A 72,089-nucleotide genomic window follows, 5' to 3' on the forward strand; every position below is an offset into this window, starting at 1 on the left:
GACATAATGTTATATTATATATATTGATATGTATCTATGACATACAAACTCTCAGCTTAATTTTTTAACTATGTTTTTAAATTTATGTGCCAGTGATTGCATATAGAGATCCCATTCTTGAATACTTATTTGTTAAGCTTAACATTTGAAATACAATGTAAAAAAAATCCATGTTAATAAAATCATTTTTAAAAAACAATGGTTATAATAGTCATAGGAGTGGAGGTAAAATTAATGACTGAACAGGATGGGGAGCATTCTGGTACAAGGAAGGCAGTGCACTGAACATCCATTAATATTATGCCAGAATTAGTATATCAGGGCACCAGACATTCCAAATATTCTAAAAAGCCTAGATATCGGGCCAGGAGTTTGGCCTAGTGGTAGAGTACTTGGGTAGCATGCATAAAGACCCGGTTCAATTCCTAATTACCACATACATAGGAAAAGCCACAAATGGTACTATGGCTCAAGTGGTAGAACTCCAGCCTTGAGAAAGCCCAAGGAGAGCATTCAGGCCCTGAGTTCAAGCCCCAGGACTGGCAAAAAACAAAACAATTTTTAAAAAGCCTAGATATCTAGATATAAACAGAATCAAATTTTAAACGTTGACACTTTATTTTTACAAAAGAAAAAGAATAAGCCAAAGCAAACTCATCAAATCCCCAGGTTCAATCTTTTGACCCCCTAATAACAATTACTGGACTCTGGCTTTGGTTCACCTATAGGGGTTTAGGTTCTCATTCAGCTCCCTAAGCATAGCTATGCTCTAACCAAATTCCATTGAGAGTAGCTGTATGAATGTACCACAATGATTTCCTCCAGAGTGCTTCTAGACATGTGTTCTCTAGTCACATGTTCAAAAATGCCTCCTTGCTCTTTTGTGTCTGTGGACACAAAGAAAGCATCTCTCCCCAACTCCAACACCTGGGTCAAACTCACTACACAATTAATGCTTTGTATCCCTCTATCCCATAATATTCTCATGTTATGTCTATATTTCCCTCATGTCTCCTAAAAGAACATAAGCTTCCCAAGAGCAGGGGCAGTATCTTATTGATTTATGTATTCTCATCTCTAGATTTAGCAAATAATGTACCAACTCCTTCATCACTACTATCATCATCACCATCATCATCAACGCATATAGTTCCTTATTATGTTTCCAAGCACTTCACAAATATACACTTAAACCTTCACAACAATCTAATATAATCATCTTCATTTTGTAGATGAAGAAAGAAGCACAGAGTGTAACAAGAATCTACACCAAATAGGCTAAAGTCAGAGACCATGATTCTACATCATGCTTCTCAACCATATTTCCTTCCACATGGAACCGTATAATTATTTGGAAATAAAATTAAATCTAAAGGTCATTCCTTAGCAATTGACCAGTCTATTTCTTAGGTATCTTTTAGTTGCTAATCAAGTAGAAAGAGCTCAGAGATAGGTTTGCCAAGGACTATAGTTCTCAAAGGCTCCAAACCCTCTGAGCCTTCCTAAATTCATCTGCCTTGATTCAACTTTGGCTGACCCAGTGATAACCCCAGTAGGAAGTTTCTTTGGGTGCAAACAGCAATTTAAGCAAATATGCCCTTTCATTTTTTTTCTAGTGCTCTTTGTAATTGTAGTGAAATCCAAGTTGGACTTTATGTGAGAAATCAAACAACAAGGGGGACTTTTTGTTATGCACAAAAATGCAAGGGATTTTTTTAAATTCCCATTCAAGCAGTTATTACTTGTCTGCCTGGCTAAGGAATGGAATATCTGAAAAGAAACTAAATGCTAGACTGCTCTCTGCTCCTTCTCCCAGATGGAGGGTCACAGGCATGTTTGAAGTTTCGGGTCAAGGACTGTCACTCAGAAACCAGTGTGTCTGCTTTTCCTTTGCACTCAAAGTAAGCTGACTACTGATATTGTTTCTGTTCTTATCTGATTACCAGTATCCAACTAAAGTAGCTAAATATTTAGAAGAGGTGAAGACCCGATAATACATAAGAGGATCTGATATACGCTGTTGACATTTAAATAACTTAGCCAAGGCCAACAGGGAAATCATTTAATGCTATTAATCAGTAATCTAGAAGCACTGGGTCTGTGTACCTATCTTTCTCTGGGCTGACAAAGGTGAATTAATTGATCTCTGAAAAAAATCTGATAAAAGAATATTCTAAATGTACACAGTAAAATACAATGTTTTCCACTAATTACAGCTTACCCTTTGAAGGGCTTAAATTTTACATTTGAGAAATGCTTCCAAATGAACTATGTATGTGTGGTTAAAATTCAACTTTCCTTTAATTTACATTTGAAATATAGAACGCTCACTCCTTGATTTAACTTTTTTTATAGCCTTGGTTTTTAAATAAGATTTCATCCCCTATTCATGTTTTGGTTTTTAAAAAATATATCTGGCCTTCTCTCCCTGACTTATGAGAAGTACTGCCATCTGCAGGCTATTTGCATATAACCCACATGAAGAGTTTGGGATCCTTCATGAAAGAATTATGAAAATAAGTTTTACAACCAACTGGACTAGATTACAATAGAGAACATTAACATCTGTTAATTATGCGCTCTTCACCCTTTTCTCTTCCTTTCTTCTCTTTCATGCAAGAAACCAATATTACTCAAACCACTAGACAATATTGAACAGATTTGGGGAAAAGAAACAATCTTTTGCTGCCCCCTACTGGTCATATTCTTAAGCATTTTTCTGTTTTTATTAACAAATACTTTTATTTTTAATTCACACATAGATGTACATATTTATAAGGCAGAGTGTAGTATTTAAATATATGAATATAATGTGCAATGAGCATATCAAAGTAATGCCATAATAATCACCTTAGGCAACTATTTTTTTCTCTGTTGGAAAATTATTTAATTAATTAAGTATTCCATTGATAATCATCAATGAGGGTTTCCTTGGTGTGCTATAAACACTCGAAAGTTGTTTTTCTTAACTAATTCCCTCACACTTATTTTATTAGCATGTACTATGTGTAAAGTTGAATTTCATTGCAATGCAGTATTTCCATACACACATATAATGTACTTCAATCAAATCTACTCCATTACTCTTTCTTCACCCTTCCCTATTTCTGTACCTAGTTTGTTAAAATAAAAAAAAAATCAATGTGCCTATTTACTTATCCACTTAGTAATTTACTTGGTTATTCATTCAGAGAATGAGCTATAAGTAAATTATGAACTTATGAACAAAAATCTGTTTGAGTGGGGCCAGGAGTTTGGCCTAGTGATAGAGTCCTTGCCTAATATGCACAAAGCCCTGGGTTCAATTCCTTGGTACCACATATATAGAAAAAGCCAGAAGTGGTGTTGTGGCTCAAGTGGTAGAGTGCTTGCTTTGAGAATGCCTGAGGACAGTGCTCAGGCCAAGTTCAAGACTCAGGACTGGCAAAAAAAAAAAATCTATTTGAGTCTTAAGGAAGTCCATGTTCAGTCTTTTAAGGAACCTCCATACTGCCTTCCAGTCTACATTCCCACCAGCAGTGTAGTGTTCCCTCTTGACCACATCCCTACCAGCAACTGTTATTGTTAGTTTTCTTGATAATGGACATTCTAACTGAAGTGGAATATCAGTGTGGTTTTGATTTGCATTTCTTTTATGGCCAAACACATTGAACATCTCTTCATGTGTCTATTGGCCATTCTTACTTCTTCTGAGAATATGTATATATATATATATATACATATATATACAGTGAAATTCTATGCTTCCATCAGAAAGAATAGTATAGCCCCATTTGTAAGGAAATTGAAAGAATTTTTAAAAATCATATTAAGTAATCCAGACCCAGAGAAACATAGGTTATATAATTTCTCTCATCTGTAGTAGTTAGAATGTACACACAAATGTATTAAGTAAACCAAGTGGGTGATAAAGGCCAAAAAATTACACTTGAACACCATAAATTAAACAAGACTCTAAACATTCACACAGTGAGACCAAAGGAGGCTATTCTCAGATGACAAAGGCTCAATAATTATGGACAAGTGATCATATAAAATGATGCTTATTGAAATGAACTCTAAGAAATGGAAACAAGAGGATTTTAAGAATTTTACTTTTGTGGTTTTTTTTTTTCTGTTTTCCCCTTCGTCCCTGTTTTTGATTTCTGTAACTTCTGTTTTATATGTAAGTTTATTTGATTCGGGGCGGGTAAGGGGAAGCACAAAGAGTGGGATAAAGGGGGTACTAATTCAGTAGTGATACTCACTGGACACTATTTTGAAAATGAACCATGTAACTTTGGGGAATGATACCTGGAGGAGAATTTAAAAAAACAGAGAAAATGAAAAGCTGACATTGCTCAAAAAGAAATATTTTCATTATCTGACTTATTTAACTATGACCCTTCTGTACAATAAAAATAAAAACAAATAAAAATTTTAAATCTATTTAAGATTATTGGAGTGCAAAATGTTAACCAATGAAATAAGGAAAGTAAAAATTATTTGAAGTGTTCCTAAAGTCCATCAATATAACAATATAATGACACTAAATCTGTGGTGGCTGGCTTTAATAGTAACTTGAGAAAGAAAAGAAGCATAGATAGAAAAAAGGACATAGGACACGAGGAAAGTAGGGAGCAGAAAGGGACAAGGAAGAGGGAGAGGTAGGAAGGGTAAGGGGGACACGGGAAGGGAAGAAAATGTCCAATAAACATTATATAATCCTGGAATGAAAGCACAGGACCACTTGATGCTTTCTGTTTTTTAAAAAATACTATATGCATGAAACTGTTAGACAAAGAGCTAGACAATGTCAGGGGGAATATATTCTTTTAGGAAAAATATCTCTGGCCAATATTTTAACTTAATTGTGGCAAGTACTATCAGATGTCTAGAATAAAACCTTACAATCAGGTGCAAGATTTGGACTGTGGCCTATGAAGTTATGAAGCTCTCAGGTTTCCCTTCTATGTCAGTATCTTCTACTCCATTTCACAGTTGGGTTAGAATTTTCTCCAAGAACTGTTAATACTGCATGACTACTTCTAAGTCCAGCCACTTAAAAGTTCTTTCCCTGAGAAAGCTCAAAGACAGTGCTCATGCCCTGAGTTCAAGCCCCACAACTGGCAAAAAAAAAAAAAAGACTTTTCCCTTCTGTTTTACTCCTCTCTTTTATTGATTTGTTAAAGTGTACTTATTGATTTACATATATTGATTTGAGTATTCCAAGGATATATCTCATTTGACTTGATCATTTCAATTCCCTTATGAATTTGCTAGTATAGAAAATGAACACATGAACAGACAAGACAAAAAAGATGATTACTTCAATAGATGCAGAAAAAAATGTCTTGCCAAACACAACCTTTCATGATTAAAAAAAACTTCAACAAATTAGGTATGAAAGGCATGATCCATAGTACAACAGATCATATTTAACAAACCCAAGGTTAACATCAAACTTGTCAATGAAAAGTTGAAAGCTTTCTTCTATAATGTTGGGAAGAAAAGGGGATGTCCACTCTTAAAAGAGGACATATGAATGGCCAATAGATATACAAACACAAAAGAATCTCTAATTACCAGAGAAATGTAAGTTAAAAGCACAGTGAGATATCATTTCATATCTATTATAAAAACTATTATCAAAGAAAATAAGTACAGGGTGCCAGAGACTCATGTCTGTAATCCTAGCTAATCAGGAAGCTAAGAGATGAGGATCATAGTTTGAAGCCAGCCAAAGCAGGAACATCTATAAGACTCTTATTTCCTGTTAACCACCGAAAAACTGGAAGCCGTACTGTGGCTCAAAGTGGTGGAGTGCTAGCCTTGGGCAGATAAGGTTTAAGGGCAGCACGCAGGCCCTGAGTTCAAGCCCCATGACAAGGGAAGGAAAAGAAAGGAAAGGCCTATTGGTGGGAAATAAAGAGAACTAGAAAAGCTTGCACACTGTGACTGAAGTTGCAATGCACAAACATGGAAAACAGTATAAAGGTTCCTCAAGGAACATATACTAAATACTAAGGAATCCAACAATACCAATCTGAGGCATACATTCAAAGAATGAAATTAGCATGTTAAAAAGACCTCTGTATCCTCATGTCCATGGCAACACTATTCAGCATAGCCATGGTATGGAAGCAGCCTAAGTTCAGTCCATCAGCAGATAAATAAATAAAGGAAATGCATAACTAATATGCCATGTAATACTATTGAAACTTGGAAAAAGAAGGAATTTTAGCTTTTGTGACAGCATGAGTGAACCTGGAAGACAGTTATGGTAAATTAAATAAGGCATGCACAGAAAGATAAACACTTCATGATCTCACTTATAGGTGAAATTAAAAATAGCAAACTCAAGGAAATAGAGAATAAAATGACGGCTATCAGAGGCTGTGACTGAAGGATGGGTATGACTGACATAGATCAAAGAGTACAAGTTTTCCTTTCTCCTTGCTGTTTCTAGATCAGGAGTTCCTGAGGGCTGATCATGCATGGGTCTAATATCTTTCTTCCTAGAACACTTACTTTTAAGCACATCACATTCTGGGAAGAATGACATAGCAAGAGTTCAGACTTTGTTAACATAGAGCTGAATCCCAGTAAGTTTGAAAGCCTTTTTTCCCAGTGGTAGGACTTGAATTCAAGACGCAGGCATATTATCCCTGAGCTTTTTGTTACCCAAGACTACTGGTCTCTCAATTTTCCAGTGTTTAATTGGACCTAAGAGTCTCATGGACTTTCCTACCCAGCCTGGCTTCCAAGTAGATCCTCAGATTTCAGTCTCCTGAGTAGCTAGGATTATAGGCATGAGCCACTGGCACCTGGCTTGAGAAGAGGTCTTAAAGGTTCTTATCCTCAAGTTCTTCATATGATAAGAATGCCAGTCACATCTACCCTTGTGATTTCTCAAAAAGCATCCTATTCTAATTTTTATAAGCTTGGTTTAATGATGGATCCCTATAAAATCCATAGGCTTCTGGGCAAGGTAAATATTTACCCTGTTTTTGGAAATGTATGCTTTATTTTTATCACTATTTTTATTTTAGACATATTAGAGTTTAAACTAGGACCTTGCATTTGCCAGGAAGGTGCTCTATCACTTGATCCATTTCCCTTTTTCTTTCAATAGTTTTCAAACAAATGCATGCCTGGGCCAATTTGGATCATGGTCATCCTATTTATAATGTCCTTATAATTAAGATTACAACATGCCCCCACCACATCCAACTTTTATTGGGTTAGATGGGATCTCATGAACATTTTTCCTGGGCTAACTTCAATATTCAATCTCTCCATTTCTAATCTCTGCCTCCAAAGTAGGTAGAATACAGGAATGAGTGACCAAACCCTGCCTGGAAGTATATACTTTGACAGGAGTTGTAAGTCTGATGTTAATGGAAGCAAGAGAGGGGAAGTCTGAAGGCTGTAAATAAAAGGAAGTTTTTGAAACAGTAAATACATTGAAAAGATGAGAGGAGAATGATTCAACTTCTCTTAGTCTCCTTAGCTATAAAATGGGTACTATAATAGCATTTACATCAAGTTATGAGAGTTAAATGAAGAATATATGACTTTCATATGACTCCACTTGCTCAGGAAAGAAGAACAAGACTTGGAGTTTGATAAAATTAAACAGCTTCTGCACAGAAAAAGAAGCATTTTCTGGAATCAAAAGATCTGGCTTACGGAATGGGAGAAAAATCTTTGCCAGATATTCTTAGATAAAGAATATATGAGGAGTTCAAACTATTAAACACAAAAAGATCACACAATCTAATTAATCTAATTGATCTGATTAGGCAAGAGAATTGAACGCACAGTTCTCAAATCAAAAACTTCAAATGGCACCAAATACATGAAGAATGTTCAACTTTAGCCTTAAATGATATTGCTAATCAATATAGCACTGGGGATCTGCCTCACTACAGTCAGAAAGGAAACAAACAGGAGCTAAGCACAGGATCAAAGTTCAAAGCCAATCAAGACAGAAAAGTCTGTGAGACTTCTATCTCTAATTGACCACCACAAAAATCTGGAAGTAGAGTTGTGGCTCTAGTGATAGAGCTAGAGTCCCATCTTGAGTACAAAAGCTAAGTTCAAGCCCCAGTACTGGATTGTACGCATGTACGCATGCACATGCACACACACACACACACACACACAGAAAGAAAAGGAACTGGGAATGTGGCTCACCTAGCAAGAGAGGCTCTGAGTTCAAACCCTACTACCATCAAAAGAAAGAAGGAAAGAGAGGGAGAGAAAACATTGTAAGAAAGCTTAAGTTATACATAGGTTACACAGGCAGCTACTAGGCGAATGGAAGACAGTGACACTTTGAATAAAATTGTATGTTACTGTGTGTTGCTGCTATAGAAAGAGAAGTCATATCTACTTCCACTGTCTTTAGCCTTTCCCAGAGGAATTGACAGCATTTCTGTAACCTAGAGGCCACCCTTAAAAATCACTGCTACCCAGTGTGTGGCTTGGAAGAGCTTATTCCATCCACCAACAAAAGCTATACTGAATTATTCCAGCATGGAAGGGGGGGGGCGTTTGGGAGTGGGTTGGGGGAAGGAGGGAGTCGCTCATGTTAAATAATGGGGACATGGATTGCAATCTAAATGCAACCCTGGGGTGGGAAGTGTTAAAGATGGCAGAGCCAGAGTAGGAGTCTGGCAGAGTCTTTCATCTTAAAAGATTCTCCTCAAACTGAAGATGAGCAAACCACAGGCTACATCAGGACGATTAATTCAATGGTACTTTACTTCGGGTTTTTGTTTTTGCCTGTCCTGAGTCTTGAACTCTAGACCTGGGCACTGTCCCTGAGCTCCTTTTGCTCAAGGCTAGCACTTTACCACTGGAACAGTACTGCCACTTGCAGCTTTTTCTGTGATTTGAAAGGAGATGAGTCTCACCAAGTTTCTCGTGCCAGGTAGGCTTCGAACCCCGATCCTAAGAGCCCAGCCTCCTGAGAGGTCTAGGATGACACGCGTGAGCCACCGGTTGCCGGCTTCCGTGGATTTTTCTTCCGTCATCCGGGTGTCTTGCCCCCCCCCCCCCAAACTAAGTTGTCTCAGAAATGCAGAGAAAACAACCCAAGCACAGGAAGGTTTCAGCTGCAGGAACAGAAAACCCCGCCCTTCCCGGTTAGGCCCCGCCCCTCGTCAACGCTCCGCCCCTCCGTCAAGCCCCGCCTCGCGTGCTAGTGAGTGGCGGGAAGGAATCTCAGCAGCCCGCCAGCTCCCGCCATCAGCGTTCGCCTCCCGCGAGAACTTCAGGCCCCGCAGCGGGGCCTGATCTTTGGCAGCCACCGGGGCACCTAAGATCGGGCCGACAGGAGCGTGCGCCGCTCCTCTTCGCGGGGACCTCGATGGAGGTCCGATGAGCTCACTAACGAAAGAGTCAGGATCCAGAGAAGCGGCCCCATCATAGCGGTCCTCCGCGGCCCGGCCGCCCTCACCAGCCCGTTATACCGAGGAACTGAAAGAAAGAAGCCCGGACCACCGGAAAGGTCTGCGAGAGGGCGGGCCGCGGGAAGCGGGATTTGAGGAGGGGGTGACGGGAGAGGAGCCCACACGAGCAGCCAATCGTGCTGTCCGCGGGAGGAAGAGGCGGAGTCAGGGCCGGCTCCGGACTCCACGCCGCGCGCTCTCCCCGCCGCCTCCTCCTCCTCCTCCGCGATCCGGCCCGGCTCTGCGCCCGGCAGCCGCCGCCCCGCAGCCGCCGCCCCGCAGCAGACCATGGCCTCGGGCGCCGCCGCCGCTGCGCCCGTGAAGGTGAGACCCCAGCCCGTCCCCCGGGGACCCCCGCCCGGGCGCCCCGCACTTCCCCTCGGGGGCGCTAACCTGCGTCCGCACCGCCACGCTTCTTGTCCCCAGAGATGCTCCGGGCTGAAGCTGCGGGTGCCCGGGCTGGCCTGACTGTGACTGCCTTTGCGGGACTTGAACTTCCGCCCCCTTGAGCTCCCCAGACTGTCCGCGGCCCACGAGGGAAGAAATGCGCCCTTGCTCTTTTGCAAGCTTCCGGCTTCTTCTTCCCACCCAACTTCGATTTCTCTTTCTCCCTGGCTGAGATTTACCTCAGCAGTGCAAATGCTGTAGGAGTTCTGATACTTTATGTCCGTGGGTCCATCTGTCTGTCTCAGTACCGGGCCTTGAACTCGCGGCCTAGGCGCATTTTCGCTCAAGGCTGGCGTTCTACCATCTGAGCCGCAGCCCCACTTCTGGCTTTTGGTGGATAATTAGGAATGAGAATCTCTCAGGTTTGTTTGCCCGCGTTGGTTTTGAACCGGGATCCTCAGATCTCAGCCTCCTGATTAGCTAAAATTACAGACCTGATCCACCTGTATGTGACTTTCTGAGACTTATTTTTTTTAATACCCTGTTTGGTGGCCTCTCGCTTGATACTGCTTTGTCTGCAAACCTTGGAAGCTCTAGCTCAATTTTCTTGGGCCTTGGGTCCTCAGAGATTTGGATATAAAGGATCATTGTGTGTTGGGAATCTATAGCCAGAGGGAGGGCTTGAGTTCCCAGAGATGCAGGGAGCTTCCCTAGAGCTTTTAAAACAGACTAGAGTTTCAGAACACAGGGAAAATTGATAATAAAACCAGACTGTTTTTCTTGGCTAAGAACACAGCACTTTTAGAAATTTCAGGACCATGGGTCATTAGGTCCCTGTCTTCCCAGGCATCCTTGATTCCTTGCACTTTGTGTCCAGTATTTGTGGGAACAGGTAAATCTGCAGTCAGTGTGCATCAGCTTAGATTAGCAGGAGCCATTAAGTCAGACTTAGATATGAAGCTTCTTTTGCCATTTTGAAAAGGAATTTGTATTTGCAGAAGGGTTTTCCCATGTCCATCCAGGGAAAAGAGGCAGTAGTGGTTTTCACGACCTCTTGCAAAGTTTGTGAGTTTCCCTAGGCTATTAGGAGGGTTGAGGATTCGTGCAGAGGGTTAAGATTATATTATTAAATGTTAGTGCTTATAAGTAGAGAAGCTGAAATTGAGAATTCAGCTTTTCGCCAATAAGCAAATTATTACGTGTATTGTTAGGACACAGCTATCTACCTTTCCCTTATACAGATGCATGTGGGGCGCTGTCAGAAGCAAGAGGGGGGTGGTTTTAAGGCAGTCTCACTTGAATAAGGTTAGTATTCTCCCTGATGCACAGTTCCTCTGTAAAATTCAAATAGTGCAGAATGAGCAGTGCAATTGAGGCCCTGATGTAAATATTGAATGATGGATATTTTGGGCCTTGGCAGGCTTCTGTATATAAAATTAAGAGGTACAAATGGTGCTAGCAGTGCCTGCTGATTGTTCTCTTTGAGGATAGAACCAGTGACAACTTTGTTTTTGAGAACCTGTGGTTTTTTTTAGTATCTTCCAGTAACACATTTCACCAAACTGCTATGGAAATATATATAGGAAATACGAAGTTTCAGTGTCTAGAGCAAAATAGGCTAATAAAAGCCATCTACTATCCCCATGTCATACAGTAATGCAAGGGGAATAATCATTGAAGATCATTTGACCCTTTTTGCAGATGTAAAGCTGAGGTCTTTATTGGTCAAATGAGATGTCCAGTATTCTGAAGCAAAGGCGTGGATAAAGCCAGAATTGAATCTGGAGTGTGGCATTCCACCAATATGAGAGTTATTTCTGAAACCTGTTGTGGTTCCTATGTCCTGTTTTATTTTGTGAGTAAAGAGGTATTCATCCAAAGCAGGCTACCTCCCCAAACCTACTAGACACTTCATTTGTGGACATAATCATATTTTATGCCTTGTGTTCCATTTCTGCACCAGCAGATGGCATACCACCTGACTCATCACCCCATTTCATCTAGCCATTTAGTGTGCTTGGAAATGAAAGGGTGGTGATGTTGTAGCTCAGCTCAGGATGGTAAGGGGATGAAAGATGTGGAGCTCTAAGAAACCCACATTCGTATCCCAACACCATAGCTTCCTGTCTGCAAATTACCCAAGAGCCTTAGCTTTCATGAATAGCGGTAGTGCCCTTTTTAAAGGGGGCTCCAGAGAGCTGCTCTGTTTTCTACCATGTAAGGTGGCATTACCTATGAATCAAAGAACAATCCCTCTCCAGATACAAAATTTATTTTGATCTTGAATTTTCTGGCTTGCAGATGTGACAAATTTCTGTTGCTTAAGTCTGTGGCATTTTGTTACAGCAACTTAAACAGATTAATGACAAGCTGATGATAGGGAACCTGACTTCTGTCAAGACAGCATCAAGATCTGAGGAAGAAGTAAGCTTCATGTCCTAGAAGTAAATAGGAATCTCAATGCTTTGGAAGCTATTTAAGCTTCTAAAGAGAGGTGACATCTGATTTACATTTGTAAGTGATTGCTTGGCTGCAGTGTATAGAATAGGCTATGAGAGAAGAGGTAGATTTGGCCAGAAGCCCTGGTTCTGGGGCCCAAATCTCAGCTGGTAGCTGCAGGTGGTGAACATCTGCAATGGGTAGAGTGGGGAATGGCAAGGAAAGAGAAGGGATGATTTCTAATCTGACGTGTGGAATCAAAAGATGGTAGCATTGATGAATTAAGAAACTGAAAGGCTGGTAAATGAGGAGTTCCTTCCTCTAACACACTGCTGGTTATGGTTGTGAGTGCTGAGGGACCTTGGTATTATAGATCTAGAAGCAGGCACAGATTGAGGGAGGGTGGGAAGTGACTCCCATAAAAGTAATGACATCTGCATACATGACTGGGCAGAAGGACAAGAAGGTCTGCAGCATCCAAGAGGCCACTCTGGAGGGCTCTTTCTGTGGACTAAACTCTCCCCTCAGCTGCCCATTTTTCACTCTCTGAAATAAGTCACATTTTTTGTTACAACGAAGAGATTCAGTCTTACTGTTCATGGGTAGTGGACTGCTAACACTGTGTTGTTAAGGGAAATAGCAGGTCATGGCGGGTTGTTGGTGGACATGAGACTTCGTTTTCTTTCTGGGGAAAGCAAAGGCCAGGGTGACATTGTCCAAGAAGAATTGTTGTCCAAGATGACTTGTGGATTTGCAAACCCTCTGTTCTGTGTCTTAATGATAGCGATGAGGTTATATTTGAGTGAAAAATTCTAAAAAGCTTTCTTTGAGGCTGTCTTAGCTAACAGAGGACTTCAGCCTGAAAGTGGTTATCTGAAATTGGAGGCAATACTCAGGTACCATTTAAAAATCAAATGACCAGTGCCTTGATTCCCTCCTCCCCATCCCCCAGGTTACAAAGGCATTTTGGGCAGGACAGTTCTTCTGCAGGACTGTACCGAGCATTGCAACACTTAGAGCACTTCCTTAGTCCCTCCCCTGAAAAACACCAGCAACACTCCAAGTCACTGTACAGCCAGAAATGATGCATATGTCATACTTACACACACATCTCCTACACTCCTATAGAGCCTCTTCTCACTTAGTTGAGGATGCCCCCTGGGGCTTCATCCTCAAGAGCCTGCCTGCCAAGAAGTAGGAGCAGCAGGCTTGTATACTGAGCAGCAGAGAATAGAGAGGAAATTCGGGGTTGTTTTTGTACCTGAGAAAATTAATTTGGATTTTGTATGTGTGTACATGCACATTTGTGCCAATATTGGGACTTGAATTCAAGATCTCATGTTTTTGATTGGCTTTTTCAAGACTTGGTGCTCCACTATCTGAACCACACCTCCACTTTCTTAATTTGGATTTTATGTGTTTTGCCAGGAGTGGTAGATATAGAGAAGCAGCAACTAATATAATTCCATATTGTATAAAGTCTCATGATAGATCTATGGGTTAAATAGAAATCCTACTGAGAGTAGCAAGGAGGATAAGACAGCAGATAGAGATTTGTCTGCAGTGCACTCTGGATGCTATTCTCTTTGTGTGTGTGTGTGTGTTTGTCTTCTGGTTCTGAGGCTTGAACTCAGGGCCTGGGCACTGTCTCTGAACTTCCTTTACCACTTGAGCCATAGCTCCACTTCTAGATTTTTCTCAGTAGATTTTTAGAGATGAGAGGCTCATGGATGTTCCTGCCCAGGCTTTGAATCGTAATCTTAGATCTTTGTCTGTTGAGTAACTTGGATTACATATGTGAGCCACCTAACAGTGATGATAATTGTAGTACCCTGACCTGTGTCTCTAAGTCATGCATAGTGGTTTGCAATGTGTACCGTTCCTGGGCCTCACCTAGCAATTTGTTAGCATGTGAACGTCCAATCTCCAACCCAGTCCAGCTGAACCAGAAATTCAGGAGGTGGGGCCCAGCAATCTTGTCTTTAACAAGCCTCAGGATATTAAATGTCCACTGACTTTTGACATAGCTGACTGAGAGTGCTTAGATAACAGTGGGTTCCTGTATGAACAAGCTCTTTAGGTGAGTCCTACTCTGGATGTTCCTTCCCTGTGGCTGCTGCAATAGTTACCTCATACTGACCCTGTATCTCAGGTCAGGAGACCAGAAGTCCAAAGTGAGTTTTAGAAAGAAACTAAGATCAAGATGTTGACAGGGGTGATTGGGAATGCCTAGCATTCCCTTGTTCACAGCCCCACAATTGCCATTACCTTTTCTCTCCCTCTGCTTCTGTCATCACATGTACTTCCTTGCCTCCCTTTTATGAGGGTCCTTCTTACATTTAGGACCAACATAATGTATTAGTGGATTCTGAGAATTGGTGTGTAAGTAGGATCTTTTGGGCCTATGGTTTGGATGTAAATATTTCCCACAGACTTGGTCACAAACCTCTGGCACTATTTGGGATTGGGTGTGTGTGTGTAGCACGGGGATTGGAATCTTTAGGAGGTAGTAGAAGAAAGACCATAGGGGTATGTCCTTTAAGGGAATATTGCAACCCCAACTTTTCTCTCCCTTTTGGCTTCCTATGTGCCATGATATGAGTGGTTTTGCTCCACCATGCATTCCCTTCCATAAATGACCTACCTTAACACAGAGAGCAACAACCAAGTGACCTGAGAGTGGCACTGAATCAAAATAAACCCTTTTCTCCTTTAACTGACTTTCTGTGGTGTTTTATCATGGTAACCAAAAGCTGACTGACTTACAGACCATTGTTCCATATACCTCATTCAGCAAGCTCACATCTCAGGTAACGGTTCAAGTTCTCGGTTCTAAATATATAACCACCTGAGAGCTTGAGTAAGCCAGTTGTGCCTTGCACATTAATCAGAGTCTGAGACTTGGGCTTTGGCATTGGAAGCTCACCAGGGGATTTGTTTTACATAAGATGATTGGAAAAAATAATAGGCCAGAAGCAAAGGAGCACTCTAGAAAACAACAAGCTCTGAAGAAAATCTTCCTTAAAAACTGATAGATTGTTTCAGGAGTGAAGTGTATCTTTAAAGAATGTCCACCCCTTAGACTTAATACCTTTTTCGTTTATAGGGAGATGGGGAGGGAGTGGACACAGTTCTGTTTTTTTGTTTGTTTATAACCGTAAACTCTGAAATCTGTGTGGTTTTATTCCTGGATTTTCTATTCTGTCCTTTTGATCTTATAGTATGCTTTTGTGCCAGTACCATGCTATTTCTATTACTATGTCTCTGTACCATAATTTGAATTTCAGTATTGTGATATATCTAACATGGTGCTTTCTGTTCAAGATTATTTTGGCTATTTCAAGATCTTTGTCCTTCCATGTTCCCATACTAAGTTTTAGCTTGCTTTTTTTTCTATTTCTGTGAAGAATGACCTTGGGATTGAATTGAATTTATAGACTGCTTTCAGCTGTATATACATTTTCACAATACTTATTCTGCCAACCCATGATCATGGGAAGTCTTTCTGCCAGTTGTCTTCTGCCGTCTCTCTAACTGGCCTGTAGATGGCAGTGTTCTCTGTGTGTCTTCTGTTGAACTTGGTCTGAGCACTCTCTCCAAGCATGTTTTTGCTCAAGGCTAGCATTCTACCAGTTTGAGCACAGCTCAACCTCTGGCTGTTTGGTGGTTAATTGGAGGCAAGAGCCTCATAGACTTTCCTACCCTAATGTCTGGCTTTAAACTGCAACCTCAGTTTTCAGGGCCCCCTGAGTATCTAGAATTAACAGCCTGAGCTACTAGTGCCAGGCTCATAAAAAAAGGAAGAGTCCTTTTGTATATGTGTCTGTGCCTCTCCCAGTGACTTCATTTGACTTCAGTTACTTCTTTAAAAGAATACTTCACATTCTAATGTACTAGGGCTTAGTACTGTACTTGTGAATCGGAGGAGCACCTTGCAGAACATGATCCTTCCCTTCCCTACAAGGGAAATTCCTAGGGCAGGGTCATATTGGTAGTTTTCAACATGTGTTTGGCCACTGTACCCCTATACAGCTAAGCTACCTAGATTTTGCTTCCAAGCCAAGTTGGCCTGCTCCTCTTATCAAACTTTTTAGTGTCAACCAGAGCTGAAGGGCTGAAATGGTTAGATCAGGAACTTTGCCAGCTCTGGCTCTGGCATGAATTGATCTCTGTTTTTCAGGGTTGTAGTATTTTGAAAATGCCGTTGTGGAGCACTGCCCAGGTTAGAACAGTGATGGTTCCTGAGACCAGAAAGTAAAATCTCCCAGGTCACCAATGGAAGAGGACTTGGTAGGGATTAGTATGTACCTTTTCACCCTTGCTGAAAGTAAGCATTCTGGTTGGGTAAGAAACCTTTGGATAAAATGCTTTGACAGTTTCTGAGAGGAAGTCAGACCTGGTATTAGAGGAAATTGGCTCAGTGATTTTTGTCAGCGAGAAAGTGGGAAAAACTAGGAACTGTTAGTTAAAACCTGGCAGTGACCTTGACTGACCAGGAAGTCCCTATTTCAGAGCTTGTGTCATGAAAAAATTCCTGACAAGGCAAAATAGATTCAGATTCTTTAAGGCTTTGAATGCATTCTTTGGGCAAGTCTGTATTTACCTGTCTTGAGGACTGGTGCTCTGGTCCTGGGGTCTGACAGGGACTTGTCATTGTTTTCTGAGTATGGATGCCTGATAGAGTATGAGTTCATAAAAGAATCCAGAGATATTGGGAGACCTCTGTTCTAAGGCTAGCTTTGCTTCTTGTGATTTGTTCTTAGATTTCATTATTTTCCTTTTTCTCATTAGTAAAGGAGGACTAATGTTATAGGATCTATCTTACACAATGATAGAATAATCAAGTAAATACCTCTGAAGCACTTAGCATATACATGTGATATGTAAAATGTTCAAATACAGTCACATTATCTCCAAAGCAAATACTGAATTGCTATTGAATTTGGAGGCTGGAGGAAGCATGGATATCATTATTGAGACTTCAGAACTTGGGTGTTTGTCCATTAGTATTTTGCTATAGGGCCAGTAGGTGGCGACATTGGCTGCATTTTGACACAGTGGCCTCCATCTTGTCTAGTTCCCTCATGTGGTTGGACAGAGAGCTTTCTATGCTGTACCCCTTGCAAACTATGGGTTTCTATTACTAACTGTTGCCAGTTGGAGGACCTAGTAAGCTTATCTGCAGATCATTTCAATGTCAGAGATGATCACAGCCTTTCTGGCATGTAGTAGCCACTTGCTTTCATGTGAAGTGTTAATAGTTCCTTGCTGAAGATTAAGTTACTGGGTTATCATGCAGCCACCATGGTGTGTACTGAAGCCTGGAAGCACTGAGACTGAATTTCAGCAGGATATTTGGCTTGCATTTCTTAATTACTGCATCCTGCTGAAATAGTGGGTCTAAACTGAGAGGGTAGTTCCAACACAAAATTAGATTTGTTTTGTATTTACAAACCTGAAGGCCCAGGATTGAATACAAAATATGAGGGGCAAAGAAAAATATATATATATACACACATAAGTATATATGAGAGGCTGTGTCCCAGGGAACATCCAGAAACTATCAAGTTAAAGCAGTCATAATAGCAAAGCAAAAGATTTTATGACCAACTGCATTCCTGAAGAGAAGGCTAAGAATAATTTCAGTCAGAAGTTTATCTTTGTGGCCTAAGATGAGTGTATGGGCCAGGCAGTTAATTTCATTATTGGTGGTCCTTCAGAGGTATGTGAAAGGTAAAATGGAAAAACTACACTGGAGAAATGACAACAATTGCATATAATTGCATGATATTTTTGAACAAATATTTTTTATTAAATTAGGTATTTTAAATGTATTAAGTGATTGGTACTATTGATTTGAAAACTGTACTGATTAGCTTTCATCTGTAATACTTAGTTGACACAAAATAATGCAACCTGCTGTCATTTCCATAATGCACCACAAGGTGACTACCACATCCTCTGAATTTGTAAGAAAAAGTGGTGAATTCAAGTTCTTCCGTGTAAAAGTCTTACTAAATTGTCTATATTTTTTCTTGATCTTTTTATTTTTTTTTCAAGAAACTGAAAGAAAAGTTTTCCTACATATTGATGTAAATACACTTGTGTCATCTAACTTGACAATGGCTTAATTTATTTTTATTTTGCTCATTTATTGTTGGTTGTATGACTTGAACTCTGGATCTGGGTGCTGTCTCTGTGCTTCTTTGTGCTCAAAGAGATTGTATAGCGGGAAAGGTGTGGCCATACCTAAAGTGGAGATGTCCTCAGAGGATACAGAAATACCTCAGTCTGAGGGACCTCCCACTGCTTCCAGCCATGTCAGTGGCCAGGGTTACAGGTCCTGCGTGGGGATGTCCAGGGTGCAGGAGGAGAGAGAGCCAATGGAAGGGGCCATTTCTTCCAGACAGAGCTAACAAGAACTACTTCTGATTTTTGAATGGTTAATTGGAGACAAGTGTCTCATGATCCTCTAATCTCAGCCTCCTGAGTAGCTAGAATTACAGGCATGAGCCACTGACACTTGGCTTAATAATTTAATTTAGATGTCAATTCTTTTTTTTTCTTTTCTTTTTCATATATTTTTTATTGTAATTAATAGAAGGGTTACATTATATTCACCAGATAGAAGGTGGATTACTTCACATACATTGATACCCTTTCTCATGTCTTGGTCTCCATTTCCCTTCCCCTACCCCCGCCCCTCATCTTGTTTTTCCCTCTTCCCTATCTGACTTCAAATAACCAAATACGCATACATACAATATATCAGATAACCAGGTGAAATACTGTAACAATATGAGATAACCAAGGGACAGCAAAAGAGATAAGAGATAACATAGTATATCAAGGACAACAATCACTCATTGTATGGCTTTTGTTTTTATATCCTGGAGGTCCTTTCATTTAGCATCATGCTATATGGCCTTATGTATCTAGGTTGTGTTCTATTGTAAATCTCTGCTAGAAGAGGCCAAGGTTTCTACTGATTATGACAAGTAAGGGAAACTATTGAGCCTATGTTCCTTTGAGTCTGGCTTACTTCACTTAATATGATTTTTTCTAAGTCTTTATATTTCCTTACAAATGGGGCGTTGTCGTTCTTTTTGACAGCAGCATAGAATTCCATTGTGTATAAATACCACATCTTGTTGATCCATTCATCAATGGAGGGGCATCTGGGTTGGTTCCATATCTTTGCTATGGTAAATAGTGCTGCAATGAACATCGTTGTGCTAGTGCATTTAGTTAGATGTCAATTCTTAATGCTGGATTTAGGAAGTTTATTTACTAGAACTGGTACTCAAGTGAGAATAGAACTGAACCTTTTTACTTAAAAAAAAGTACTTCTCCCTTCCTCCCTTAAAAAAAAGACACTCAGATCTTATTCCTTTATTAAAGTTTCTAGTCACGTCCTGGCTTTAACTTGTCACTATTTAAATATTTTCTCTGTTGGATATCATCCTGGGGAAATCTCACTAGTTACTTGGTTTTCAGATTTTCTTTTTAATTGTTACTATAGAGGTGGTGTATAGAGGGGTTTCAGAACTCAAACTATAAATTAAAGCCACCTTTGAATTGTTTTTATATGTACTGACTTTGTTGTATGTGAGGTGTCATTTATGCATACTTCACGTATAAATGTGAATTTACAAAAATGTGTGAATAATAGTATATATTATTTCAGAAGTTGGAGGTCACCTTTATGTGTCTGCATTCCCATTCAGTTCCAGAAGAAGGAAAGTCCCATGGAGTGTCTTTATCAAATGGCCTCATGAGACATTGTTACAAATGGCTATAACTAAAATTTTATTTCCCAACAGTTTGCTGAACATTCTCTAAACTGTAATCCATTTGGTCAGGGAAATAAAATGGCTCAGAAGAGCTTTCTCCTCATTTACTTACCTTTAGGTTCTGTTTCCTAAACTAGAAATACCCTCTGAGCTTGTTTTAATTCAGTTAAAAATAATAAATGTGATAGAACCCCAAAAGGTAACCTATATTGTGTGTATTTGGGGGGTTTTTTGTTTGTTTGTTTCATCAGTCGTGGGTCTTGAACTCTGGGCCTGGGCACTGTCCCTGCGCTCTTCAGCTCAAGGCTACCATCCTACCACTTGAGCCATAGCACCACTTCCCGTTTTTCTTATTTTTAAGGCTTTTGAATGTTTAATTTTTTTATATAATTTTCAGATTTCTAAAGCTCGGTCTAAAGAAGAGTGAGTGTGAATAAATGAATTTGCTTAAAATTGTTTTGTGTCTAACAAAAATAATCTGATGTGTTCTCTTTTTTTTTTCCTCCCTTAGATTGGAATAATTGGTGGAACAGGCCTAGATGACCCAGAAATTTTAGAAGGAAGAACTGAGAAATATGTGGATACTCCATTTGGCAAGGTTAATATCCAGGCCTGTTGGCCTTTCCCTTTCTTCCTACAGCCTTAACTTTAAGTTGGGTAAGACAATTGCTTTCATACTAACAGCTAGGGCTGTCTGGTCCAGGCAAAGAAGCTGGGGCCCTGCCATTATTTTCATCATCTGGGAAATAATCTGCACTTCTCAGTTCTTGGACTGTAATTCTTAGACTGTACTGTTTTGATTGACAGCATGGCTTGTGAATGTTTAAAAGTATCCTCTCATTCTGAATATATAGTGTTAGAAGCCAGACACTCATTTCATACACAGCAACTGTACTCTTTGAATGTGTATTCAAATCAGTTTCTGCTTCTAATTTGGAGCCTGCAGGTCATACAACATTAGTTTAGGGGCAAGCTGATGCCTACTAGAGTGAGGTGTCATTTTTTTATGCACTGACTCAGAGGAGGAGACTCTTGAGGATCCAGAACACAGCCAATGGTAGTGGAATTGGCAATGAGGCCCTTCTTTTCTGCCAGGCTGTTTATTCTGGTGTTACCAGGCTAAGCCAGGAGGAGAGTATTTTCCTACCTCTAGTTCCATACTTCCAAACTTTGTCATACCTCTCAATTCTCCTAGGAAGGTCTCCTCATCTGGCCATCCCAACCAAACCAGCTAAGTTCTTTGACCTTTTGTCTTCCAAGACCAGTTTTTTATCTCAGTCACTTCTTAAGCCTTAGTTCTCGGGACCTTTCTTAAGTCATCCCTTATCTTGAGAACTGTCTTACAAGCAGATAGTTCCAGTTCTAAATTCTTCATGGTGCAGCATTAGCCTTTCATTATCACATCTGTTCCTGAGCCTGCCAAATACTCTTGATACATCTACATTTGATTGGTTTCCCTATCATAGTCCCCTGGCAATGCTTGCTACAAATAGACCTTAGTAGACTCTGAGGCAGCCTACTTTGTAAATGTTGATTATTATGTTGATCAGTAAAGTTGGGACTCCAAGCCATATTGCCAAATTCCAAGCTTCATGATCCTGTTTGGCTTAACAATTCAAGTGACTGGTTTATTTTATTTATGTATGTGGTTTAAAAAATCATTGACTCATAACATTTTTCATTGCATGCAGCCATCTGATGCCTTGATTTTGGGGAAGATTAAAAATGTTGATTGTGTCCTTCTTGCCAGGTAAAGTATTTTAAGCTTTTTGGATGTTACTACTAACAGAAACTAAATTTTAACAAACACTAAAATGAATAATTATGGGAAGGGTAAGGGCAGGGGTGGAGGGGATTTGTTTGTTTTTTTGCTTCAGTCCCAGGGCTTATACTCAGGGCCTGGGTGCTGTTCCTGAGCTGCTTTTTTGCTCAAGGCTAGTGCTCTACCATTTGACCACTTGAGACACCACTTTCAGCTTTTTTTTTTTTTTGGTTGTGGGGCTTGAACTCTGGGCCTGGGCGCAGTTCCTGAGCTCTTCAGCTCAAGGCTAGTTCTCTACCACTTGAGCCACGACGCCACTTCTGATTTTCTGGTGGTTAATTAGAAACATGAGTCTCATGGACTTTTGTGCCCGGGCTGGCTTTGAACTAAGATCCTAATATCTCAGCCTCCTGAGTAGCTAGGATTGCAGGCGTGAGCTACCAAATCTCGGCCACTTCCAGTTTTTTGATGGTTAGTTATAGATAAGAGTCTCGCAGACCTTCCTTTCAGCTGCCTTCAAAACTCAACCCTCAGATGTCAGCCTCCAGAGTAGCTAGGATTACAGCCATGAGCCACCAGCACCCAGCTTTTGTCTTTTGTTTTTATTTTACTTCTTGGTCACCTCTCCTATTCTGCATAATAACTCTCTGAGACCTAATGTCTCTGGTGTTATGCCCATGAAGACAAACAGCACACATTACAAGAGTGTGGTTACAGGAGTATGATGCCTAGGTGAGTTGTTTCATGCATTTATCAGGAAAATAAATACGTGGAATATAAAATACTTACAAGACTAGTTATTGCCTAACATCTTCCTCTCACAACAAAAGTGTTTCAGTGGAAAAAAATCTGGAGAACATTGTGGTAGGTTACTCTTCTAATTGTATTAAAACAGTCTGATCACTTCATTCTCCCTCAGACATGGAAGGCAGCACACCATCATGCCTTCAAAAGTCAACTACCAGGCAAACATCTGGGCTTTGAAGGAGGAAGGCTGCACTCATATCATAGTGACCACTGCTTGTGGCTCTTTGAGAGAGGAGATTCAGCCTGGTGATATCGTCATTATTGATCAGTTCATCGACAGGTGAGCAAACAGCTAAAATGTGTTAGGCTCTGATTGTTGGTCATTTCAAGCTCAGAAGAAGGATCTACAGGAACCACAGAAAAAAGCAGGACAGGGTGTAGACTTATTCTCAGCATTTTGTCTTCATAATAATAATGGTATAGATTGGTACAGTTTGATACTAAGATATATGCACATTGCACAATGATTATTATGATTGATTTGAGCTCAAGGAAATATCACCTCACTTAGCAATTTTTGAGATTACGTTCTGAGCAATTCTGAAACACATTTTAAATCACCATTTAACTGTTCACAATACTGTACAATAGATCTTGAAAACATTCCTCCTATGCAAATGTAATTTAATGTCATTTGTCCAGCATCTAATTTCTGGGTAATAGCTATTTCCCTACTTCTTTGTGTCTGACTTGTTAGTTTCCACGTAAAAGTGAGATGGTGCAGCCTTTCTATCTGCCTTACTTTACATGGTTTTTGTCACAAAGGATAGTAGTCCTTTTTTTTGGTGGTTGAATAGTATTCCATTGTCCATTCCTGATGAATACTGCCCTGATGGCATGTTTTGACTCTTGTGAATACTGCCGCTGTGGACATTAAGGTTCAGTCTCTTCCACACAGTGATATCATTTCTCTTGAGATGCTTAGAAGTTGGGCTGCTCCTTACCCTTCACTCTAATGATATATGATCTTGTATTCCCACCAACAATGTGCAAGTTTTCCTTTTTCTGCACATCCTCACTGATCTTTTTGGTAGAGTCACTTTAACAAGTATGAGATGTTTGCTTATTTTAATTTAATGTGCATTTCCCCAATAATTTTTCATCGCTTGGCCAGGTTTTTGCTGGGGAGTGTGTGTATGTGTATGTACATGTGTGTGCGTGCGCACATATGCATGTGTGCATGTGCATGTTTGTGCCCTGGTCCTGATGCTTACTGGATGCTGTCCTTGAGCTCTTTTGCTCAAGGCTAACACTACCATTTGAGACACAGCGTCACTTCCAGCTTTTTCTGAGTAGTTTATTGGAGATAAAAGTCTTATAGACTTTGATCTCAGATATCAGCCTCCTGAGTAATTTAGGGTTATAGGTGTGAGCCACCAGTGCCTGGCTTGAATCTTTTTTTTTTTTTTAATAGTTCAGTTAGCCAGTCTGTGCCTTCTAAATTTTTTTTGTGTGTGCAAGTCCTGGGGCTTGTTTTCAGGGCCTGAGCACTGTCCTTAGACTTTCTCAAGGCTAGCGTTCTGCCATGAGCCACAGCACCAACTTCCGGCTTTTTCTATATATGTGTGGTATGGAGGAATTGAACCCAGGGTCTTCGTGCATGCTAGGCAAGCACTCTACCACTAGGTCAAACTCCCGGCCGCATTCTAATTTTTAAGGCTGCTCATATGCAGTTATTATTGAAAGGTTTATACTAATTTCAGTTATGTTATTTGCTGCATGTTTCAAACACTTCGTGTTCCTTTTTTTCTCATAGTTTTGCTGGTTAATTGTGCTAATAATATTTCTTCCTTATTCTCATGTGTCTATTCTGGTAAGGTTTATTCTTTCTTGAATTCTCATGATTATGTAAATATTTCTTCCTCGTTGAATATTTTCTGCAGTGTTCGCTTAGTGATCATGAAAACATTTAGTTTATGCTTTTCTTAGGAAGCTATTTTAAGTTGGGCACTGGTGGCTCATGCCTGTAATCCTGGTTACTCAGGAAACAGAGATCTGAGCATCGTGGTTTCAAGCCAGCCTGGGTGTAGAGTACCAGCCTTGAGCAAAAAACTCAAGAGCAGTACCCAGACCCTAAGTTCAGTCCCTAGGACCGGCATGCACCACAAAAAAATATATATTTTATTTCTCCTTCAATTCTAAAAGGTAACTTTGCTTGCTATAGTAATCTTGGATGGCAGTTAGTTTGGATGCTGGAAATAACATCATTCCTTGTGTTCTTAGCCTTTAAACGTTGTGCTGAAAAAGAAGTCTTCTACTCCTCTGGTGGTTTTGCCTGTACAAGTGACTTAGTTCTTCTTGTGTTGCAACTCTCAATATTCTCTTTATTCTGTATTATTGGCATTATTTCTGATCTAGATGTTCATATCTTGCCCTATTTGGGGGGAGGGGTTCTACTGTTTCACTGAGTCGATTCTTTGACTTTTGTCTCAGTCTTTACAACCTCTAGCTGCTGAATTTCATCTATATCTCATAGTTTTCCTTCATGATCTGTTCATTTATATCCTCTTCAAAGTCACTGGTCATTTTTAAATTAGATATTTGAAATTTTGACCAGCAAATACCTACTTCATTATCTTTTGGGCTCGGTTACTGAAGACTTAGGAACCATATTTTTAGTGTTTCTGTGCTGAAATTGTTTCATCTTTGGGGATGGATATCTCTTATGCTTTTAAGTGAAGATCTGCTTAGTGAGCAGCCTTCTTTTGAGACTTTAATCTGTGGTACAGTTGAATGGGTAGAAAACAATCCACACTAACAACAATCACACACACACACACACACACACACACCCCAGAAATAGGAGCAAGTCAAAAAATTGCACCACATTGAGGAGATGCAGATACTTCTTTCCCAGGCTTAGTCATGGGTGGGACAAAGTGGTGCTCCTTCTCAGATCAAACCAGTCAAACCGGATGGGGCCTGTAGAGGCCTAGCCCTTCCCTCCCTGCCGTCCCTGCCGTGCCTGCCAGGCCTTGCCTGCCTCCCTTCTAGCTACTGTGAGCTTAGCATGATTGCTACGTGATTGTGTATATATATCAGTGAAGAACATCTCACTGGGTGGAGTGACATAAGTAAGGTAGTTTATCACTATGCCCGTGGGTGTGCCCAAGCAGTGACAGGGTATCCTCTAGATGTCTCCACACTTCCGTATCTGAAGAGGGCAACAAAAGCAGACTGTGCTGGGCAATTGAACCATGAACTTGTACTCTTATTGAACTCTTATTGGCCCTGGCCAAGCCAGCCTTTGTCTTAGTCTGTATCTCTGCTCCCTGTTCATTGCCAAAAATTAGTGTGTTTGACATATAGCCCATAGGTCCTAAACATTGTAGTAATGCTTTTTTTTCTTTATTAAGAGTGAATGTAATAATCAACCTTCTTGTAAAGTCCTTATGTTCTGTCTTGATCTAGTCCATCTGGGATACTTTTCATACAATTGCCTATCTGCCACTTTTGACTGGAAGTGTCTTTCATTTCCCTATGTACTCCAGACCATGCTTCCCCCTCTGTAGATTTGTGTCTGCAAATTTGTGTGCAGGTTACAGATTCCTGGACTCAAAATGGCTCTGGGAAGTGTCTTGTCTGATAAGCTAATGAAAAAGAGAAACCAGTGGGACTCTAGCAGGTTCTACACTGATGAACCTTCCCCAGGCTTTCCTTCTCTTTTGTTTATGACCCTATTGAAAGAGATCTTCCCATATCTACACTGCCCTATCATATTCTGAAGTCCAGTATTTCTGAGTTGGGAATAGACCTCTTGGATCATAGGGCCTAGTAGTTAACAGCAGGGAATATGATTTACCAGGGAATCTAAAGCTAAGACTTTAGGGAGTCAGGGGGAACTGATTCTTAGTTCCCCTGGCTTCAAGCCTATCAGCTCACGGGAGAAGAGTTACAGCCATCAGAATTTACCACGATGGCTGTCATCTAAAATGGCTTCTTCAGGAAGCCCCAGGATCACAGCCCAGAAGCACCTTGAAGGCATGGAGCTCTCCATGGTAATGGTGTCTTCCTCATGATTTCACGACCCACAGTAGACCCCAACATTCTTGCATTCTTTCTGCTGAGTCTCTGAATCCTGATGATATCCCCTACCCAAATGATCCAGTACTACCTAGGAAAGGATGATCTTTTATAAGAGTGAGATACTCAGAATGAGTCAAGGGTGCCCTAGCAACACCCACGAGATCATAAAGCTGGATGGTATCCCTCCATTTCTGTGACTGCCAAGGAACTTTTCAGATTCCTAAAGCATCTTACTCTTGAGAGACAAGTTGAATCTCCCAGCAGATTTTTCTAGTCTTAGAAGATGAGGAATTCAACATGATGGTGGTGGTGGTGGTGGTGATTATGAACCACTTAAATTTTCAAATGATTTTTCATGTGTGTTCATTGCAAAGAAACACCATTCCGGAAGCAGCCAGCATCACTTTCCAACCTAAGAAGAAAGTCAGGAGAGTGGACATAGAAATTCCAAATCTCCTAGTTGATATCAGTTGGACTAAAAAAAAACTATGTCATCTGGGATAGGCTAATTGAACTTGTTATTAATGGGAGAGTTTTCAGAAACTCTCATCTGTGCATACAGTCAGTTGAAAGGGAGTAATCTGGGCCTTTTATTCAGTTAAGATATGAGTTTGGCATTAGGCCAAGGAGATGTTCTAGTTTGTAAGCTAGGGCTTTTACTGTGGGGCCCTGTTAGACCATTTTCTTGGGCTACTGGATATTTTGCTGCTCCTGCCTGTGGCCCTCTTAGGTTATCTGGTTTAGTGGGAACTTTCTGATAGGATTGGGAAAGAATGAGAATTATGACTATTCTCTTTTCTGAATTCTCCATATTGATATATGAAAAGAAGAACTAAACATTTATATTTGTACAAGTGTCCACATTATATTAGGCTTTAAAAAAAAAATCAGAGCCAGAAGCTTGGCCTAGTGTTTGAGTACTTGCCAAGTACACACAAAGCCCCCGATTCAGTTCCTCGGTCCCACATAACACAGAAGAAAGCCAGAAGTGGTGTTGTGACTCAAGTGGTAGAGCACTAGCCATGAGAAAAACGCAGGGACAGTGTTTAGGCCTGAGTTCAAGCCCCAGGACTGACCCAAAAAAAATCAGTTGGATGCTTGTGGCTCATGCCTGTAATCCTAGATACTAAGGAGGCTAAAATTAAGAGGATTGAGACTTGAAGTCATTCTGAACAGAAACTGTTAGAGTCTCATCTCCCAGTTAGCCAGCTTAAGTGACTTAGTTATTTTTTATATAAGGTCTCTATGGCTCCTCAAAGTGTCCTTGAATTTATTATCCTGTTTCTGCTTCCTATTAGTAACTGTGATTACAAATATTTACCGCCATGACTAGCCTACATTTCTAATTTTTCAGTAGTCAACTTTTTTTTTTTTTTGCCAGTCCTGTGTCTTGGGCTCAGGGTCTGAGCACTGTCTTTGAGCTTTCCCAAGGCTAGAGCTCTACCACTTGAGCCACAACACCATTTCCAGCTTTTTTCTATGTATGTGGTACCAAGGAATCGAACCTAGGTCTTCATGCAATTCTAGGCAAGCACTCTGCCACTAGGCCAAATTCCCAGCCCCAGTAGTGAACTTTTGTCATTAAGGTTTTTGTAGTTTTGTTTGTTTTATAATGGGACAAAATATGACCAAAAATGAAGATTAAAGAAAGCAAATTGTGATTCCAACTGCAAGTGATTTCTGAAAAGTGTGGCTAACATGTTAGACTGTTGGACCTGTAGGGTCTGGTCAAGCTTTGCTTGAAGAATGCAGTAGACTTGAGACCTTCAAATCCTTCCTGGCTCATCTCCCAAATTCCTTTGTTACTTTGTCTTTATCTGTTAAATGAAGGGTCTGGATTGACTCCTAAAGTCTGGTATCCTCCTTTTAAGCCTGTTTTTTGTTGTTTTGTTTTTTTTGTTGTTGTTGTTCTCGCGAGAACTATTGGGAGAGGCCATTCTGACTCATCAGGAAAGTCCCACCGTAAACGCACAGTGCTAAAGGATGGGTCTATATCCGTTAATTTTCCCTGCCCAGAGACAGCCTGCCTTGGGTTTCCCCCATGATGTCATTGTACAAAACACTGGCCCCCAAGTGTGGTGTACTCAGATGCGGCATGTCTCTTCAGTCTCTCTTGGGCATTAGTAGGGTGTGATGCTTAGAAATAAAAGATTCATGAGCTAAGCATGGTGGCTGAAATCCCAGCATTTGGAAGTCTTAACTCTTGAGTTGAAGCCCTGGTATCAGTACCAAAAAAAAGTCAAGTGTTTATGTCTTTCCAGTCAGCCTTCATCCTAGACTAGTATGATCCGAAGAATAAAAACATCATATGGTGCATGTTTCTAGGTAGGTTTACCAGGACATGTATGTACTGGTTCCCCAGTGAGGAGCCTAGAACACTGATCTCCTTGGACCTCAGATGAACTGTAACTGTGACCAGTATGCTTACAAAACTGCTTAGTAACAACAATAGATCTTAACTGTTAACGAGGAAGCACTGCCTACATACTGTAATCTTCTTTTATAGGTATGTAAACTAAGTCTTACCACCATGTGTGTCTGGCTTCAACTTGAGCCACACCCTAAGTCTTTGTGCTTTTATTTTTGTTTGTTTTCAGATAGTGTTCCTTGCTAACTATTTTCAGAACCATGATCCTTCTGTGTCTCTCTCCCAAGTAGTTGGGATTATAAGTGCATATTATTACACATGGTAGGATGTGGGGGAAGGGAGGGCCGGTCACTGGGCTTGAACTCTGGATCTGGGCTCTGTCCTTGAGCTCTTCAGCTCAAAGCTAGCATCTACCACTTGAGCCACAGCACAACTTCTTGGTTTTGGGGGGAGATAAGAGTCTCATGGACTTTCATGCCCAGGTGGGCTGGCTTTCAACTAAGATCCTTTGATCTCAGCCTCTTCAGTAGCTAGGATTACAGATGTGAGCTACTGGCACCTGGCAGATTTTTATTCTTTTTGTTTTTGTTTTTGTTTTTGTTTTTTGCCAGTCCTGGGCTTGAGCTCAGGGCCTGAGCACTGTCCTTGGACTTTCTCAAGGCTAGAACTCTACCACTTGAGCCTCGCACCACTTCTGGCTTTTTCTATATATGTGGTACCAAGGAATCGAACCCAGGTCTTCGTGCATGCTAGGCAAGCACTATAACCACTAGGCCAAACTCCCGGCCCAGATTTTTATTCTTGTACTATTGCTCAGCATACTGTTTGGCAAGATCTCTTAAAATATAATAGAACATAAGAAGGGAAAACTTTAGAGTTATGCTGGTAGAATTTTTTCCCAAACCGTATTCCCTGTAAGCACAAACGTTTTAATTTCCAGTGAATTAATTAACTTAGCCTGCATGCTGGGGCTTGTTGTGGACATAGGCCTCATTTGGAAATCACCTCAGAAGTATGTGGTTATGTTTGTATCTGCCATAGCAGGTGATTTCCTATAACTTGTTGCAACTCCATGTCTCCCTTAAGAAGAAATACTAATAATGAGTAGCTGCCCTTAAGCTCACTCAAGGGTCACAATTTAACAAAAGCCTACCTGTAAGGTTCTATGGACTTTTCTTCTGAAATGTATAGTGTCTGAAAAATGTGTATTGACTATTTCTCCTTGACTATTTTGATCTCACTTATTTGTCTCCTTTACTCTTCAAAATCAACAATTGTTTGATTTTAATCTATGTGCAATAATTTCTTATTTAGTATATATCCTTGCTTGGCAGTAATTTGGGGGTATCCTTGACTTAAAACCCATCAGGAGTCATATCAACTCCTCCTGGGTTGGAGGAGAAATGTACAAAACTGACCAGTGGAACCCTGAAATGAGCATTGTACAATGGGATTCAAGCCAATGGGGAGATAAAATTAATCTCTTTGCTAGAAGGGTTTTCTTGTTGAAGCCAGAGTAAATGTACTTTCAGGAAGAATTTTTATTACTATAGAAGCCATATCTGGGTCATTCTTTTTTGTTGTTGTTTTTTTCTTCCCTAGGCCTGGGCTTGAGCTCAGGGCCTAGCATTGTCCTTGGACACTTTTTGTTCAAGGCTAGAGCTCTACCACTTGAGCCTCAGCGCCACTTCTGACTTTTCTATGTATGTGGTACCAAGGAATCGAACCCGGGTCTCCATGCATGCTAGGCAAGCACTTTAACCACTAGGCCAAACTCCTGGCCCTGTACACATTTATTATCTTCTAATTCTACAAGCTGAGAGTCTAACATGGATCCCATGGTCTAAAAAATAAAAAAGCAAAGGGGTATCAAAAACAATATACCCATTATCTGACGAATATAACTGACAATAAAATACAATGTGGAGGGGGCATGCAGTGTAGACAAGGCCTCATTATCGTCTGGATTTTCTGGTAAAGTCTATTCCCTCCCCCTTTCTGCCCTGCCTTTCTTGCTCATGGCCCCCATCCATCTTCAATGCCAGTAATGATGGGTGGAATTCTTCCACCACTCTCTTGGCCTATTGGCTTTTACTTCCCTCTTGTACATGAAAGAATTCTAATGTTGACATTGCTATGTCATAGTTACACTGTATAGTCTTGACATACAGCCGCTGGAAGTTTTACATCCTTCTTTAAATTCTTTTTTTTGGGGGAGGGGGGGTTGGTTATGGGGCTTGAATTCAGCCTGGGTGCTGTCCTTGAGCTCTTTAGCTCAAGGCTATCGCCCTACTCTTGAGCCAAGCCCCACTTCCCATTTTCTAGAGGAAAATTGGAGATAAGAGTCTCAAGTCATTTTGTGCCCCGACTGGCTTTGAACCTTAATCCTTAGATCTCAGCCTCTTGAGGAGCTGGGTTTACAGGCTTACGCCATTGTGCCCAGCCCTTCTTTTTATTTTTAAACCAGCCTACTTGGGCTACTACAGAAATAGAATACCATAGACTGGATAGCTGCTAAACACCTTCTAGAGGCTGAGAGATACAAGAGAAAATGGCAGAAGTCTGGTATCTGATGAAGGCATAGTTTCTGGGTACCATCCTCATATAGCAGGAAGGTAATAGCTGGCTTGCTGACATTCCAGTCTTGAAGACTGCCCTTATGACTTAGTCACATCCTCCTAATAACCATCGTATCATGGGATAGGATTTCTCTATAGAAATCAGCAGGGTCCACAAGCTTTCAAGATTATAGCAGTGAGCCAGGCATGGTGGCTCATGCCTGTAATTCTAGCTACTCAGTAGGCTGAAATCTGTGGATTGCAGTACAAAGCCAGCCAGGGCACTAAAAAAGTCTGTGAGACTCTTATTTCCAATTAACCACTAGAAAAGTGGAAGTGTGTTGCTGTGGCTCAAGGGGTAGGATGGTAGCCTTGAGGAGAATTGCTCAGGGACAACGCCCAGGCCCAGCAGTAAAGCGATAGCCTTGAGCTGAAGAGCTGAGGGATAGCTCCCAGGCCCAGAGTTCAAGCCCTATGACCAACCAAAAAAAAAAAAGAGAGATTGTAACAGTGAACATGATGGTGCTCATGACTTAAAAGAACATGGAGTGTTAAAGGAGCCCGGGATACACATTCAGTGATAAAATTCAAGTCCAGGAACAAAGCTATGTCACTCACAAATCAGCATATGACTTAACTACAGTCATGAATGCAGAAGAGCTATTTTGACTAGAAATTGGATATGATTTTGTAGGCTTAGTAAGGTAATGATTCTTACTCAAGGTATATGCATAGCAGATTCATTCCAGTCTCTTAGCTGAGTTGCAAAACCTGTGATTTCTTTGATAAAGACCTTGAGCAAAGACACGTGTTCTTAGAATTATACACTGTTCATTGTCAAATTTATTTGAGGAATGTCATGTACTCTAGCTGTGGTTGTAAATCCTGTTGTTCTTGCTCAGAACTTTGTGTTCAGTATTAACAATCTTTATGCAAATAGGTGTTGGGGTTTTTTTGGTAGAGATTTGTGTTTCAGTCATTTAGCATTTCGCTGCACTGGAATGACCCTCAAGGTTAGTAGTGCAGGACACCACAAATAGGTAGGTAGGCCGTAAAGAAACATTTCTTACCTATAGCTGTCCTTCTAATGTTGTGACAGGACAGTGAAATACAGGTTTTAATGTCCTTATTTCCATGGGATCCCTAAGAGTTTCATGCTCTGAGACTTCATCCTTAGCCAACTACAAAGTTGTCTCTGATCTAGTAGATTTAATCCTGGTACCTTTATAAATAATTAGATAACATTATTAATGTTGGAAAATTGGGAAAGCTTCATTATCTGATATAAGTAGCATGGTTAGCAGTCAGGAACCTTCGTTTAAAGAGAAATACATAAACTGTCTTGAAAGAGGAAATTAAAACTAGTTACCAAGTAGCACATGAATAGAACACAGCACAATATCACCCACATCGGTTTGGATCCTGGTTCTAACAAAGTCATTGTTTAAAGAGTTTTGGGGGAGATTGATGAAAGTTGCACAAGGACTGCATCAAAGCCTGGGATTTACAACCATAAAAAAGTGAACAAATGAATCAAGTTTAACACATTTTGGGGAATTCCGGAATGTGGGTATATCTAGGTATATCTGATTCGGTTTGCAGTCATGTGCATTTGTGAGAGTGAGACATTTCTGTACTAACTGAAGTGTTTACCTGCCCACCTCAAACCCATGGTCTAGTCTTCCCATCCATTTCTGTTGAGGAACATACTGCCAGCAGTGAAGCACTACATACCACATACCATCCTGAGCCTGCTGTACAAGCACTGCCATCGTCTTACCTGCATCTCTAGATTCTGGAGAGAACACCAAACGGTTGACCTTCAAAAGATGGACAGGTAGATGGCTAGAAAAGAAAAATAAACTTTTGCTTTATTTCATTTTTGATAGGACCTTGATAAGACCTCAGACCTTCTATGATGGGAGTCATTCCTGTGCAAGAGGAGTGTGTCATATTCCAATGGCTGAGCCATTTTGCCCCAAAACAAGAGAGGTTTGTAATCTTTCTGTAAGAGGTATAAAAATAGTGTGTAAAAGCTTGGGGTTTCCACTGTGGTTATATCAGTTGGTTGCTCAAATGGGCCCTTTTTCTCCCTCGGGTATGCTAAAAGTAAAAGATTTTTGCATTTTAATTTTTTGTACACTTCAATTTTACTGTCAGGATATCTTTTATGTATTTATAGGGTAACATATTAGTCAGGAACATGTAGTATGAAATTAGATTACTTGGGGTTGTTTGTCTTTTTTAGCTTAGTAACTGTACTAGAAGAAAAATTACCATCTCTGGCTTCAGTAGTCTCATTTGCAATGAATGTAATAATAGTATCTACTTCTAAGATTATGAAAGGTTAAAACTTTACAAGTGTCTTAACTTGTGCCTGTCAATTACAGAACACCCAGTGGCTGTTGCATCATGTTACTATAAATAATGTAGCAGTGATCAGATTCATTCTTTTTCCAGTTTGAGTGCACCCATTATTGTCTTGCCTCTTCTCCAATATTGTAGTAAACATGCAGCAACACCAAGGCGAGTGATGGTATAAAGAACCTAAATGTCTGTTGAAACTCCACCATCATTGGCTGATATACATATACGCATGTGCTATTCTTACAAATCTAGGTTTGAAAATCAAACACAACCCAGAAGACCAAAGTATTGTCAGGACTGCTTAGTAAGATCTGTCTTACAAATTCACTTAGCAAATATAACACTCGAACTTGTTTAGGTAGTTTTAATGCCTGAGTATAGAAAGTACATGATTTCTTATAGCTTTTTATGTTCGGTCCTAGGTAGTTATAAGAAACCAGTTTCTACAGAAAACAGCAAGGATATCTGATCTTTACTCTGATCTGAGACACAAATCCAGATTTGAAAATGGAACTTGTGGAAGTGGAGGGGAGGGAATATTTTAGCTATTACTATCGCATATTGAATGAAAGGTACATTTTTTTACTTTAAAAGAAAAAATGGTAGATGGCCACGAGTGTGGCCTAGTAGTAGAGTGCTTGTCTAGCATGCATGAAGCTCTGGGTTCAATTCCTCACTTACCATATACATAGAAAAGGCCAGAAGTGGTGCTATGGCTCAAATGGTAGAATACCAGCCTTGAGAAAGCTCAAGGACAGTGCCTAGGCCCTGAGTTCAAGCCCCAGGAATGGCAAAAATAAAAATTAAAATTAAAAATAAAGCAGGTTTCGTTTACGTGTATCTAAATAATGTGTGTCTGGATATCAGAATGCTACTACTAATCTTATTCTCAAACATAGCATTATCAAAAAGACATTTGCTGTCTAGCATGAGATAAAGTAGGAATAAAATTTCCTGCCCATCTGAGTATAGAGATAGCTTGGAAAAAATAGTCTAGGAGAGGATATGCCAAGCAGAAACCAGTATTTTAGAGAACTAGGAATTGGCTAAGAGTGAGGAAGTGCTACTAATCTATATAAAGCACATGTCAATGTGGCACTGTGGTGGTAGTTTCCAATATAATATAACCCCTCTTGAAATCTGACTGGTTCAGCTGGTATTAGCCATTTTGTTCTCTTCTATAGAAGAGATTTTAAGCTATATTTAGAAATTGTAAAAAAAAAAAAAAAAAAATAGGGAGGCTGGCAGTGTGGCCTAGTGGTAGAGTGCTTGCCTAGCATACACGAAGCCCTGGGTACCTTAGTACCACATACACAAAAAAGCGAAAAGTAGTGCAGTGACTCAAGTGGTAGAGTGCTAGCCTTGCAAGTACACAAGAACAGTGCTCGGACTCTGAGTTCAAGCCCAGGACTGGCAAAAAAAAAAAAGCAAGCTGATTTCTGCCACTTGGTAATGAATGTTTTCAATACCAGTATCATGAGGACAGAGTGTCACAGTGAAACATGTATTGCCTATTGTGAAATAGTACCACTTGTAGTCATCTCAGGAGATAATCTGCAGGTTCTTACGTATATTTTGCTTGATAACTTCATATTGCTAGTCTCTATATGAGAATTCTAGTGGCTTCAGTAAGACAAGGAAATACTATCTTACTTCAAAACTAAAGTTTGACCCGATAGTCTTTTTCTGCTACCTTAAATGTTAGACATTTAATGAAGGCAAAGTAAATGCAATTATGGTCTGTTCATTATCCACTGCTTGGTCTGGTCATTATCCACTGCTGAATATTTTGACTTTGAGTTATTCCATTTTAGATATGTAATATCCCAAGGCCTTTTGCCTGTTATCAGGCAAACGTTTAGAAGCTTCCCATGACAATCATTAGAAGACCATTTTAGAATTTAAGTAGTGTTTACAATGTTCCGAGCACAATTCTCTGCTACTGTGTTCCTTGCTTCATTTAATCCTCAGAATATCTGAATTTTATAATATTATTGCAGACAAAAAAATAAGCATAAAGATGTCAAGTGACTTTCGGTGGTGCTTTAGTAGGTTAATAGTTACCAATTTGAGAGACAAATGTTGTTTTTTAAATTTTGAAAGCTGGGGGGACGGTGATATATATCTGTAATCCCAGCTATGTGGGAAGGAGAGGTAGGAAGATCAAGATCTTAGTCCCATCCAGGCAAAAGCAGAGACCCTGTCTGAAAAACAAAACTAAAGCAAAAAAGATTAAAGGTATGGCTTAAGTGATAGATCAGTTGCCTAGCAAGTATGAGGCCCAGAGTCTAAACCCAGTATGTCAAAACAAACACCACCACCTCACACACAAAAAGAATAGTAAAGCTTAGGCTAAAACCGTAGCAAAAATTGAGGTTGGGAATTTGGCCTAGTGGTAGAGTGCTTGCCTAGCCTGCACAAAGACCTGGGTTCGATTCCTCAGTACTGCATACATAGAAAAAACCGGAAGTGGTGGTGTGTCCTTGAGGAAAAACCGAAAGACAGTGCTCGGTCCCTGAGCTCAAGCCCAAGACTGGCAAAAAAAAAAAAGTAGGAAAAGTAATGGATTACTTGAAGATAGAGGTAATTATTCATTTGAAAAATCGGACAAAGCAATAAGTTTTTAATATTTCTAAAATGCTTGTTCAGAGACTTAATACTAAAAGAAAGCCAAGGTAAATTTATTCTTAGAAGAGAGTCAGTGTAGCCTTCTCCTTTCACCATAGATTCATGAGATTGCAATAGGCAAAAGTGAAATTACTTTTTGCCCACAAACAAAGATATTCCAAAAGGCTGCAGATTCTATATGAAAGAATAATGAATGGTAACTTTTCAAGATCTCAGGAAGTAGAATTCAGCACACCTGTTGGGGGATAGTGAGGGGAGGGGGCGGAAGAGAGACCAGAGACACCTTTGGTGAGCTTTAGAGGTCAAGACCTAGGAATCAAATCTAGATTCACAGCCTGTGTTAGTCTCGTAAATTTGTTCCAAAGAGATGGTATTAAGGCACATAAGGAAATAACAGAAGCATAGAGAAAGCTCTGTGTTACCCTGATAGCTATGAATTATGTATGCAGGAGGCCATTTTAACTTAACTAGCTAAACATCAGTGGGAAATAAAATCTTAGCTTGACTGTATGTTTTTTCTTTGTGCTTTTTCCTTATTTAGGTCCTTATAGAGACTGCTAAGAAGCTAGGACTTCGATGCCACCCAAAGGGGACAATGATCACAATCGAGGGGCCTCGTTTTAGCTCTCGAGCAGAAAGCTTCATGTTCCGCACCTGGGGGGCAGATGTCATCAATATGACCACTGTTCCAGAGGTGGTGCTTGCTAAGGAGGCTGGGATTTGCTATGCAAGCATCGCCATGGCAACAGATTATGATTGCTGGAAGGAACATGAAGAAGCAGTAGGTGGAATTTTCTTCTCAGCATGTGTGATGTGGGTTTCTAAGTGTTATAAACCATTAAGGGGGGGTGTCTTTATTCCTATTGTATTGATTCCAGAAAATATATCTCTACAAAGCAGATGTTTTGTATAGGTCCCACAGAAAGTTATGGAGCAAAGATCCTTATGGCAGAAGCAGGGGGACTCATTTACCCAAGAATTCGCAGTTAAAATTACATTGTAGACATGGGACTATTACAAATCACATTGAGAGTTGGCCTTACTTTGAGGATAAATGTATATTTTGACTATTTCCTCGAGCTGTGCTATATTTATCACATTTACTTTCAAGGGGGGAGAAAAGATTCTATCCATCTGTTAAACATACCACTGCTGGGTGCTATGTAAATGGATAAGTCCTTCTAGGAAGAAAGTAGAAATTAGTAAAATAAGAAAACTAAAGGTTGGGAAGAAACAAGATAAGTAGCAGTACTATTTAGCTGACTAGACTAAGATTGTAAATCTGAGGACCCTTCCTGACTTGCGTGTGTTTAGAAAATACATGATTACAAAGCTACAGCGGGAGAAGGATGAGCTACAGCAGAGCCATAGACTGTGGTAGGGCTATCACATGGGCCATCAAGGTGGGGTGGGGTGGTAAGTATTAGGCAAGGAAAACAAGATCTGGCTAGAGTTCAAGGATACTGAAACATTGAAGTCAAGATTTCAAAACAAACATTTCTACTGAAAAAAAAACTTGAGCATCAATGAAACCCAACTCCATAATTATCAACTACGGCTAGTGTTTTAGATAAGCCACTGTATAATTTCTCCACTACCCACTCTCAGTTTGAAATAAAAAGGTTTCTTTCAATTGAAAAAAAAACACAATGCCATTATTGTACCAAAACAATATTAATTTCTTAATTTTTTTATTGTAATGTATAGAGGGGTTACAGTTATATTCACCAGATAGTAGGTGCATTACTTTTCACACATTGATACCCCTTCTTCTGTTTTTGTTCCCTCCTTCCATCCCCTCCCAATCATCTTACTTTCCCCCTGCCCTTTCCTATTTCAAATAATCAAATAAACATATATACAATGTACCAGGTAACAAAGTCAGATACAGTAACAATATGAGATTAACGAAAGGGCAAGAAAAGAGAAGAGAAATAACACAGTACATTAAGAACAACAATACAAAAGATAAAGCTCTTTGTTTCCATATCCTGGAGATCCTTTCATTTAGTCTCATCCTATATGACCTTATATATCTAGGTAACAATATTAATTCCTTAATATAATCAAATGTTCAGACAGTTTCCATTTTCCTTCTGATCTTAAAACAGTTTAGTCAGGGCCAGGAATTTGGTATTGTGGTAGAGTGCTTGCCTAGCATGCACAAAGACCTGCATTCAATTCTTCGGTACCACATACAAAAAAGCTGCAAGTGGTGCTGAGGCTTAAGTGGTAGAGCTCTAGCCTTGAGAAAGTCCAAGGACAGTGCTCAGGCCCTGAGATCAAGCCCAGGACTGGCAAAAAAACAAAAAACAGTTTAGTCAAATTCAGATCCCCTATGATTCACGTGTTGTATATTAATGGTGTGCTTCTTAATATCTAATATTCCCTCTTTTATCATTTCATTTATTTGAAAAACAATAGACTTTGTCTTATTTTAGAATAAAGGGACAAAACTACAGTGAATGAATTTTGAAGGAAGAAGTGTAGGTGTTGCCTAAACATATTCTTGGTGCTCTCTCAAGAGAGCTAGTGGTTTCACAGAAAACAAAATGAGGTGTTCTTGCTCTGTCTGTCCATGTGTGCAATGTTTGGGGACAACACAGGTAAGCCTAGATTCATTCTTTCTAGAGAATTCTTTATTCTGACTCTTCACTATGATATGCTATTGCTAAGTAGTAGGATACCTTTTATGTAAGATATTTGAAAATCCTGACTTAAATTATACCATGATGTCTGGTTTGATATGCTATTGCTAAGTAGTAGGATACCTTTTATGTAAGATATTTGAAAATCCTGACTTAAATTATACCATGATGTCGGGTTTGACAGCTTTGTAACTCATGGGACAGTTCAACCTGATAACTTTTGAGAAGCTGCTTCTAATGAATTAATTAAAAAAACAAAAAAAATTTTAAAAAGCTCTAGCTTAGGGTCCGGGAGTTTGGCCTAGTGGTAGAGTGCTTGCCTAGCATACACAAAGACCTGGGTTCAACTCCTTGGTACCACATACATAGCAAAAAGCTGGAAGTGGTGCTGAGGCTCAAGTGGTAGAGCTCTAGCCTTGAGAAAGTCCAAGGACAGTGCTCAGGCCCAGGACTAGCAAAAAAAAAAAAAAAAAACTCTAGCTTAGCCACTTCCAGCGAGTTGATTGTTTCTTGCTTGGAGTTTTCTGTTCAGGCTCGAAACATATCCCTTCCTTGCAAAAGGTTGAAAAGCACCCAAAGCTACTTAAAGAGAAATTAGACTCTGTACAGAGTTTAGTTATGAAGACAAATTGTTAAGTACCATAGAAGAGGCACACACACACAGATAACATCACTTCAACCAGTTGTGTGGCACTGGGCTTTAAACAAGTGAGCTCGCATGGCAAAGAAACTTCTAGACTTACCTAAACCCACCTAAATTCTAGCTTCTCCATGACTACCAACACTAGGCAAGTTGTTTAACTTGTTACTTTTCTATGGAATGAAGCCAGAGTTGAGTTTGTGAGGTAGGGTGTCTTCAGGTACCATTCTGACCTTACAGAAGGACTAGGAGAATAAATCAATTTGTCAGTTCATATATGTAGAACATCTGCTCATAAGAGGGTAGTTGTCAGATGGTAACCACAGTGGAGTTGAGAAGAGGGACTACTGCCAGAAAAGTTTACAAAAAAATAGAACTTAGGAGGTTTGAGTTGACCCTGAATAGAGGGTTAGATTTTTTTTTTTTTCCTGTGAGTCACAGGGTCAGTAGAAAAGGCATTTTGGGTGGAGCCCAAGAACAGAAACAAAGACAAGAGAAGTTGGAATCATTATAGATGTATCAGTCACAGGAAAAGCACATGGAAGTAAGTAAAAATAAGGTAAAGCTCTTGGCCACTTCATGTCCTTGCATTTTATGACTCAGCTAACGCCATACCGTTTCTTGTATTTGGCAAGCTCCCAGTTGGCTATGTTCTGTGTTTCTGCAATAGTAGAAACTTCCTTAGCCAAGCTGCTCTTACTTTTTTTCTAATTACATCTCTTATTTGTGAGAGCCATCCGGACTTTCACTTAAGGAGTTAAGATATAATCATTAAGTGTTTTATTCTGACCATTTTTTTCATCCTTAAGTAATTTCAGTCATATGCAAAAGTAGACAATAATTTCTACATCTGTGAGTCCCAATACCCAACTTCAATAATTAGCCCAGCAGTTTATGGCTAGTCACATTTCATTTATATTCTCATCTATGAATTTAATCCAGAAACATTTCAGAATGTATCGTACATAATCACATTATTGTTATATACTAGTAGTAATTAATTTTTTTTCTGCCCATCCTAGGGCTTGAACTCAGGGCCTGGCACTGTCATTGAGCTTTCTCAAGGCTAGCACCCTACCACTTGAGCCACAGCTTCACCTCTAGCTTTTTCTGTGTATGTGGTACTAAGGACTGCAACCCAGGACTTCATATGTGCTAGGCAAGCACCACTAGGCCACACTCTTCGCCCCTGTTCGTTTGGGTTTTTTTTCTGGTAACATTTCTGTAAAGAAATTACAATCCTGGGCATGATGTCTCATGCCTGTGGCTTCCACTACTTGGGACACAGGTGTGAGTATGGTGAGCACGAGGCCGCTTGCACTACAAGGAAGGAAGCTATTGTTCTGTTGAGTTTCTCATAGTTTGAATTGCTGATTGCTGAAATCTAATAGTAGTTTAACAGGCTTCTCTTTTTTCCATGTTTTCTCTAAATTAGTAAAGATTTGATCAAATTCGAGAATGTAAATAGTGCTTTGTTTTTAGATCTAGAAGTACATATTGAGTAGGTTCATTTGGGTGTGGGTGTAGGTGTGGTTGTCAGTCCTGGGGCTATAACAGCAGATAACTTCTAGATCCAAAAAGTGACTATCTTCACAGTTTTAGAGTTTGAGGAGTCTAAGGCACTGGCTGATTCGATGTGCAGGAGAACTTACTTTCTTATAAGCATTCATTAATCATCTCACTGTTAGAGGGTGAAACCGCACTCTGGAACCTCTGTCTTCACCTGATCACCTCTCAAATGTTCTCATACTCTTGCCTGAGGATTAGGTTTCAACAGATATATTTGGGAAGAACACACATGCACACCATAGCAAGGGTAGAATACAGGGAAACATTCTGCAGAAAGCAGTGGACTTTGAAATTCTAGTGAAATCCTATGTTGTTTTTCCAGGTTTCAGTAGACCGTGTTTTAAAGACCCTGAAAGAAAATGCCAATAAAGCTAAAAGTTTGCTGCTTACTACCATACCTCAGATAGGGTCCATGGAATGGTCAGAAACGCTGCATAACCTGAAGGTAAGTGTCCTCCCCGACCTGCAAGCAGACTCTTCTGTAGAGCCACAGCTGCTTTTTTCTCTTACTTGAATCTCACATTTGGTCCATTTCTTTGTGTATTTTATGCAAACTTGGGTTTGTCTTCAGTTTTCTTGCCTTTTGTACTGTACAAACCCCTTATGAATCGAAGCAGTCGTATTTTCTAGCTGGTAATATAAGACCCTTGGGGACCGAGGTCAGGAGAGTTTTCTTACCTAGTGTCGAGTATGCTTCACATTATCTTAGAGTGTATTTCTAAGATCAAAGTTCATGATGTCATAATTAACCACATTAGGTAAGGGTTACCTCAAATTTTTTGAATTTATGTATTTAACCCTGCTATCTGAAGAGACTCTTGAGGTGTCCTAAAGCATACCTATACCCTTGGGTTTTATGACAGAAGCTGGGGGAAAATATGAAAGGTTGATAGAAGCTCTCCCTATCTATGCTATCTAGGCGCTCAGGAACTGGAGCCAGGGTTTTATGTGATTAAGGGCAGTCTGTAGTATTTGCTGATTTACACAGTTCAAGTGCTCTATCTAGCAGCTGAGTTGAAACTACCAACACAAAGCCAACGACATGTATAGTAGGCTTTTAACCAATACATGATACTCTCTTCTCCCCTTTAAATGTGCTATGAGTGTTCCAATAGAAGTCATTTTTTGTTGTTGTTATGGTTTTACCTATGAAGAACAGGTATCTGGGGGTGATAGAGTCACTTGCCTAGCAAGCACAAGTTCCTGAATCAGACCCTAGTACCGCTTTAGGTTTTTGTTTTTTGTTGTTGTTGTTGTTGTTGTTTTTGTTTTTTTTTTTTAAGGAAACAAAAAATACTTCTGCTACAAATTAGTGCATATTGGTTTAAACAGGTAGCTTAGGCCAGATGTCAGTAGTTGCTCATGCCTGTAATTCTAGCTTTTCAGGAGACTGAGACTTAGAGAATAATGGTTCAAAGCCAGCCTGGGTAGAAACTATGGAAGGTCTGATCTTGAGTGCTAGAATATCATTCATGAGCAAGAAAGCCAGACAGAATGCAGGGCCTAAAAATTACATAATAACATAATTGACATCGGGGGAAAAAATTTAATTAAAAAAATGAAAAACCTCAGTTCAGACCCTGGTACTAGCAAACTGAAAAGGAGGTGAGGATTATATTCTTTATAGGCAGGTGTCAAGACCCAAGAGTGAGCTAGTATGGCACTAGAGCTGGTCAACTCCCCCCCCCCCCGTTCTCTACGAGGAAATGTCTTAAAATATAAATGAAAATGAATATAAATGGTAGCTCATGGCAGCTCGTAGTATATAGGGGAGGCAACAGGAAGCCAGTTATGCCAGGAATAATTGAGCTCTTAATTCACAATTCACCTTGAGCTGTAGCCTCCCAAGCCTTCCTGCAGTCAGGAATGGTAGAAAACAACGTCAGAAAAGGCCATCCATGCAAGGACTTCCTACCCTGAGAACCTCTGATAAAGAGAAGGCTGGGAAGGAAAACAAAACCTATAACTCCACTCTAGAAATCAGGTGGCATCTCGCCCTACCCACACCTGAAGACCCGAAGCCTCTTTTTGCCAGATCTACCCCCAGCACATTGGTGGCTGAGGCATCAGGTGGCCCCTGTCTCAGCCCAGGTCTGTTTCAGCATGAGGCAGAGACCAGAGTCTATGTTCAGCCAAGCCCAACCTTGTGAAAACTGCCATAGTTCAAGAGGTATGAAAATTATGAATGCTCAGGGTTCTCCCCTTGGAAACTTAAATGTACTACCAAAGAATGCATGGAGGTGAGAGGAGAGATTTCAAAGTTTGTCAGATATAACATTGCCTGAGCAAGGGGCAGGAACAATAGGAAGGCTGGAACAGTAGGGGAAAGGAGAGGCTGTGACAAATGCCTGGGTGTGCCGGCCCTTCCTCAAGGCCCATGTAACCTGGGTCTAGAATATTGCCTCTCCTTAGTAGTATGAGAGGTAGATAGATGCTGTGTTCATCTCCCATTCACAGATGGGGAGACTGGGGCACAGAGGGATAGGGAAGAAGCAGAGCCACTTGCCCATCTAGTATCCTGGGGTCTGCAAAAGGCAGTATCTCCTGAGACCTGCCCAGGCAAGCCAGAAAGGTTTCAGGTGGTTGTTTTGTTTTGTTTCACCCTTTCTTTCCTTTCATGAAAAACCTTATCCAAAACCCACTCTGGCTAAACGAGGTTGTCCAGGCTGATTGGGGTCCATGTGCTCCCAGTGTAATGAAGAGGTAATATATTCTGGAGCTGGGATGGATAGTGATAGTTAAGCTGAAGCCCCCAGTCCTTAGATTAAGGCAAGAAATTCTATAGTCTGTAGCGCCAGTATGTTTGCAGTTTGAATGTGTTGTGATGTTTTCAATTTTGGGTGAGTTTATCCATATATAATTCCATTGTAAGTAAGGAGAATCTAGAGATAAAGATCAGATGATAGAGTAGACATAAAGATGTAAACATGATCTCTGGATCAATGGATCTGTATTCATGTATTCCTTAACACCATCTGCTGAAGCTGTCCAAGAACAGTTACATTCCAAAAAGCATGCCTTGCACTCTTATTTTCTAAATGTACTTGTTCATTAAAATGAGCCAGGGCTTCCTCAAGAAATAGCTAATTCCAGGACTTGGCAGGAAAGGAGATGAATCTAAGATACCTTATTTCCCAAAGGCAAGTGGGACATATCTGAAGAGACACTCCCCACCTAAAAATAAACCCCTCACTTGAACCCACAAGATCAAAATGTGGATTAGTGCTGTTGTTGTTGTTGTTGGTTTAAATATGTCCTTTAACAGGCATTCCCTCCAGTGCTCATAGCACTTGTCATCTACCTGCTTTCTTCCTTTCAGAACATGGCCCAGTTTTCTGTTTTATTGCCAAGACATTAAAAGAAAACATGACTGCCCCCAGAAAAGAAGGCTTTCTACTGCTAGTCATTTTGAGAATTTTCTTAACTTGAAGTCCCAGGAAAAGACATGCCCTTTCCAGCAACAAAAGAAGAATGCAGTAAGAAAGATGAGACATTGAATGTATTACAGACTCTACCTTAAAAGACTGACACTGCTTCAGGACACAGAAGAGAAGCAAATGACCACTGAACAGGGAAAACCTTACATTTTAGGGGAAAAACCAAAGAAAATCCCTTTTCGCCTCCTCCCTGTTAAATTTGCAACACAAGAGTTGGAGACAATATCCAGTGTTCTTTGTTGCTGGGGAATCTGAGAAAGAAAATAGGGTGTGGGCTGCTTGTTTCCATATGATTGTGAGTTGGTTCAGTCTTAGAATAGGTCAGTTTATCAAAATGCATCAGGTGCTTTACAGTACATAAGCACTTTGTTGGGTATTTCTGCAAACTTATTTTTGAAAATTATCAGACACATGCAAAAAACTTTGTATAAAGAAGGACGTTAAATAGTGTTGCTTCTAATAGCAGATACTTAAAACAATCTCAATATCCATCTGTTTTAGGTAAGTTGAGGTTTAGTTATAATTACATTATGAAACAACTTAAGATCATATTTTCACATAATAATGTCCTAAGGAAATTAACAAAAATTTTATAGTACTAGTTTTATCTTCAAATGCTGTATCAATGTACAAAACCTTGAAGGGAAAATATATAATTTTTCATTATATTTGGAGACCATGTACTGGATATTTTTTCTTTTATTTCTAATTGTATTTTTCTATGGTGAGTAAAATAAAGTAATGAAGTTGTAAAATTAAAATGGAAACTTGGCGCTAGTGGCTGAGACCTGGAATAATAGCTACTCAGAAGGCTGAGATCTAAGGATTGTGCTTGAAAGCATTCGAGGTGGGAAAATCCATGAGATTCATATGTCTAGTTAACCAACAAAAAGCCAAGAGTGGAATATGGCTCAAGTGTTAGAGGACCAGCCTTAATTGAAAAAGCCAACGACAGTGCCCATGTCCTAAGTTTAAGCTCCAGTACCGACACGGGGAAAAAAATAGATGGATCCAGAAAAACTAAATTCTTGAAAACAGTTTTTGTTATTGAAGCCAGAGTCAAATGACAATCCAAACAAAAGTGTTGAAGGGATTTACGTGATTCACTTGATCACTGTTGACCATACAGTCAGATCAGTACTTGGGTTTGCATCTGTTTCCTGAGAAAAGCTAGTTGAAAGTCAAGCATGTCAAATGTTTTTAAAACTAATACTTGTTTCTACTCCATTTATGAGTTGACAGGTTATTTTACATGAGTTAGTGATTTGTGTTTTCTAATAAAAGGCTTTTTTCCTTAATATTTTTATCATTTTTCTAAAAATGCCTATTTTCTTAAATTTACAGCATAGGAATATCTTTTTCCCCTCCTCAGAGTTAGCTTCTTAGCATGATCTGTCACAGAATTCATGATCTTCTGTTAAAGAGACTGTACAATCAAAGGTGTTTGTGTTTACGAGATTGTCCTCAAGATAATTAAGCTGCTGATTATAAATAAAACAATTATTCTCAAGCACTTGGGTTGCATGTGATTATGACTCTTGGACTGCTTCTTGGAGCAGTTTCAACTCTGGGTATTGGGGGGGTCCTTGGAGAACCCCACAGGGCTAGGCCAGTTTCATTCTAACCCATATAGTATGGTCACTAATTTCCCCTTGTTTTCAATTGATGTCTCAGAATGTCAAAGCAGAAGGAGAGCATTTGTTTTACTTTTATTCATCCAGTATTTTGTTCAGGCAACCTCATTTTCAGGCTTTTCAAATGGGCAGAGCATACTTTAGGTCTTGGGTAGAGTCTGGTCATTCATATTTCTAAATAGAGAAGAGGTGGTAAGGATCAAACCCAGGGCATCCATGCATGCACCTACCTCATAATAGGTGCTGTGTTACCAGCTCCCATTGACATTCTATCTGCTTTGAATCTTGCACCAGGACCTAGCATGATTTAAACAAACCGAAGGAAGATGGCATCAAAACACTAGGGATCCAGCCTAGCTCTCTCCAACAAAAGAGAGAGATGGGGGGTCCCAGGAGCTAACTCCCCTAAGAATTCAACAACTACAATACTAGGAAGGAACAGAGAACTATGCAAACTAGAAAAGAAAAACAGAAAAAGCTCATAAACACTCAAAAAGAATCCCGAGGACGCCCCCATCCTTCACCATGGAGCCTCCGAGCCACTGGCTTGCAGGCGCAGAATCCAGATGCAGGAAACTCACACGACCTAGGTTTTGGAGAGCACAGACAGTGGCTGAGACTGGAGAGGAGACACACAGACCAGGAAGGAGCAGCCCACAGCCAGACCTGAGATCAGTGAGTAGCCCACCGGGATCTCCCACTGCCCTTGAGAGAGCAGTGCTGGTGGCAAACTACAGAACTGAACCCAGACCCCTCCCTCGACAGATGCTAAGACCCTATGTTCCCACAGCACTGACAGTTGAAGAAGGGGAGGGGAGCATTGTCTGCGCGTGTGCACTGGGCAATACCTGGCAGAGCATTCTATTGCTGGGAGCTGGTGGCAAGCCAGCAGCAGTGGGACTACTAAGCTGAGACACAGACAAGCCCACAGCCAACAACAGCCTTGTGCTCCTATTGGGAATCAGGTGTGCTCTCTGCCTGTTGCGGAAAGAGCAGGGATAGCAACCCTGAGCCACCGCTGGGGATTGGAGGGCATACCAGCAAGAGCCAAGTGCTCTGCCCTACTGCAGAAATCTCAAAAGCACACATCTTCAGCTGGGCCCTCCCTCTAGGAACAGGGGCAGGCAAACCGGCAACAGATGTATAACTGTACACAGCCGTTGGGAACCTGTGGGCGCTCCAGGAAAGGTCACAAGCTCCAACCTAGAATCAGGGGTGCACTCCACCCTACTGCAGACATAAAGGCCCTGCTGCTGGGCCTTGAGTGGGCAAGCCGGCAACAGTGGCAAAGACACAAACATGAGCACAGCCAACAGTTGTGAGCCACCACTGGGAACCAGTTGGTGTGTCAGCAATAGCCTATACTCCTATTGGGAATTGAGAACATGCTCCACCTTACTGCAGAAAACCCAAAACAGCTCATCTACAGCTGAGCTATCCAGCTGAGACTAGGCATGTACACGGACAGCAATTTCCAGCCACCACCAGTAACGGGTAGGCAAGACAGCAACAGGTGTGCACTCATACTGGGAATCAGATGTATACCCCACCCTATCACAATAAAACCAAAGGCACACATCACACAACTTGGCCCTGTTGCTGGGAACCTCGTGGACAAGCCAGCCACCATTGCACTATCTAGCTGAATCCCAGGTACACACAGACAGCTATGCGCCACCACCGGGAACCATGGGCATGCCAGCAAAGGCGTCGTGCTCCTGCTGGAAACTAGCCATACAATCTTCCCAACTCCAGAAATACGGAAAGTGCGCAACCACAGCTGGGCCCAACTGCTAGAAACTAGCTAGCAAGCCAATAACGGCTATACTATCAGGCTGAGAACCATGCATACTCACCATACCTAGAGAGAACCACCAGCCCAAGACCAAGTAAAGACCATCATTTATTGGCCACCAACAGACCCAACTAAACAATAATTGGCAAGCCTTGAAGCCCCAATCTGGAAATCACAAAGACAAATGACAAAATTTATAAATCAAGGTCCCATGCAAACTCCAAAAGGAATTAAGAGTGAGGAAATGGGAGATATGACATCATTTAAAGAGGTGGTATCAGACCTGACCAATAAAGTAAAAAGAATTCCAGGGCCAGGAGCATGGACTAGTGCTAGTATGTTTGCCTAGCATGCACAAAGCCCTGGTTCGATTCCTCAGTACCACACACACAGGAAAAGCCACAAAGAGCTATGTGGTTCAAGTGGCAGAGGCCTAGCCTTGAGCAAAAAGTGTGCAAAGACAGTGCCCAGGCCCCAAGTTCAAGCCCCAGGACTGGAAAAAAAAAGTCCAAAAACAATTCGAGGGACACAAGCAGGGAATTGTTGCTACTCTAGGGAGCAACACAGGAATGGGGAGGGACACACAGGACCAGCCTGTAGTCCCCCGGAGCCAAGTGAGATGGTAAGTATCGATGACCCAGCCCTCCCCCAATAACCGAGGAAGAAAAAAACCACACTGAGTCAGGAGCAATGTAAACCATGAAAGCACATCAGATCTCTCACTGATCTCTCTTTACTGCGTCAGGCAATTTACTGGGTGGGACAAGTGCAGGAAAGCCTGCGAGACCTGCGCTGCTGCGAGACCTGCGCTGCTGCGAGACCTGCGCAGCTGCGGGGGGCTCAGTTGAGTCACGTACACACAGATGCCTTAAGAGAGGTATGCTAGGAGCGAATCCCTGGCCAAAGCCCTTCAATGGCCGCTGAGCCAAAATCAGGCCTCAAAGATGGAGGTCAGGCCCCAACAGGAACTGCCAAGGAACTTCTTGATTTTAAAAGAGAAATGGAGACAAAAATAAAACAAGGTTGGGGGGGGGAGGGAAATGGCTACCAAGACATGTGAAAGGGTATCAATGTATGTGAATTAATGCACCTTCTATCTGGCAAATATCATATAACCCTTTTACTAATTACAATAAAAAAATAACAAAAAAAACCCAAGGTTTATATTTCTTTAGATGGAGAGATGAACACTCTCAGATCAGAGATAGAAAACATGAAGGGTTCAATTTCCATAATACAAACCAGAGTAGAAGCTATAGCTAATAGAATAACTGAGGTACAAAACAATATCAGGATTGGGAGATAAGACATAGGAGTTGGAGCAAAGAGGCATTAATCTGGAAAAAAATCACTCAGAATTCACCAAAAACCAAAATATGTAATCTTAATATAATTGGAATTGACAAAGGGGAGGAGTTTTGAATGAAGGGAAAACAACACTTACCAGGATTGTAGCAGAAAATTTTCCTAGAGAAAATTTCACCCACATAACAGAAGCCTATAGAACACCTAATAAAACCCTAGAGAGAACTCGTCCAGACACATAATAAACATGGGGCCAGAGTTAGGCCTAGCAGAGTGCTTGCCTAGCATGCACGAAGACCCGGGTTCTATTCCTCAGTACCACATACATTGAAAAAGCCAGAAGTGGAGCTGTGGCTCAATTGGTAGAGCTCTAGCCTTGAAAAAACCCAAGGGTAGTGCTCAAGCCCTGAGTCCAAGCCCAGGACTGGCAAAAAAAGAAAAAACACAGAACAAAAGATTAGACCCGAATACCAAAGAGGTGATTCTAAATGCTGGAGGGGAAAAAAAAAACTATAATGCAATGCAAAGAAAATTAGAATCACTGCAGACCTCTCCACACAAACCCTCAATGCAAGAAGAGCATGGAAAAATATCCAAGCCCTAAAGAGCAGCAATTGCTCTGATATATCCAGTGAAGTTAGCATTTGCATTTGATGGAGAAACAAAAATATTTCAGAAAAACAAATGTCATTCCTCTACTCAGCTATTTTACTTAATGAAAGCTTAAGTCCTGACACCAAACCCATGCGTCCCTGTGTGACGTTCAATTGCAGCCCTTCATCTCTCATCTCTTTTCTAACAGTTCTCTCTCACTGCTGAGTACTAGTGTATTTAGTGGTCTCCCCAGATGACCTTGTGGCTCACTACCTCCCTTCCTTCAAACCTGGACTCAAGAACACCTTAGGGGTTCGACCTTGACTGCTGTTTGAATGGAGGGCAGTGTCCTTCATTCACTCCATGTTCCTCACACTTCTGAAGAGCTCTTTCTTGGAACGCTTCCCCCACCCCTCCTTAATAAAGCTACTCCTAACAAAGCCTAGTGTTTGATCTGTTCATAGTTGTTCATTGCCTGTTTACAACATGCTCCCACTAAAATGTAAACTCCTTGAGTGAGACTTTTGTCACTTAGAGTGATCCCAGATGACCAGGATGGTTGAGAGTACTCAGGTTCGCAGCTCATACTGCTTTGAACATACAGCTTCTCCATACATGCTATGCTGTTGTCATGCTCTGCCCTGTTCCAGCTTGCTCTGATCTCTTCTCCATCACTGAGTGAAGTTAAATGTGAGATAATACGTGTGTCAGTATTTTTCATCTTGTTTTGTTGAAGACAAAAAGAAAGGGTCCAAAATTCCCATGTTAAGATATTTAAATCAGAGAGAAAACAGATTTAGAAAATGTTTGCCCTATCAAGAAAAAAAACCAGGGCCGGGAGTTTGGCCTAGTGGTAGTGTTTGCCTAGCATGCACGAAGACCGGTTCGATTCCTTGGTACCACATACATAGCAAAAAGTCGGAAGTGGTGCTGAGGCTCAAGTGGTAGAGCTCTAGCCTTGAGAAAGTCCAAGGACAGCGCTCAAGCCCTGAGCCCAAGCCCAGGACTGGCAAAAAAAAGAAAAAGAAAAAAAAAACCAGAACCCCCTTAAAAGTCCCCATTTGATTTCAAAAGGTAAAAACAACCCCTGCTGGAGTCCCCAAAGGCAGTGACACATCCTCAAGCTCTTAGCATATGCCCTCTGGGACCACTTTCCAGGATTGGCAGCCAGAGGAAATAGAACTAAGAAGGTCTATGTCTCCTTTCTAACAGGGGACCTTAGACAAAGAAGGGAGAGACTAGGTAGACTCTGTGAGGTTGCTTTGTGTAGGAATCCAAGAACATAGTTTTCAACTTTTATTGCATCTAAGCATATCTGTGCTTCTCTCCCTTTGTGACTCAGTGAGATGCACTGCATTTCAGATGCTGCCCAGTTTGCTGATGATGTGGTAAATGATACTCTTCCCTTAGCAGCAGAGGCAGGACTCAACACTTGATCTCACACACACACTGAACTTTCAGTCACGACAAGGGTGGTTATTAATAAACTAGCTCTTCTGATAAAGAGCCAGTACCTCCAAGACGGCATGAGGAAATGCCAACAGGTTAACTTTGACAAAGGAGCCAAATGAGAACCCAGACCTCTTTAAGGAAACATTCTAATATACATCCTGACAACATGATCTCAGGAAGGATTAACCATTCTAGGAACCTATTTCACCAACTAGGATCACCCGGAGGAGGGGAAGGAGGGAGAGAGATTTAAGTCTCAAGGCCAAGCCCATTTCTGGCATCCCTGAGAGGAACTTTGGTAAACAAATACATCTGCTACAAATGTCAGCAGCTGCGACACCAAAGCAAAAGACGTCATGGGATACCAGCTTCTGAAAGCACCCTGACCTATCTGTAAGTAATGGGGACACTGAAGAAGGAGTTTCCACAAGTCCAAAGGGAGCTGGCACCAAGCCCTGAAGGGCTGATAACAGTGTGCATGCAGCTACCTCCACATTGGATGGGAGGAGTCCCAGGATTGACATTTCCATATTGATAAAGGATCATCTTTGTTTTGCCCTCTCTGGACCACCAAGCTCCAAATCGTGCATAATGATGGGAATTGATGGTAAAACTCAATTTTATTCAAAGTAATAGCCTATGTTTGGGGCTCCCAAGAACCTTGTAGGTAGCCTGCCTTTATATAGAAGGATACCCAGTCAGTGGACTAAGCACTTGGACTCAACCTGTTACTTGCGTTCAGCCTGGAGGCCTCCTTAGTCTTCTGAGAATGAGGCAACCAAGTCCTGAAGAAAACTTGAGCCAAGTTATGTCATGAAACTGCAATCTTGGACTGGTAGTGTGGCCTAGTGGTAGAGTGCTTACCCTAGCATGCCCAAAGCCCTGGGTTTGATTCTTGATACCACATATACAGAGAAAGCCAGAGATGGTGCTGTGGCTCAAGTGGTAGAGCACTAACCTTGAGAAAGCCAGTACCTCACACCTGAGTTCAAGCCTCGGAACTTGGGGGGAAAAAAAAAGAAATAGGAGTCTTGACTTAAAGCATTGTTCATTGCTTTCTTGGTGGCAAGGATTGCCCCTGTGGCTTATCTGCATCTCAGTTCCTATGAAATCATTTGAGGAAGGCTGTTCCTAACTTCTGACTTCCCAGTAGTTCCAAAGACATACTTTCATTCAACATAGGACAGGTACAGCCAGCCAGGCAATATAATGCCATCATCTGATCCTACATCACCTTACCCTTTAAAGCTGGAAATGTTGCCCTTGTCAATTTAAACAGGAACAGATAGGTTGTACTCCAATTTTCCTGCAAAAGCTTTGACAATACTTACTGTTTAATTTAGCTATATTGGCCATGGCTCTGTGGAACTGGAATTGGTAGGATACTAATGCCATTTCCTACACATGTCCCATCTAACAGAAATGAATGATACAACGTGTGTGTGTGTGTGTGTGTGTGTGTGTGTGTGTGTGTGTGCATGTGTGCATGCACACTGATCATGGGACTTGGACTGAGGGTCTGGGAACTGTCCTGAGCTTTGTTGTTGAAGGCTAGCACTCTAACACTTGAACTATGGCTGCACTGGTAGTTAATTGATATACGAGTCTTACAGAAGCTGGGCACTGGAGGCTCCTACCTGTAATCTTAGCCACGCAGGAGGCTGAGATCTGAGGACTGCAGTTCAAAAAGCTAGCCTGCTTAGGAAAGACCATGAGAGATTATTATTGCCACTAAATTATGCATACACAAATAGAAGTTGAGTTGTTGCTCAAGTGATACAGTGCTAGCCTAGAGTACTTAAGGATAGCACCCAGGCCCAGAGTTCAAACCCTGGACTGAAGAGGGAGGCAGAGAGTCTCATGAACTTTCTGCTTATCCAAAGCTTAAGGTAGTATCTGCCTCTTCCTCTTGGAAGACTGCTGTTTTTGTGCTGACCATCATAGTCTGAGATAATATAAAAAGGTGTCTAATGGTCTTCTTTAGGATTGTGCTTTCCCCACTCCAGTTCTTCCAGGTTTGGGGCCCTGTCATTTATACCTTACAAGATGAAGAGGCTCTACTTACAGTTAATATTCCATGAAACATTTCAACCACTTCCTCCAGAACAATAGACACTGCTTAAGACTTGACAATGCTCTGCAGCCCTATTTACCATAGCAAAGATATGGGACCAACCCAGATGCCCCTCAGTTGATGAGGGGATCAACAAGATGTGGTATTTATACACATGGAATTCTATGCTGCTGTCAATATGAGGCTAAATGAAAGGACCTCCAGGATATAGAAACAAAAGTCATATAATGAGTGACTGTTGTCCTTAATGTACTGTTATCTCTCATCTCTTTTGCTGTCCCTTAGTTATCTTATATTGTTACAGTATTTCATCTGGTTATTTGATATATTATATGTATGCGTATTTGGTTATTTGAGATAGGATAGGGAAGGGGGGAAACAAGATGAGGGGCGGGGGTGAGGGGAGGGAAATGGGGACTAAGACATGAGAAAGGGTATCCATGTATGTGAAGTAATGCACCTTCTATCTGGTGAATATAATGTAACCCTTCTATTAATTACAATAAAAATATATGGAAAAAAACTTGGCAATGCTCTAATACGTGACTAGTCTGCTTTGCTATTCTAATATTGTATCTTGGGTTTGAAACATTCAGCTTTTGTAACATCAACACTTGAAGTCATTTCTGCACGTTGTCATTTCCTTAATCTTCATCGGAGACTCAATTCTTGTGAAAATTATAGATCTTGGGCATGGGAATAAAGTTTAGATTGTCGTTATCTGTGTTGTCATTGTAATCAGAAGTAATGTCCTTCGTGTCACAAGGAGTCATCTCATTGTATTGCATTGCATCATCACTACATTGCCATAATTTTGCCACTTTTTTTTCTTTTTCTTTTCTGCTGGTCCTGGGGCTTGAACTAGGCCTGAGCACTCTCCTTGGGTTTTGTCAAGACTAGAGCTCAACCACTTGAGCCACAGCACCACTTCCAGCTTTTTCTGTGTATGTGTTACCAAGGAATCGACCCTGAGTCTTTGTGCATGCTAGGCAAGCACTCTACCACTTGGCCAAACTCCCAGCCCCTGTTTGCATTATGCATGTTTCCAACTTCTCAGGAAGTCTCAGAGAACAAGAACTATGATGATAGGTCTCATCTGACCATTCTGAAACAACGGACACAGACCACCTGATACTACCTCTGACCACTGGAGCAACTCTGAGACTGTGCTGTTTAGTGATGTGTATCTCTCTGTCCTTCTCCTAGTTCTTTCTCTTTTTAAACCTATTTTATGTCTGTACCCAAAAATGGCTGGAGGTATGTATAAGCTACATAATAAATCTCCTTTTTCTGTCCTTTACCATGTCTCTTCATTCATCATCTAGGGATGACTGTCTGGACCTGACATGTGGAACTCCAGGAGTTTAGAACTGGCATTTAGAAAAATGCCAGTTTCTCAATGAGCATCAAGATTTAGAAAATAAAGTTAGGTATAGCAGAGGTTCTAACACAAATCTTAAAGTGAATACATGTTCCAAACATTGAATGTGTCTGGAAATGGTCCAAAGACAGATAGCCAGTTAAGAAACATTTACTCGGGGCCGGGAGTTTGGCCTAGTGGTTAAAGTGCTTGCCTAGCATGTGAAGACCCGGGTTCAATTCCTCGGTACCACATACATAGAAAAAAGCCAGAAGTGGTGCTGAGGCTCAAGTGGTAGAGCTCTAGCCTTGAGAAAGTCCAAGGACAGTGCTCAGGCCCTGAGCTCAAGCCCAGGACTGGCAAAAAAAAAAAAAAAAAAAAAAAAAAAAAAAACACATTTACTCTATCCTAACCCATTGGTAAACACGGTGAGAACATGTAATATTTGTGTGCAGAACTGTATCTTTCAATTCAGCAAGAACGCAGGGCTTCATCTCACCCAATACCCTGCTGACATCCAAAAATGGAAAAAAAATTAATATTTCTCATCCTTTCACCTGAGGATAAACTACAGATACGTTTTGTTTCAAGGAAGCTCCCTTGGGCTTAATTTCTACTTTGGATGTAATACCTGGCCTTCAAATAACTTTGTCCACACTTTTAAATCAGTGGATTTATGTTGGTTTAAGCATGACGAGAAGATCCAATGCTATTATGCTGCCACCGCTAACTGGTCACTTGCACAAGATAGCTGAAGTAATCAACTTTTTATTAAACAGAAAGAATGTTAGTTGCCAAGGGTTTAGAGAGGGAGGAAAATAAAAGTCGGTGCTTAATGGGCATAGACTTGTTTTCTAACATGAAAAGTTAGACAGGTGTATAATATGAATATACTTAACAGTACTAAATTGCTGAAAATAGTTAAGAGAATAAATTTAATAGCTGGAGCTTAAAACTGATGTTATAATGTGTTCAAAGCTTAGGTTCAAATCCCCAACATTGCCAGGAAAAAGGTCATATGAGTTACAGGAGATAAACATTGTCTACATTTTGCCACAACTTTAATAAATTCTCAAAACTATATAATGTTTATAATAATTAAATATTAATGTTTATGAGTCAGAAAAACTTAATACTATTAAGATAGCAATACTATCTTAATTTACAGATTTGGTGCAGAATAACTTAGAATCCACAAAATTTAAAAAAAACTAAATATAAAACTAAACTTTAAAAATGGAAAATCATTGCCAGGAGCGTTGCCTAGTAGTACAGTGCTAGGCTAGCATGCACAAAGACCTGGGTTCAATTCTTCTATACCACCCACATACATAGAAAAAGCCAGAAGTGGAGCTGTGGCTCAAGTGGTAGAGCTCTATCCTTGAGGAAGCCCAAGGTCAGTGCCCAGGCCCTGAGTTCAAGCCCCATGACTAGCAAAAAAAAGGAAAAATCACAAATCCTCACTTAAAAGTTCACAGAATCCACCAGGACGAATAAAATGGCTCAAATCATGTGCCCAGCACCTGGCCCAGTCTTTCTAACTCAAATAGTTACTGCCATCCCCTCCACAGAGCTGATGTTTTCCCAAATTTCACCTGGTATCTTCAATTGATGAGGCCTACCTAGTCATGTATCAGCAAAACAGAAAGGGAAAGTAAGCATCTAGCATTGTTAGATGTTGTAGGGCATCCACTCCTACCTCAAATTAAAAAAAGAAAAAAGCAGTGGTGGCTCAAGCCTGTAATCCTCAGAGGAAGCTGAGATCTTGAGATCTGAGGATCACAGTTCAAAGCCAGCCCAGGCACGAAAATCTGTGAGACTCTTGTCTACAATTAACCACCAGAAAACCGGAAGTAGCACTGTGGTTCAAGTGGGAGAGTGCTAACCTTGAGCTGAAGAGCTCAGGAAGAGTGCTCAGGCCCAGAGTTCAAGCCCCACCACCAAAAAAAAAAAAAAAAAAAGTGGCCAACACACATGAAAATGTCTTGTCATTGACCATACATTTTCAAGTATGCTATATGGTCAATGAAGTCAAGTCTGGAAAGTATTTAAACTAAGGCTGCAAATTGTTAATTATACCTTATGGGCTTTCCGACCTAAGTATTCTTCATACAATAATGTACTTTTTTTGTTCAAGTTGGACATGGGGCTTGAATTCAGGGCCTGGGCGTTGTTCCTGAGCTCTTTTGCTCAAGGTTAGCTCTCTGCCATTTTGATTCACAGCGCCAAGTCTCAGCCTTCTGAGTAGCTAAGAAGACTCACCAGCACTCGACAATAAACCCTGAACTTATTTACTATTTGCTGTAACAGCTATTAATATATGCAGACATGTAGCATTCCTGAATCAGTTTGACTTGATCAAGCAGGAGTAGAGCAATGTCTTTTTTTATCACCTCAAAGGGCTCTTAATAAATTTGAATTTTCTAGTTAAGAAGAAAAGCAGATAATTGAGGCAAAACCAAAAATATCAATGCAATACACTTAATTAAAATGAATCTAGCCACCTATATTAAGAAAAACTTCCAACTGAAACAAATTCAGAGGTGAGAAAACACGCATATGTGAAAGAATATTGAAAAGATAAATTGCAAGTATACTAAGCTATTATGTATAAAATTTATTCAACTAGATGCACAACTATGTTCAAATAAAATCGTTACCTTCTCCCCAAGTGATTGATTGATTACAAGTGAGGAAAGAGGATTTCAGGACTTGATTGTTTCTATGGCACTGAATAAAGAAACATGCCTTACTAGCTTACTTCTGTCTCAGGCTATTTCAGAAGGTGAGTTTATGGACAGTACAGTTAGAGCACAGCTGCCAGGAAATGGGAAAGACATGTTCAGACTTGTTTCAAAATGATCATCAAGGAGGTCATCTGAAATATATGACTCAAGATTGCAAGAAAAATACTTCAGCCCTAGGTCTGAGCCAGTGTGTAAAAATACCTTTGGTGACAACCCAAATTGGAAGAAAGTGCTCCTGGGGAGAGAACAGATGGGAGTCACTGAGCACAGTCAGGTGGAAGCACTTTGCAGCTACTCACATTGCTCTCACATGGCCTAAGTAATTGTGATACCTTCCACACCACCAGAACTGCTGTCCAGCCGGATGCTGGTGGCTCATGCCTGTAATCCTAGCTACTCAGAAGGCTGAGAGTAAGGATCGAGGGGTGAAGCCAGCCTAGGCAGGAAAGTCTATAAGACTCATCTCCAGTTAACCACTAGAAAAGCAAAAGTGGCTGATGTGGCTCAAAGCACATATACATACCTTCTCACCTTTGAAATTTATGTTCTGGTCAGAATTTAAGTTTTTATTTACATAGTGGCTAGACTCATTTTAATGTAAGTGTATTGTATTGATATTTTTGGTTTGGCCCTGAATTATCTGCTTTTATACTTAACTAGAAAATGCAATTTTATTAAGAGCCCTTCGAGGTAATAACAATGATCTCACTCCATACCTCCTTGATCAAGTCAAACTGATCCAGGAAAGCTACATGTCTACATATATTAATAGCCGTTACAGAAAATAGTAAATAAATTCAGAGTTTATTGCTGGGTGCCTGTGGCTCACACTTGTCATCTTAGCCACTCAGAAGGCTGAGACCTGGTGCTGTGACTTAGAATGGTAGAGAGGTAACCTTGAGTAGAAGACCTGAAATCAGGCTCCATGACCACCACCAACAACATGCTGCCTTCTCCCTGAGCCCAGGCACCTTCACACACAGGCATTGCAGGTTCAAGTCACTTTCCAATACTAATGCACCAAGGCATTAGGCATTGTTAAACAATTCCAAGAAACTGCCCCAGGTCATTAAAAATGTAAAAATAGTATATGAAATCCAGAATGAGGCAGAGGAAAATAATAAATAATTCAGGGTAGAGTTACTGGACTTACATGATTGTTTTAGTCATTAGTCATTTTGTTGATGATTAGAAACACTTTGTTTTCATATTCAGTGGCTACTTAGAAATAATGGTGCTATGAACATTCATGTACATAATTTTATTGGTTTACATTTAAAGAGATTGCCTAGTTGATGTCTGCATATATGAATGGTAACAACATAAAATAGAACTGAACCAAACTCGGAGATTTACTGGTTGGAGACCATCTTTCCAGTATTCAAGGCCATCTGGAGTCTGTGGGTGTGACATCACTCAGAACCAGATTATTAACAGATGTCCTTGTGCTAAAATGAAATCATACTGGATTAGGTCAACCCTTCTAGGAAGTGAAAATTTTGGATACAGACCTAAGAGAGAAAGCTGGTGAAAATGGCAGATTTGGAATGATACATCTACAAGCCAAAAATTCTACATTATTCCTAGAAATTTTAAGTCCCAAAATCTAGGGAACACTTAGCACTTCTCTCCCCCAACACTGAATCACTAAACTTAAAACTATGAGAGAAAAACAAATGCTTTTAAGCCACCAGATTGTAGTACTTTGTTATGGTAGCCCCAGGAAACAAATACAAATGTTATGGTAGTCATTCGAATGAGAATTATTATTAACGTAGACAAGGGTGATAGAAGTCAAAGAAATTTGAAGAGGTTAGATTCTACAAATATTTTGAAAATAGAGCAATTGGATTTATTACAGGATTAGATGCATAGGTGCTGATTAAGTAGGGGAAGGAATTAATGACAATCTAAGATTTTTAATTGGAACACTAAAAAAATAAAATTGGTGCTGGGCGCTGGTAGCTCATGTCTCATCCTTGCTACTCAGGAGGTTGAGATCTGAGGATTACATTCAAAGCCAAGCAAGTCCCTGAGAGTTTTTTCCTTCAATTAGCCACCAGAAGACAGGTCATGAAGCTATAGCTCAAAGTGGTAGAGCACTAGCCTTGAGCTAAAAGAGATCAAGGATAGCACTTGGGCACTGAGTTCAAGCCCCAGGGCTGACAAAAGATTTTAAAAAATGAAGTTGATATCAAATGAATAAGGAAAATGTTGGGTGGCGTAAGTTTCAGCAGAATCCAGTTAATCAAGTTTTAAATGCCTAGTTAATATTCAAAGAAAGGTGTTCAGTACACAATTGAATGTGAGAGTCTTGAATCTGGAGAGAATCAAGGTCAAAGATAGATAGTTTACATAAGAAGACATTTTCTGCTATACCATGGTGAAAAGCTAAAAGATATCATCAAGGAATTTAGTATAAAAATAAAGAAACAGATTCCAACATTAAAACATTTAGGAAAGGATGTCAAACCGTGAAAAAATACTAGAAAGAAGGACAGGTGAGGTAGAAGATTGTGTAGTCTGCCTTAGAACCTACTTGAAGAAAGGAAACTTAAGGAGGATAGTCTTTCAAACACTGCCTACAATAACAATGAAGAATTGACCTTTGTGGGCTGGGAGTTTGGCCTAGTGGTAGAGTGTGTGTCTAAGCATACTAAGACCTGAGTTCAATTCCTCAGTACTACACACATAGAAAAAAGCCAGAAGTGGTGCTGTGGCTCAAGTGGTAGAGCTCTAGCTTTGAGACCCAAGGACAATGCTCAGGCCTGAGTTCAAGGCCCAGGACTGGCAAAACAAAAAAAAAAGAGAAAGAATTGACATTTGCTTCTATTGATAAGAAGTCATTGTGAACGTGATGAACCATTGAGTATTGAAAGCAAAACTCTGAGGAGAAGGAGTTGAGATGAAAGAAAAATTGATGCAGTGATTACAGACACTATTTTCAAATAATGATTTATGTTATGGAATATTTCAAGTACAGAAAACTAATAAAAAATGAGATACCATGGGCCATTCACCCAGACACAGAGAGAGAGAGACAGAAAGAGAGAGAGAGAGAGAGAGAGAGAAAGAGAGAGAGAGAGAGAGAGAGAGAGAGAGAGAGAGAGAGAGAGAGAGAGAGAGAGACAGAGACAGAGACAGAGACAGAGACAGAGACAGAGAGAGAGAGAGAGACAGAGCAAGCATCCCCAGTCTTGGGGCACTCATGGTCTGGGTGCTGTCTCTGAGCTTTTTTGCTCAAGGCTAGCAGTTGAGGCACAGCTCCACTTCTGGCTTTGTAGTGGTTAGCTGGAGATAAGAGTATCAAGGACTTTCCTGCCCAGACTTGCTTCAGCCTCCTGAGTAGCCAGACTCACAGGCAGGCGCTACTAGTGTCCAACTGGATTAGATCATTTTTCATCTATGGGCAATACTGTTCATTCATTATCTCACCCTCTCTGTTCTTTTATTTATTCATTTTTGCCAGTCCTTGGCTTGAACTCAGGGCCTGAGCACTGTCCTTGGACTTTCTCAAGGCTAGAGCTCTACCACTTGAGCCTCAGCACCACTTCTGGCTTTTTCTATATGTGGTACTGAGGAATCGAACCCGGGTCTTCATGCATGCTAGGCAGGCACTTTAACTACTAGACCAAACTCCTAGCTCCCCCCCCCCCCGTCTCTGTTCTTTTATACTGGATTTTTTTGTGTGTATGGGGGGGATTGTCATGGGAACTTTGGGCCTGGGTGCTGTCCCTGAGTTCTTCAGCTCAAGGCTAGCACTCTATCACTTGAGTACAGCACCATTTCGTTTTCTGGCAGTTAATTGTAAATAAGAGTATCGCCGACTTTTGTGCCTCGGCTGGCTTTGAACTGTGATTCTCAAATCTCAGCCTCCTGAGTAGCAAGGATTACAGGCTTGTGCCCACCAGCAAGGGATTTATACTGGATAATTTTGAAGCAACTCTGAGCCATCATTTAATTCCATTCATAAAAATGTAAATGTACAGTCCTAGCCAGGCACTGGTGACTTATGCCTGTACTCCTATCTACACAGGAGGCTGAGATCTGAGGATCCTGATTCAAAGTTAGTCAGTGAGACTCTAATCTCCAATTAGCCACCAGAAAACCAGAAGTGGCGCTGTAGCTTAAGTTATGAAATGTTAGCCTTGAGCAAAAGAGCTCAGAGACAGAGCCCAGGTCTCAAGTACCCCAAATCAACCTCATCCCCGCAAAAAAAATAAATAAATAAAAATTTTAGGGGCCGGAAGTTTGGCCTAGTGGTTAAAGTGCTTGCCTAGCATGCATGAAGATCCGGGTTCAATTCCTCGGTACCACATACATAGGAAAAAAAAAAAAGCCAGAAGTGGTGCTGAGGCTCAAGTGGTAGAGCTCTAGCCTTGAGAAAGTCCAAGGACAGTGCTCAGGCCCTGAGCTCAAGCCCAGGACTGGCAAAAATAAATAAATAAAATAAAAATTAAAAAAAAATAAATAAAAATAAAAATTTAAAAAAAAATCCAGTTCAGTCCTTTCTAGTCTGTACCTAAGACAACTCAATTGGATTGATTTACAAGAAGTTTTCCTAACCCTACTTCACTTGAAAACTACCATTTGCTGCTTTTCTTCCTTTACGGAGGAGGGTGGGAATATAACAAAACAAAACCTTTCAGAGCCTTATTACAGAGCTATACTTTTTTTTGGAGGGGGGGTGTTGAGGGATTCAGGGAGGTCTTGATCCTCAGATCTTAGCCTCCTGAGCAGCTAGGATTACAGGTATGAGCCACTGCTCCTGCCCCTTAACTGGGATTTCAGTTTGTCAAATTTATGAACAACCTGAGAGTCAAAATAAGGAAAAAGTGGTGAAAGAAGATAAAAAGGTAGTAGAATCAGAGGGTGATGGTCAAAGGGTCAAATGAGTGAAATTAAGATTAAGAATTTAATCAGGAGTTGGGCATAAGCATGGGACTGAAGTGGAATGGACAAGTTAATCCAATGAGAGAGCTCAAGGCAGAGAGAAACTAGACAATGTTCATCCATTTTCATATTAAGGAATTAGACAGGAATAGATTTACAGAGACTGAGCTAAAGAGCTAAAATTAAGAATGAAAGTGACTGTAGAGCAAGAGTGAATTTTAGAAAGGGGGGAAATAGTCTAAACAAAGCAATAGAAGCAAGACAAAACTTGCTTGTGTGCAGAGAAAGAGCTTAAAAGCATGTGAGAGTGCTTTAAAGGACAGGGGAGGAAGAAGTGATGTTCCTTTAGCACAATGACACAAATTTTGCTTAATGATTATGTAGTTTTTTATCAAATTAAAAAAAAATAAATTACTAATACATTTATGAATGAACAAGCCTAGCTTGTAGGAGAGGACACTGAAACCAAATTCAAAGGACATTTTCGTAAAGAAAAAAAAAATGCAGGATCCTTGTTTTGGTTTTGGTTTTGGTTTTGGTTTTGATTTTTTTGCCAGTCCTGGGCTTGAGCTCAGGCCCTGAGCACTGTCCTTGGGTTTTCTCAAGGCTAACACTCTACTACTTGAGCCACAGCACCACTTCCAGTTTTTTTCTATATATGTGGTACCGGGTCTTTGTGCACACCAGGCAAACACTATACCACTAGGCCAAACTACTGGCCTTTGTTTTTATTTTGTTTTTCCAGTGCTGGGGCTTGAACTCAGGGCCTGAGCACTGCCCTTGGGCTTTTTCCTCAAGGCTAGCACTTGCCATTTGAGCCACAGCATCACTTTCAGCTTTTCTACTGGGTCTTCATGCACGCTAGGCAAGCACTATACCACTAGGCCAAACTCCTGGCCCCTTTAAATTTTTTACTTTGCACCTGAAGTGTGAACATGAGAAACCAATGTCTACTCACCTTTTTTAGTTTTGTTTGTGTTTTTTTGTCTTGAATGTTGGAGAGATTTAGAGAGCTGCTGTAACCACTTGCCTCCATTCAGGACAGTGAAGTTGGAACACTTGCAGGATCATCTTCTCCAATCTTAATGACTTATTTATATTTTGAGGTACATTTCCACAGGGGACCGATGTAGTAGCTTTTTTTTTTATAAGTTATGAATCTCATAATTGCAAAGTTCCTATCCGTGGTACAATCATCTGCAAACACAAGTGGCCACTTGGTCCCTGTTCCACCCCCCTGGAGAGGGAAATTCAGAGAAGTAATCCAGTACTAGGATGCTTGGTGAGTAATATATGGTATGTGCTCTGATTCAGAAATCTCTGTTTCCTGTCAGATTATATGTCTGTGTATCAGGAACCTGATGAAGAGAGGGGTCAAAAGTTCTGGCTTTGTGACCATCAGCACAAGCCCACTTCTTTTGTTGAACTTGGTGTAGAAAATGGCACTGTGGGGCCAGGAGTTTGGCCTAGTGGTAGAGTGTTTGCCTAGCATGCATGAAGACCCAGGTTCGATTCCTCAGTACCACATGCATAGGAAAAGTTGGAAATGATGCTGTGGCTCAAGTGATAGGTCTCCAGCCTTGAGAAAGCCCAAGGACAGTGCCCAGGCCCTGAGTTCTATCCCCAGGACCAGCAAAAAGAAAATGGCACTGTGTCAATGTCCAGATTTCTATTCTCAGATCTAAATCTACATGTACTCGCATATAGTTGTGACTTTTTTTTTTGTCAGTCCTGGGACTTGAACTCTGGGTCTGGGCGTTGTCCTTGAGCTCTTCAGCTCAAGGCCACTACCCTACCCTTGGAGTCATAGCACCATTTCTGATCTTCTAGAGGTCAATTGGAAATAAAGAGTCTCGTGGTCTTTTGTGCCAGGGCTGACTTTGAACTGTGATCCTCAGAGCTCAGCCTCATGAATATCTAGGATTACAGGTGTGAGCCACCATGTGACTTCTTTAGCATTTTACGTGTCTCTTGTTTATTTACAATGTTTTGAAAACTGATGATTTTTGGAACCCAGGAACTGATACTTAAGATGATTACACGTTCATTTTGTACTGCTCACAAATATTTGGCGTTTTTAAGAGCTCTGCATTGCCCAGATAATACAGTAGAATAGCTCTGACAAAATCACACCAAGAGTAATTCTTTTTCATGTGTTTCTCACCACCATAGTTATGTTCTGTTTTGAAGTTTCTCCTCCTCCTCCTCCTCCTCCTCCTCCTCCTCCTCCTCCTCCTCTTCCTCCTCCTCCTTCTCCTCCTCCTCCTCCTCCTTCTCCTTCTCCTCCTTCTCCTTCTCCTCTTCCTCCTCCTTCTCTTCTTCCTCCTCCAGCTTTTTCTCCTCTGTTCCTCCAATTCCTTCTCCATTGCCATCTCTTCAGACTTATTTGGTTATCCTCTTTAATTTTTTATCTCTACAAAAAATCAGTTGTTAGGCCAAACTTTTCTAGTACCTCCGTTTATATATTTTTAAAAAAATGACAAAGGAGATGAGCTCAATTAGAATACATTGTACAGTGAGCTATCCCTGAACACTTAGTAGAATGGTAAATGCCACAGCACAGCAAAATCGTAATGAGGATGACATACAATAAGAATTCTTGGTTCTAGAATGCAAAATAGTAATAGTATAGTCACTTTGGAAAACAATTTGGCAATATTTTTGTAAAAACTCTTACCATATTATGTGGCAATGTTATTCCATAGTGTTTACTCAAACAGACTGAAAATATATGTTTGCACAAGGTTCATAACATTTTATTCATAATTGCTACAATTTGGGAACAACCCAGATGTCCTTCAGTAAGTAAACTTTCATTTTTTTCCCCCAAATGAAATACTTGTTCAATGATCAAAAGAAATAAGTTTTCAAGCATACAAGGGAGGGAGGGAGGGAGGGAGGGAGAGAAAAAAGAAAGGAAAAAAAGTTTGAAAATAGATCTAATTTGCCTATAGGCAAAGATTTTTTCCAGCATGTCCAAGAGTAACATAGTTGCACCAATGCCCTCATTTCCTGCTTTCTTACTAAAATTGTGAAAGATACGTATTTCTATTTTTCTTGTAACTGATTTACTTTATATAGAGCTGCATGTGGATATTATTAATGCTGCTCTTCTGTGTGAAAAACAAACCTGCTTTGGAGCAAGTTAGCCCCTTATAATTCTAGGTCAATTTCTGGCCATGGTGTTTTGTGGTTGTAAGTATCTGCCACTGCTGGATACTCATTTATGGTGCTACCCAGACTACCAAGCCTTGCTGTAATCTACTCACTTGAGAGTAGATACATACACTTTTTGTGTATGTATGTTGTACCAAGGAATTGAACCCGGGTCTTCATACATGCTTAAGCAAGCATTCTACCATTAGGCCAAACTCCCAGCCCCAAACTTGAGGTAATATTCTTCACAAAGAAAAACACACTGTATTATCCTCTTCCTACCTTTTGCCCTCTCAGCTTTGTGAAACTGATCTATTCAGTATCTTGTCTATAGACTTGATTTAGAAGGCTAAATCTATCTAACCTTACTATTGCCATTTAAATATGGTGACTAATAAGAAAACTGTTTACATGTTAAAAACATCCTTAAATTTACGTCATTTAAATTGTATTCAAGTAAATAAAATATATGCACTAAAAAAAAAACCCCTTAAATGGATTAGAGCTTTCTAGGTACAGGAAGGATCCTAAGATTTGCTTTATTTCTAAATGATTTTTCTCACCTAAATCATTAACAACAGAAATCATTTTATTAAAGAGGTATTTAAAAGGGGCTATAGTGGTCCCAGCCTATAATCCTAGCTACTCAGGAGGATGAGATCTGAGAATGGAGATTCAAAGCCAGCCAGGCAAGGAAGTCTATGGGACTCTTATTTTCAATTAACCACCAAAAAAGCCAGAGGTAAAATTGTGGCTCAAGTTGTAGCATGCTAGCATTGAGCAAAAATAAGACTCTGACTATGGGACTGTGCTAACTAAGGCCCTGAATTAGAGCCCCAAGACTGACATATTACATCATTCTCCTATTCATTAAAAAAAAAAAAAAATTGGGGGAGCTGGGAGTTGGCTTAGTGGTAGAGTGCTTGCCTAGCATGCATGAAGACCTGGGTTCAATTCTTTGCTACCACATACATAGAAAAGTCAGAAGTGGTGCTGTGATTTAAGTAGTAGAGCTTTGAGGAAAGCCGAAGGACAGTGCTCAGGCGTTGAGTTCAGGCCCCAGGACTGAATGGCACCAAAAAACAAAAACAACAAAACATATATTTTGCCCAGTGTTGGTGGCTCAGCTACTCAGGAGCCTGATATCTGAGAATTAAGGTTCAAAAAACCCAGGCAGGAAAGCCCATGAGCCACATCTTCAATTAATCACAGAAATCACTGGAAGTGGCACTGTGGTTCAGATGGTAGAGTGCTAGTCTTGAGCAAAAAGGAGGTCAGTGACAACCGGCCAAAAAAAAAAATCTATCTATCTATCTACCTATCATCTATCTATCTATCTATCTATCTATCTATCTATCTATCTATCTATCTATCTATCTATCATCTATCTATCTATCTCTCTGTCTTGATACTGAAGCTTCCTTCATGGTGGTCACGCGGGGAGAGGAAGGCCCCCCCTTTCTGCTGCCTTACATCCAATCTTCTCTGTCCCCAACGATTAACGTTCCCGCCTCCAGTACCTCCCCCCCTCCCCCGCAGTCCCTCTTAGGGTGGCACCGCTTTGTGTGTTGGGAAGGACGGATGTGGTGAGTAACTGCCGCACCCGGCTTGTGTCTCCCTCCCTTCAGTTCCAAAGCCAAATCCGGGACAGAATGTGCCTGCCTCCTCCTGTTCACAGCCTCCAGGAGGGAGGGAGGCTCTTCCAGAAAACTTCCTCCCGAAGCGCCCCGGGGGGATAGCTCCAGCCGGCCAAGGTCTTGGGCCTTATAACAAACAGTTGCCTTTGGACTCCCGAGAGGTGTCCAGGCCACAGCGCCGTCGGCTGACTTGGAGATGCTGAGGAGGCAGCCACCAGCCCCTTAGCAGAGGCCGGGAGGGACGCACGAATCGGATTCTCCAGCGGCAAGAAGGGGCCAGGGAGACCACGGAGGACAACGTGTGTGTGTGTGTGTGTTAGAACTAGAGGTATTCATGGACCGCAGCCATGGGAGAGACATACCCAGAAATATGGACCGGCTGCTATGAGCACTGAGCAATTGGCATCCGTGAAAGACAGAACTTAGCACATTTGAGACCACTGTCATACAAGAAACCAAATAAAAAAGCTGAGGTCCTCACACAAGCCCGGAGAGATGCCGGGAGGAGACACAAAAATTCTAAATTGACGGTGGGAGATCTGGCCAAGAGTTAAAAATTTACAGCAACTAACTCTGAGATTGGCAACATGTCATATTCAAACCGCGGAGTTTTTTTTTTACTTTAAAAAAAAAAAGGAGATTCAAGAACAATATCTGCAGCTGGATGTGGTGGTTCGTGCCTGTAATCCTAGTTACTCAGGAGGCTGAGATCTGTGGATCAAGGTTCAAAGTCAGCCTGGACACAGAAGGACCCGAGATTCTTATCTCCAATTAACCTCTGGAAAATGGGAAGTGGAGCTTGTCTCCAGCCTTGAGCTGAAGAGCTCAGGGACAGCATCCCTGCAGAGATCAAGCCCCAAGACCCACAAAAAAAAAAAAAAAAAGTCTGCAAACCAAGAAATTGGAGTTATGGAGTTTTTTTTTACACGTGTTTATGTGTGCTGATTGGCTCATATATGTCTCCTGTTCTATATCTCTGGGACAGAGCCATAACAAGCCCTCAATAAACATTGGTTGTAAACATTTTTTAAAATTAGGGTTCTGGCTCTTAAGCTGCTACTGATTTGATATGAGAAATGCCAAAGCCATGTGACTACTTTGAGCCTTGTGATGTTACTAAGGCCCGATTAGCGTGCCCTGGGTGAGCTGAGCAAATACGAAGTGTCTACACACTTATGTGCCATGACAGCCTGGTTTTCACCCCCCCCCCCCACCCCGTCCCCCAATCGCCCACTCAATCAAAAGACAAGAATACAGTTTAGCTTTTTACAAAGACTCTTTATAGTGTTATATAGTGGGTAAAGGAATCAATTAATGCAAAGAGAAGCAGTTCCTATTTTGTAAAGCATTATTGGAGAAAAAAAAAGAAATAAAAAGGCAGGGCAGCGTGGGGCGAAGTGACACAGGTTTTAGCAATTTTCCATCTTCTGTGATGGACCAGACACATCAGGCCAGCCTGCAGAAAGCCAAAAGAAACCAGAAGTCAAAAACCAGCTGCCGGTTCCTCCCAAATTCTCTTTCATTTCCCGCCAGATGTTCTGAAGGTTTGGGACAGGATTTTCCCCTCGTCTTTGGACATCCACCTACCCGCCTACAGGGTCTGCTCTTTAAGGTGTGCATCCCTTCTAAATGTTAGTCCTGCACCACTCCTGCAGTAGACTCCCACAAGACAGCTCCAGGTGGCCCCGTGAGGTTGCCTCGCGCGCACATACTGCCCTGCACTAGCAGGGGGCATCTATGCGCTCCCCTTTCTTGACTCCCCAGGCATTTTCTTGCATCTAGAGTAGTGCAGGAAGAACCAAACTCACTTGAGCCAAGGACTTTATTCTTCCTATCCTAAGGCCACCAGCTTACTTCCCACACCATCCCGCCCTCCCCCAATCCATTAGTTTCTGCTACATTTGCAAAACAAAACAGACCCTTCTACTGGAGTCTCTCTGGTGGTTTTCTGTGCTCTTTTAATCTACCCTAATAGTCTAACCCTCCAGGCTCAGTTCAGTCTTTGCCCTTGAAACTGCATCCAGGGCAACTCTCCTTCCCATATTCTAACGCTATGAATCTCTCCTGCTCACCTTTACCAACTTCATTTTACAAGCTTACTTCCCTAGATTATGTTCTTAATGTGCAGAAAGTCTGTTTCCCAGAACATAAGATCTAGGAAGGCAGATTATTCATCTTTGTGTTCCCAGCAAAAATCATTTCACATTTCAATAACGGATTAGTCTAGGCTAGAGATGGACCTGTCAGGAACTTCCTAGGACAGCATACACAAGGGCCTGAGTTTGAGCCCCAGATTCTCCTCCCTCTGAACAAACAAACAAACAAACAAAGCCAGATGGGTAGAAGTCCGGGTCCTCCTTATTCCTGGTAACCCATGTGAAATCTAGTTAGGACTAACATGGTTGCCACTGTACAGAATATGTAGGCATTGTTTCTGTAACAATGGAGTATCACTACTTTGTATCATTTATAACACATTAGGTATTTGACATTATCTAGAGATACAGATTAGAAACTGCAAATGCAGGAGGGGTTAAGGGTTCATTGCTCAGTGGTTGAGTGCTTTCCTTGCATTGTGGGAATCTAGGTTGTAGCCTCGACAATGCAAAAAAAAAACCCCAAAAATGTGTTTAAGAAGTCAATGAGGGGGATAGAAGTTAAATTCCATGTTATTTTATTATGAAACCTGAGCATTTTAGGATTCTGCTATTCATAGGCTTTCCTGAAATCAGTTAGTGAGCTACTATAATTTTACTGGCAGAAGAAGGATTTTAGAAAAAGGAAAAAAAAAGAGGAGAGAGAAAGAAAAAAAGAGATTAAGTTGTCTGCCTTAGTTTTGATTACTAAGGATCACTGAATTAATTCCTTTGATGCTAGTCAAGGTAGTAGGTCTTCTCCCTTTTTAGTGCAGACTTTTACTCAAATGTGTGATGAGAGCTGTGAGAGTGGCTGGGTTAAAGATGTTCTCACATTTTACTTCCTATTCAAAGCTCAACCTTTACTACTTATGTAGTCAACTTCTTATCTGATTGCCTTGGGCTAGTTTCCGCATTGTTCCCAGGGCTCTTTGAAGTACCAGTTCTAAGCCAAAATAGGATACATTTAAATATTTTTGAAGTCCTGCTTCACTTAAATATTCATGATAATTTCCTATGTTGCTGGGTATGCTTATTTTGATTTAAAGTTATTTAAATGTTGAATATTTTAAAATACTGAAAACTAAGTACAATGTAAAAAGTTGTTTAAGTATGAAATAAATATTTGAAAAGTAGCTACTGGCTACACAGGAGTCTGAGATCTGAGGATAACTGTGACAGCCTAGTCCACGATGATACTTATCTTCCAGTAGCCAAAAAAGACGGAAGTGGAGCTGTGACTCAAGTGGTAGAACGCCTCTCTTGAGGGCAAAAGCTCCAGAACAGTGCTCAGATTCTGAGTACAAGCGCACAATTGGTACTACCTATAGAATTATTCTCTCTCCAGCAAAAAATACAAAATAAATCCAGCCACTGGAAAACAGAGATCTGGGTGAGAAGATTGGAGAAGCTTTGAAATTCATGAAAAGTGTAGACTAAAGGAAGGTTGCCATAGGAGCGGCAGGCAGAGGAAGGCTTTGAAATGCACGAAGGTGTGGAGTGGAGGACCGCTGTGACTCCTGGACACCCATCTGTCTCCTAGAAATGCCACCCTCTCTGGAGGAAGGGGAGAGGCGAGGTCTCACAGTGCCGAAGGGGAAGTCTCCAACCCAGACACCCTCCCACCCGATCTCCCACAATCTTGGCAAAACTACCAAGGTTTACAAATGGGGAACACCTGGGTGGTATTGGAGAGGAGGCAGAAGTTTTTATTTGTGGGGTTTTGGGGAGGTACCCCTTCGCTGCCAGCCGCTGTGGCAAGGCTGTGCGACCTAGGGAACCCTACAGGACTTTCCCAAGGGAAGGAGCAAAGCTCTCTCTTTAGCGCTCGCTCTCGCTCGCTCGCGCGCCCTCTCTCTCCTTCTCTCCTCCCTCTCTCCCTCCCTCCATCTCCCCCAACCCCCCCTCTTTCTCTCCCCCAAATCCTTTAATCACTGTGTCCTCACCTGAGTGGGATCAGCTGCCACCTCGGGGTCCCCCCACGGCCGCGCGCAGGTACCGCGCCACGTCCTGGTGGCCCCGCTCCTCAGCCAGGTCGACGGGCAGGCGGCCCCAGGCGTCGCGCACGTCCAGCCGCGCCCCGGCGCGGTGCAGGGCCACCAGCGTGTCCAGGAAGCCCTCCCGCGCCGCGTCGTGCACGGGTTGGGTGAGGGTGGCCGGGTCCGCGCAGTTGGCCTCGGCTCCGTGGAGCAGCAGCAGCTCGGCCACGCGGGGGCTGCCCATCATCATGACCTGCGGGAGACGACGGGGGACACGGGTGAGGAGTGGGGCTCCGAGGACGAGGCGTGGACGGGACACGGGTGAGGAGTGGGCGATGGACTGGACGTGATGGATTCCAAAGAAACGAAGGCCCGAGGTCCCGTACCCACGGAGTCCCCGCTGCCTCCTCCAAGCCTCCTCGGCCTGGCTTCGTTCTGGGTAGCTCCCAGACTTGGTAATGA

General features: G+C 41.1%; 2 protein-coding genes across 5 annotated transcripts in view; one reads left to right on the forward strand and one right to left on the reverse strand.

The window, feature by feature from the left end:
- Positions 1–9,178: 9,178 nt before the first annotated feature.
- On the forward strand, positions 9,179–46,376 carry Mtap (methylthioadenosine phosphorylase). 4 transcript variants are annotated; one of them, XM_090330057.1, is made up of 8 exons: positions 9,179–9,761; positions 20,568–20,654; positions 21,748–21,806; positions 22,738–22,905; positions 33,467–33,569; positions 37,114–37,353; positions 41,752–41,874; positions 44,749–46,376. In XM_090330057.1, exons 1-8 carry the CDS (start codon positions 9,726–9,728, stop codon positions 44,785–44,787), a joined length of 855 nt encoding a protein of 284 aa, XP_090186183.1. In that variant the 5' UTR covers positions 9,179–9,725; the 3' UTR covers positions 44,788–46,376. The 4 variants fall into 4 exon arrangements, with proteins under 4 accessions (XP_090186183.1, XP_090186185.1, XP_090186184.1 ...); XM_090330059.1 differs by lacking the exon at positions 44,749–46,376 and adding an exon at positions 40,302–40,404 and having other exon boundaries at positions 37,114–37,385; positions 41,752–41,837; XM_090330058.1 differs by lacking the exon at positions 44,749–46,376 and adding an exon at positions 40,302–40,404 and having other exon boundaries at positions 37,114–37,357; positions 41,752–41,837.
- Positions 46,377–68,846: 22,470 nt separating this feature from the next.
- Positions 68,847–72,089, reverse strand: part of LOC150065475 (cyclin-dependent kinase 4 inhibitor B-like) — a 5,644-nt gene continuing 2,401 nt past the window's right edge. The window contains exons 2-3 of the mRNA XM_090329110.1: positions 71,595–71,880; positions 68,847–68,969 (exon numbers count right to left, since the gene is read on the reverse strand). Of these exons, the coding sequence (XP_090185236.1) occupies positions 71,605–71,880 (276 nt within the window). The 3' untranslated portion in view covers positions 68,847–68,969; positions 71,595–71,604. The remainder of the gene's footprint in view (positions 68,970–71,594; positions 71,881–72,089) is intronic.

This window comes from Megascapheus bottae, chromosome 3 (assembly GCF_031878675.1).
Source record: "Megascapheus bottae isolate mThoBot1 chromosome 3, mThoBot2.hap1, whole genome shotgun sequence".
In the NCBI taxonomy this organism is placed as follows: Eukaryota; Metazoa; Chordata; class Mammalia; order Rodentia; family Geomyidae; genus Megascapheus; species Megascapheus bottae.

Coding starts and splice junctions, on each gene's coding strand:
- Mtap (XM_090330057.1), top strand. CDS start 9,726: ATGGCCTCGGGCGCCGCCGCCGCTGCGCCCGTGAAG. Junction 33,570..37,113: donor TTTGCCCCAAAACAAGAGAG/GTTTGTAATCTT, acceptor TTCCTTATTTAG/GTCCTTATAGAGACTGCTAA. Junction 41,875..44,748: donor AAACGCTGCATAACCTGAAG/GTAAGTGTCCTC, acceptor TCTTCCTTTCAG/AACATGGCCCAGTTTTCTGT.